The sequence below is a fragment of the Xiphophorus hellerii genome, chromosome 6 (assembly GCF_003331165.1).
Source record: "Xiphophorus hellerii strain 12219 chromosome 6, Xiphophorus_hellerii-4.1, whole genome shotgun sequence".
Classification (NCBI taxonomy): domain Eukaryota; kingdom Metazoa; phylum Chordata; class Actinopteri; order Cyprinodontiformes; family Poeciliidae; genus Xiphophorus; species Xiphophorus hellerii.
In genome coordinates this window covers 889,290-961,378 of record NC_045677.1, presented here as the reverse complement: position 1 = coordinate 961,378, position 72,089 = coordinate 889,290, and the positions used below count along the sequence as shown (strand labels likewise).

General features: G+C 38.8%; 2 protein-coding genes across 4 annotated transcripts in view; both read left to right on the top strand.

Moving 5' to 3' along the window:
- The window catches only part of ptf1a (pancreas associated transcription factor 1a), a 1,549-nt gene extending 48 nt beyond the window's left edge, over positions 1–1,501 (top strand). The window contains exons 1-2 of the mRNA XM_032565008.1: positions 1–699; positions 796–1,501. The exon at positions 1–699 is cut by the window's left edge and continues 48 nt beyond it. Coding sequence (XP_032420899.1) covers positions 96–699; positions 796–995 — 804 coding nt within the window. The 5' untranslated portion in view covers positions 1–95 and the 3' untranslated portion in view covers positions 996–1,501. The remainder of the gene's footprint in view (positions 700–795) is intronic.
- Positions 1,502–42,665: 41,164 nt separating this feature from the next.
- LOC116721248 (uncharacterized) lies at positions 42,666–71,485 on the top strand. 3 transcript variants are annotated; one of them, XM_032564857.1, is made up of 10 exons: positions 42,666–42,900; positions 45,588–45,749; positions 46,501–46,698; positions 51,061–51,219; positions 57,242–57,319; positions 57,593–57,749; positions 64,336–64,380; positions 64,585–65,025; positions 67,352–68,871; positions 69,691–71,485. In XM_032564857.1, the coding sequence occupies exons 1-10, from the start codon at positions 42,700–42,702 to the stop codon at positions 69,730–69,732; spliced, it is 3,003 nt and encodes a 1,000-aa protein (XP_032420748.1). In that variant the 5' UTR covers positions 42,666–42,699; the 3' UTR covers positions 69,733–71,485. The 3 variants fall into 3 exon arrangements, with proteins under 3 accessions (XP_032420748.1, XP_032420747.1, XP_032420749.1); XM_032564856.1 differs by having other exon boundaries at positions 42,666–42,924; XM_032564858.1 differs by lacking the exon at positions 69,691–71,485 and having other exon boundaries at positions 42,666–42,924; positions 67,352–69,684.
- The last annotated feature ends 604 nt before the right edge of the window (positions 71,486–72,089 follow it).

Here is a 72,089-nt window from a genome sequence, read left to right as displayed (position 1 = left end):
CAAGTAAAACTTTGAACAGCGATCGTTCAGCCCAGATCAACAGGTTGGTGGAGGAGGAAAAGACGCCATTGTTCCCGCAGCAGCAGGAGCCCAACATGGACGCTGTTCTGGACCCCTTCTCTGCGCTCGACTCTCTCTCCTCCCCTCCTTATTTCGACGATGACGATTTCTTCACGGACCAGTCCTCCAGGGACGGCCACCTGGACACCGAGGACTTTCTAGATGAAGATGTGGACTTTCTCAGCTCTCACCTCCAGGACTATTACAGCAAAGACGGCTGCGGCAGAGCGGCGCCCCACGATGGGGACTATGACCTCGGCAGCCTGTCATTCTCTTCCTCCTCCTCCACGTTTTCTTGCACCCCCGACCTGTCCCCGCAGACCGGCCGCCACGTCGGGCCGCTGCTGAAGCGCCGCAGGCGGCTGCGCTCGGAGATGGAGATGCAGCAACTGCGGCAGGCGGCGAACGTCCGGGAGCGCAGAAGGATGCAGTCCATCAACGACGCCTTCGAAGGGTTGCGCTCCCACATCCCCACCCTGCCCTACGAGAAGCGGCTCTCCAAGGTGGACACGCTGCGCCTGGCCATCGGCTACATCAACTTCCTAGCTGAGCTCGTGCAGTCTGATCTGCCAATCAGAAACTCGAATAGTGAGACACACGCGCAGCCAAAGAAGGTCATCATCTGCCATAGAGGAACAAGTGAGTCTGCTTATATTTCTGCACCGTCAGTTGGATGGTTTTCTGATTGAGAATCTAGATGAACCAGTCCGCTGATGTTTCCTCTCTCTCCCTCAGGGTCTCCTTCTCCCAGTGACCCAGACTACGGCCTGCCCCCGCTGGCCGGCCACTCGCTGTCCTGGTTCGATGAGAAGCAGCTCCGGGAGCAGAACATCATCCGTACCGCCAAGGTGTGGACCCCGGAGGACCCCCGGAAACAACACCATACGGCCCTGACGGACATTGAAAACGAGCCTCCTTTCGGCCTGGTGGCCTGATGAGACCCCCCGGAACCTCCTGATGGGCCTCCAGGAGCCATGAAGCCATTATGTAAATGTCGAACTAGCACTGAAGTCGCAACCAGCGCACTGTACGGCTTCCCAACCGGAATCAGTGATACATACCTTTATCATGTTGATAATTATGTTATTTGTAATTTCCCAGCTGGCAATCGTGTATTTATTATATTTTTTCTTACAGATGATAATATATATTTTAAATTAAATGCAGTGAGAGGAAACATGTTTTGTTTTGGTGTAAACCGATTTGAGCACTTATTAAACGATCTGTTATATTTTTGACTGTGAAATATCCAAATGTTCGTCTTCTGCATGTTTTTCAATAAAAACTCAAACTTATCAGGACAATGTTTGGACTTGGAAAGCAAATTTGTTTTTGTAAATGTTTTTTGCCAATTTTCCCACAGACTTCTCTCCAGTTTTTCAACTTTTGTTTTATAACGCTCTTATTATTTTTAGAGGTCTTGAAAAAGTGTGAACGTTTTCAAATAAACAAAATGAAGTCAAACTGAACTTATTTATGTTATTTTTAAAATGAGCAGCTCCTCCAGCCCACATGCATGGATGACTGTTGGATTAAACATTCATGCGCAGCTTGTTGGGCTTTATGGAGTTGAACTGTGGCTGAAGATGGAAAACAGGATGCAGGCAGAAAGGTCAAATTGGTAAATATGTCTATGACAGAAATATGCAAATGAAGGGCTAATGAGCAGGCGGCCCAAAGCCCCAACAGCTGAAGGTGTTTAGAGCGCAGAGGCGCAGCAGCGCGGTGGGGATCCGCTGAATGCGGCTCTGTGCTGCCAGGTGCTGCCGGGACATATTTTCCCGTGGTAGCAGTGTCCTCCTGCCCATGGCCGCCCACAGCCGCCCCCGCTGCATCGACTCACTGCAGCATAAATGAAGCAAACGGCTCTGAGCGTCCAGCACAAGCACAACGACGCTTCGCTGCAGAACTGCAGAGCAGCTGAAGGCGGAGAGGGAGCGCAGCCTCCAGTGGTTTCAGGTGCGTTTGGATTCGAAATCAGATGTAATTCCTGGAATTATTTTTTTTTTCTTTTTCTTTTTTTTTTACCTGGTGACACCTTTATCTGACGTCTCTCTGTGCCTCTTCAGCTCTGTGTTCCCTGTCTTCACCGCCGCGCCTTGCAGGAGCTCGTAATCCCACTAGGGGCCATTACAAAGTCACATGTTAGTGAGTCATTTCAGCTTGACCCTTTCTTGACGCTGTGGTAGTGTGAGAGGATTCAAACTGTGGCTGCATTGTTGCTGTTCGCACCTTTCCTCCTTTGGATAGTTTCATGCTTTTCAGAGCGCCTCCTCATCCTTTGGTCCGGCTGCAGTCAAGTGGAAGGGAGAAGCTGAAACAGCCCCGGCTATCATGTCGCTCTGCCTGTTACGGGCTTGGCAAGTCTTCTATGAACAGCAGCATTTTACTACGTGACAGGTTTTATTCCCCTCAGAGCCGCTCTGGCCCAGGCTTTATGCGCCGCGCCAAGTGTGCAGAGAAACAGAGAAAGGCCCGGAACAGCTGAAAGGAAGGCCGCTGATTCAGCGCAAAGCAGACTGCGGCATTCAGTTCCAAGATCTGCAAAGACGACAACAACAACAATAATAATAATAATAAATAATTAATAATAATAATTTCCAGTGAAAGCAAAGTTTTATTTTGTTTTCTAACATAACGCAGTAGATTGAGCAGATTTTCCTCTTGTTCCGCCGTTTTTCTGTCCGCCCCCGCTCTCCCCGGCTCGTTTGACTTATTTTTTTTTCTTTTTACTTGTTCCGTCTGTTTCAGATGAACTTGGCCTGGTTGAAGCGGCGCTGTGGGAAACCGGAGTTTACGCACCAGGAAACAACACGTGAACTTTGCTTCTCACTGCTTTTCAAAGGACAATGATTGTTATGTTCACTGCCCATCACTGGGGAGATGAAAGAAACTCTACGACGCTCCTCTGCTTCGTAGAGTAGCTTCCAGGAGAGCAAACTTAAACTCCTCATCTGCACTAATTTTGTTAAATCCGCTTTACGGCCGCATGTTGGCGCACCGGCGGGGGGAGGGGGGGGGCACGCAGAACAAGAGACACAAATTAGCTTGATTTCCAGATCATCTCGCGACGGTGGCAGGGTCTTTGGGTTTGGGAGGGGGCTTACCTCAAAACTCTTCATCTACAGCCTGGAATTAAAGCTGGCCAAAATCACACCTGATCAGAGCTGTCCGCCACTCTCACTGCGCTTTGGGTGGCTCACCCGTCGCTGTCCGGCCTTAAAAATCTTTATGGGCGTCCCCCTCATCCTGCTGCAGGCCTGTATCTCTGGGAAAGCACCTGGTAGAGAAACTTTGTCTCTTTTCATTTCCTTGCGTCCGGGTCCCTGGACAGCAGCTGCCTAAAAGCAAGCAAAGAGTGGCCCTTGTAGTGTATTCCAGATGGATTTGGCACCGTGTTCCGCATCTTTAAAGTTCCATTAGCCTTTGTCCACGATACAATATGGCCGCTGTAAAGCATGACGTTTTGCAATAACAAAAAACACATTTTCATTTGTGGTACAGTGGAGTGAAAGCGCAGCGCTTTCGCGGCCCAGCCAAGCCAAACGTATCCCTGCGTTTGCTTTGTGCCCCGCAGCCAATTAACAGCGAGTTCTTTGAGCTGCGCCGCGATAAGCCAGTTTAATTTATGTCTTCTATTTTTTTCAGGACAGAAAGGAGGTGGATTTGGCAATTTTCTTGTCATCACCTGGTGCTTTCTTCACAAGAGTGTAAACTATCCTGGGTGCCTCCAGAAACATATGGCTCTCAGCACCGTGCGCCATTGTATCCTGCGTTGATCACTCATTACCAGCATGTAACAAATCCTTTATTAGCTCTGTTTTGTGTCATATTTTCATCCGGTAGATTAAGCAGATGCTGCGATTGTACAATCCGAGCTGTAGGGCTACTCAAGACTGAAAAGGAGACGGGCACTCGGTTATGGGAGAGGCGAAGAGAAAAGCAACAGGCACATCTTCAGAGGAATAAAACATTTAGGAGCCATAAACAGACTTCAACCTGCTCTGTTTCAGCCTTTGTGTTGTTTGGGAATAATTAATGTTAATAGGGACAGGTTTGTATCATTTGAATGCAGGACCACAGGTGCAGAGTGACAAGATGAATAAGCAGCACTGATTTTTGCCAAAGCTCGAGGGCTCTTGTCCAGGGTCTCCAAGTTGATAGAAAATATTGTAATCTCTTTGATTCGCAGCATTACTTTCACAGAGAACAAAGCGTGGAGATGAAAAGCTTATGTTGAAGTGAAACGGCCAGTGACGGTGGCCGCTTCACACTCTGAAAGGAAAAGGGAAGGGGGCGAGTCATTGGCAATGCGCGCTCCTGGTTTTGTGCGCAAGTGCTCCATCTAACTCAAATAAAGGAGCCTTTCCAACTTTTAAAGGACCACTTTTAGCCTTTAATAAAGACTGAACGGCTGTAGCCATTAAGCATATGGTGCTAAGGCGCTGGTCTTTTGTCCTCGCAGAACCCTTGAGATCCTAACTTTCGTTCTTTATGGGAAATTGAACTTGTTGAATAATCCAGCTTAATGCACCAAAGGCAACATGTGGTACCGGGGCGCACAGACAGATCCTCCCTTCAGGGGAACATCAAGTGGCTAATAAAGGAACCGAGTAGTGTGCGTTTAGATGATGGTTTAATTTGTGTTAGTCCTGACGAGATCAACTTTCCTGGCTGAACAGAATGAAACATTTGGCAAACTAAACGTGGATAATCAGCGGCTGAACGCACCGACCAGAACTGAGGCATAAAGCGACGAGGACTCGTTTGTCTTGTTACATAGATGGTTCAGGGTGATAAACTGTGGCTCCCGCCTCTCTTTGTCTCAGTCATGTTTTATCAAAGCTATAATAATCGGGTCACACTTTCATTGAATGTCTCATATTTTCTGTCCCTCCCGTTTTCAGAAAATCATTCTGAATTAAGGATGTCACCTGCAGGTCTAATATAACAGCTTGGCGTCCGCATTTCCCGGTGGTTCTGACTTCTGCGTGTTCATGCGTAAAACTTTCAGGCCTCTTCCGATTTCTTTTTGTTTCAACAGGATCTCGCGTGTCTGGAAGAGATTTGCGGAATTTAGAAATAAGACCGCGTGTAGTGGTGCGTCCAGTTCTGACAGAGCAGCAGAGGCTCCGCTGTCAAAGCATTCTGGGAATTATTTACCTGACTTCTGGCTGTTTTCCGCTCTTTCATATTTCAGTAGAATGCTTATTTCTCGGGTGCATTTTAGGCTGATATCGTTGCGTTCCAGCAGTTCCAGCATGCAGACGTCCATGTGTGGTGTGGTTGTGTGTGACGGAGCCAGTTGGCCGGTTCTGGCCTCTGAAAACCCTCCTGGTGGACTGAACACGCCGGGCTGACCTCTGCGCCGGAGGACGGGGATGAGCCTTTCAATGAATTAGGCAGAAAGACGTCTCGCTATGATCTTTGTTTCGGCTGAAAGCAGGCTGGATATGGGAGGCATTGTGCACAGCTTTTGCGTGCCCCATCATAAAATATTACAGTCTTTTCACATAAGAGGCTCATTTGAAAGCGGAATGAGGCAGACTGGACAGATTTCAGAAAGGAGAAAATTCAGAAGGGAAGCCATTTATCTGCAGGGGGGAACTTATATCTGACTGTGAGGATTTGAATGTTCTTAGAAAAATCTTCCACATTTTGACAAATGATTGAATTTCTGTCTCTGACTCTGTAAATCCCCGAATAACTCAACAAAAAAGTGATGAATTGCTAATATGCAAATTGAAGTCACGGCCGTTTGGACGTGTGCTTCCCCATCCATCTCCCACATTCTGCGATGCTGATTCCCGTCGCGCGCAAGCGGACTCTCAACCCGTTCAGACCGGGGGGGCTTTTGTTTGCCCCCTGCACCCCACAACCTCCACCCCCATCGCCTGCGCTGTCAGTTGCCAGGATTCAGAGGTGTAAAAGCATGCATCATTTTTCACCAGCTCTCCGTTCTGATATCGACAAAAGGCCTGCGCTCTGGAGCAGCCTCTCCGCTTGTTCCCTGGCTTGAACTTCACTGATATCCAACTGCTCCCTTTTCCTCGCCTGAACGCAGCGCAGCGGGGATGGATTTGCAAGACAAATGCAGCTGTGTGTGAGAGAGAAAGTCAAGTGGCACAAAAAGACCATTTCAGTCAGGCGATGGGATGGAGAAAGTTAGCATTATGTGGGCGTCAAATCAATCAAAAACAAAAGACCACATGCAGAAGATCTGCTTCTGGATTTAGACTTGAGGTTGAAATGGAAGCATAACTCCACAGAAACTGGGCAGACTGGGAGAACTGGGATGGCAGAGAATCCTGCAATGTGTGAGCAGTAAGTAAACAAATAGACATAATCAAATTGCAGACAGCTGAACCTGACCAGCTGAATAATCTGTTTATTCATATAGCCTTCATCTGCTTGTGTCTCTATCTTGCATAATATTCAATGAATTAGAATATACATCCTGATGAGTCTCGTTCTTCAGATTAAAAGAACCTTTTGAAAATGACGACCTTTAAGCATTAATCAAACAAACTTTTCATTAAGCGAAAATTGTTATTTATAGATATTTTTTAATTGGTTGATTCTAAATTTGAATCCATTAACTGTAAAGTGGAAAAGGACCATAATTAACAGGTTTTCAAAATGAAGTCTGTGTGTAATTAATCTATATAAAAGATTATTTATATAGATAATCTTAGTGTAATTTTATTACACTTTGTAATAAAATTCCAAGCTCTGCCATTTTTGATTATATTAAGCATCGGTGCTGAAATGTTTGTAACAGTAAATTAAGTCATATTTTTGATATTCTTGTGTTCTCATTAAAACCAGCATCAGTTCTCCAGTCCCTCCACTGGCTCCGCTTAACTCAGAGAATAGACTTTAAAATACTGCTGTTTGTTCATAAATCACTTACCAGCTCAGCACCACAATACACTAAAGATCTGCTTTATCAGCCTTCCAGACCTCTTAGGTCTTCTGGTTCTGGTCCAAACATGCAGAAGTAGCATTCAGCTTCTATGCACCACAAATCTGGAACAAACTTCCAGAAAACCTCAAAACAGTTGAAACACTGAGTTCATTTAAATCTAAACATCCACCTGTTTATAGTTGTTTTTGATTCACAGTAGCTGGAACACTGATCCACATATATAATGTTGATGATTTTGATACTGGCATTTGACAAAATCTTATATTTACTGCTTGTTTCATATTTGGTGACTGTATAATGTTTCGATGATGTAAAGCACTTTGAAACGCCTTATTGCTGAAAATGTGTAATTCAAATAAACTTGACTTGACCTGATAGAAACAGGACTTTCTAAATGACTGTCAGAGCATTTTGAACTCTATCCTGATGACAGTGACTGGTGCTTACAGGAATAACTCACATTAACTCAGGAGTAGTCAGACTGTCAGGAAGCCCTCCACAACTTGTCAATGGAAGTATTACTGGACAGTGAGCTTCTGTTTTTCTGCTGTGGAGTGAATGCCAGTGGAGGAAGCAAAGTGTAGGAAGCCCTCCTGAGCGTCTTCAACACACTGAAAAATTTCCAAAGTCGTTTTTATGAAGAATTCACTATAACAGCTTGAAGGACACAAGTGAAATAAAATTCAACATTATCTTTATGTGTGTTTACAGGGTTCATCTGCTGAAATCAAGACTGCTGTGGAGCTACAAAAGCCTCGACGTTTTACCAGAACATATTTTCCTGCAGTAAGCTGCCAGGCAGACTCCAGAGGAGCGACAACCAAGATTCTAATATAAATGTGAATTTAATTTGTTATTGTCACTCACTGATTGTATTTCTTCATTACTTGTTGGTTCCAGCAAGAAATTTTGAAAACTTGTTTATATTAAATGCAGAAAAGCCCATATTTAGGTAATGATTGAAAAACATTCCAAATATGAACAAATTATTGAATTGCAAACCTTGTTCCAAGATGTTTTCCCTTATTACCTGTTGTCTTTGTCAGCTAATAGATTCCAGTGAATCTACTAAAGCAACATTACTCACTGTTGCTTTCAGAACATCAAATGACTAACAGGTGAGAATGAACTTGGAGATTATTGGCTATGTTGAAACATTCTCAATATGGAGTTTCATTTTTCATTTACACCCATAAAAGCTGAAGTAATTATCTAGCTTCTCTTGTAAAAGTGCTAATAGAGATGACAGAAAAAGGGTTCTCTGGAGAAGAGAATCCACAAGTTAGTGCAGCTTTTTCAAAGACAACATATTGTGCCTAAAATCAGTGTCTTGTTTCATTAAGTTAGTGCTTGTAGCTGATGTAATTTGCTGTGGAAGAGGGCAGCTTGCCCTGCCAGTAGAGAAGTCATATCCAATCACAGAGCAGCTAATTGACAGTCTCATGTGGGGAGAACAGCTAATTGATTATAGGCCTGTCCTGTTCTGAAGCACCAGGGGACCGATGGCAGTGGACTCTGGGAAGGTTTGGATCTGCACACACTAATTACACATACTTTGGGTATTTTTCTCTTTTTCAGAAATAAAGAGAGACAGCTTTTACTATCTTGTTGGTAAGATTTATTCTCTTCCGTACAACTTGTATATGTTAATAAAGGTGCATGTGAATAAATTAGAATATTTTTTAAAATATTTTTTTTGGAATTCTGAAGTCAAACTCATATTACACAGGTTCATTATATAGAGTGATATGTCTAAAGTGTTTATGTTGTTGCTGATTATGACTTACGCTCAAAGAAAATCCAAAATTTTGTCAGAAAAGTTAAATATTACAGCAGATCATTCAAATGTGTTTAATTTAAAATGAGGGTCTTCTGAAAAGTGTGTTGATGTGCTGTGCAGTACATGCAGTCAGTCTTTGGTCAGAACTATGCATGAGTTACAGCATCCATGCAGAGGGGCATGGAGGAGGTGAGCCTGCGGTTTGGCTGAGGTGTTCAGGTAACTCACGCTGCTTTGCTATCATCTTCAGCTCATCTGCATTGTTGAATCTGCTGTCTGTTTTTATAACAGCCTATAGTTTCTCTATGTGGGCCTGTTTTCTGGCCTATCTAGCACAGTGCTCATTAAAGCAGGTATCAGTACTGTTGGCACTGTGGGCCGGTATCAAGTTCTGCTGGAAAATGAGATAAAAATCGCTGTAAGTTAGTAGAAGAAAGAATGAAGTGCTGACTTAATGAAGTCCAGTGAAGCAACACCAGCAGATGATGTTGCTCCTCACCTGTACAAACTTCACACTTGACCTTGGAGCAGGTGTCCGCCTCCAGTCTTTCTCTGGACTCTGGACCTTGATATGAAATGTGTTTTGACTTTCATCTGAAAAGCAGACTTTAGACCACTGTGGAACATTCTTAGCTGAATCTTACCTTAGTGCAGGTAAGATGCATCTTTTATGGTCTCTGATTCAGGAGTGGCTTTAACTCAGAAAGTGCTACAGTTATAGTGTGTGTTGTAGATCTGTCTGTGTATGGTGGCTCTTGGTGCTCTGAGTTTAACTGCAGCCAATTTCTTGAATAAATTTAACTACATAAGCCTCTAAAAGTTGTTGCTGCCACTTCATCCACTTCACAGTATATTCTACTTAGGCCTCTAATATGCATAGATACAGCACTTTGCGATCAGGCAGTTTGTTTCTCAAAGTCTCATTCTCAGGAGGAAACCTATTAACTCTTATTCAGCAGAAAGTAACACCTAAATGCCAATGTCTTATTGTCTATTTAAAAAGAATTAAATTGCAATCATTTCTGCAATAACGAACAAATATTTCATAACATTCCCGTTCCCAAATCCAAACTAAATTTAAAAAATAAGTCATTCAAAATAGTCATGAAGTAATGTATATTGAAGAAAAGAGGCAGTTTAAAAGAGCTAATGGCAGTAGTTAGCTCTTCTAGCTCTGAGTTAGTTTTAAAGGCTGTAGGATGAAAGTGCATCACATACAGTTAGTCACATTTAAAGATCAGCCAATGTTTATGTCTAGAGGTTATTCAGCCGGTCAGAATAATTTTATTTTCATTGTGAATATGCCACTGATGAGCTCAAAGCATGTTCACTTAGGGAAGTATTGTGGGCAACAAGTTCAAAAACTTTCATCAGTTCACTTTTAGACTTTATTTGTGGAAGTGTTGTATGAAATGAGACACAACATTTTTTACATTAGTCTTGCATTTCACTGTTTCATTGTGGCTGAAAAATAGCCAGTGGTTCAATCCAACACAAAGTGATTTTTTTGTTTTCTATCAAAGTGAATGTTGGGTTCGGCCCATGGGAGGAGCAACATGACATTTCCACTGCGGCTACTAAACAGGTCAGCCAAGGGAACCATGGAGTCCAAAGCAGTGGGAGGGAGACACTTTGAACCAAAACCGTGTAACTGAATCTAAACCAGTGGTTAAACCCATTCAACAGTGTAGGAATGGGGAGAGCCCAAACAAAACAATGCAATTCATAGTCTAACACAGTCCCTGTAGAATGAACAAGAAGGGGCTTTAATCAGGCAGAAAGACTCATCCAGTCTGACAGCCAGTCAGTCAGTCAGTCAGTCAGTCAGTCAGGCTACAGAGGCCATTTCTTTAATTTGAGAACCCCTGATATTCAAACACACATCTATTCCTCACTAGTAAATTTAGATGGTGCTGGGCTGGACTATGATTTTGTTTTATTTCTTAAAAAGTTTATGGCAAAAGAAAAATGTAAAGGCGTTTCAGTTGGTTGCAACAAAGACATGCGATAAAGTAAAAGGGGACGGAGAATGGGGACTCTGGAGTCAGTCTGCCCTCAGCCTGACCTGCAGCTTTCATGCAGCTTGAACACATCAGAAATCCTATTGTGGGAGGTGATTAATTGAGAGTGATAACTTACCATGAACATAGATTGTTATAGGCTTTAATGTGGTAGGCCTGGCTTTTTAAACGCTGCTTTCATGTACTTTGTAGTCCAGCATATGGGCCCAGACGTATTCACTGACAAAAGGCAAATGGAAATTTATCACGCTTGTACATCCCACTAACAACATGCCCACTCTCTTTTTATTCCAACCCAGACTTCCTTTTGGTCATATACTTTTGAAACAAATCTAAGATTAAAATGCATTTTCTATTACAAAGTCAACAACTTATCTTAAACAAACTACAGTTGCAGCTACTGCTTTCCAAGCAGATCAGTATAAATTAAGACAATATTTCCATTATTATTATTATTACATATTCCACCATGTAATAATGATTGCATTACAAAATACTAGAACATAAACATTTTCAAATCAGAAAGCGTCACATGTTTGATGAGTTGACTGCTATTTCTGAAGTTAAAGATGTTTCTATAAAAATGATTTTTGCTTCACTCATTTGGAACTTTCATGAAGAAAAAAATCAATAATGATATAAAATATTTTTAAATTCACACTTCTGGAACAATAACAAAAAAATCAAAATAGAAATAATGAGCTTACTTGTTAACCTGCATTTATATCTTACATGATGAAAACCTCTCAGTCTCTGCTGTCTACAAATGTACAAAGATTTGAATGAAAGAAATACTTCTTTTACAAGCTGCAGAGAAACACAAACTAACAAGAATATCAACTAAAAGAACAGGATGGAACTGCGATCCGATGTCCTTAACAGACAGTTTCTTTTAACTTCCTGCATTTTGAGTACAGCCACATAAAAGTCACATGTTCTTGTTGTATTGCAATGCTTGGTTAATAAAACTTATATTTTAACATTCATGTGCTTGTTTTGGCCCAATACTTTCTGTCTTACAATGTTCTGAAATGTGACAACAGCATCTTCCATCTGTTAAAGTCTCACCTTACTCATCAGTGGGCCCTGAAAAACAGTGCAGACGATTTATGAAGCCGTCAGGCAGAAGATAACAGTTTGCATGACTTCTAAACCCCACTGAACCCAACTCCAAGCCTCTGGTCCCTATTGAACAACTTATTGTTCATATTTGCTTGTGCTTATGATTAATCTTTATTTCTTTTCCTGGTCCTTACCTGCCATGATCCCTGGAACTTGCCAGGGCCTAACATACTTAAACACATGGAACTAGTTGGACTGCAAAACTAGTTCCTGCTGCAGAAGGGAAATTGCATTTCTTATTTAAATAAGCTTTTGCATTTAAGTGAATATTTGTATTTAAAGTTTAATACTTTTCATTTCCAATTTTTTGCATTTAGTTCATTATCAAATTTAGCTGTGCTGCATTAGTGATTATATTCTGTTTAGTTGTCTCTTTATTGATTAGTGTATATGTTTGTTTGTGAAGCCAGTTGTTCACATTTATCCCTGTGTTTAATTGTATTTTTGACCTCTTTTATGAGCTCAGCATTTATTTTTGTAAGTATAATCTTTTGGGTTAAGGTAAAAACCCCATTATTATAATCCTTCCTGTAACTCTTCTTGCTTTTCAACTTGGTGCATCACAAGCACAGAATAAAATACTAGATATTGATACATACATAGGTGCTTTCATCATGCTGATTGTTGCAACTTTGTAAACATAATCAGTTACTGAACTATCACCACATGCATAGAAGAGCCAAGGCTCTATACTTTTTTTGTTGTCACATTTGCAACATTGATGACATTTATAATCTGCCTAGATTAGCAGGCTGATTTCAATGTGTCCGAGAACTAAGTCTGTTTGAGCTTCTGTATTGAACCAGTGGGGGAGGGGTGGGTAGATCTGTGTGAACTTAGCTTAATTAGGCAGGGAGACCAATCACCAACAACTCAATATCAAGCCTGCAGATTATTGCAGTCAACTCAGCTGTGTAGGTCAGTGGAAGTCTCAGCTTCCTCAGGAACTTCTGGGGTTTCCTCCAAGAGTTTACTCTGTGATATTTGCTTTCCATCCTAATCGCACCCCCAATGAAAACACTAACAAGGATTAATGGAGAGTAAACAAACCTCTTTAACCCATTAGCCTTTTTGGACTTGTATTTTTAAAATAAATTTGTAATGTCAGTGTTGATTTATCAGAGTTAAACTAAGCACCTTAAAGTAATTTTTTTAAAAAGTCCAACTACCATGATCAATCAAAAGGTTTAGGTTTCACATTGAGAAAAAAAGTCTTGATCTTTATTACTTTCAGTTATACTTTGACATTCTAACGAGCTGTTGAATTGATTTAGAAATGTTAACCTCAAACATTCAGATAGAATTATTATATTTCCATGACACAATGATCATCTATGTTATAGTCATCAGTTATGCATAAAAAATGAACAGTGAAAGATATCGGTGAGATGCTAAGAGTCACTCTGATGTGTTTGCATGAATGAAAATATTACATGTGTTCAGCCTGAAGCTTCATGTGAAATAAAGAGACCCAGAAAAAGAGAATAGTTGATCCAGCTTCAATAATTTGCTTCTATAAGTAACTAATATTTAAATTAACTGGACATTTAAATCAGACTTATTTAAATCATTTAGGTTTTTTTCAAATACATAATTCATATCATTCTCATGGATATTTATGGATATTCAACTAAAAGCTTTAAGTTCTTCCAGATCAAAAAACTAAATTAAACAGAAGTACATTATCACTCACAATATGCGTAAAAATATACCTTCAAAGTTAATTATTTTAGAGGTGTGTTTTTGAATATTATTTTAATTTTTCAAAAAGTAGTAATATACTTTCATGGTAATTAAACATTCAAGCTGGCTAAAAAAAAATATCTTGGTGCACAAATGAATCTTTTTACATTTCATTGTGTATCTGCTACCTATACCAACTAATGCTAACAAGGCCATGGGGAACTGGTGTCTTTTTCCAGCAGTGATTTAGTGAGAACTACACCCTGGACACGTGGGCAAGTTAGTTTTTTTTCTTTTGTTTTTGTTTATCATGTTAATATATTGCTACAATATTTTGTAGACACCTTTAAACTTTGTTGACAGTTCCAGGTTTTAACAAATAATAATAATAATAACAAATAAACTTATTTTACTCAAGTAAAAGTAAAAAGTAACTGTCCAAGAAATTACTCAAGCATGGGTAAAAAAAAGTATTTGGTAAATGAGCAACTCAACTACTAAGTAACAAAACATTAAATGTAAATTACTACCCAACTCTGATGTCTCTTTGCTGCTGTGGCAGAGAAATTTATGGGACAATAAAGGATATTTCTATTCTATTCTTTTTTTATTCAATTCTACTCTGTTCTATTGGTGATACTGGCTCTGGCATGGAATTGATACAAAAATACGCAGTATTGTATGCCTCTAGTATTTAGCACAGCTCTTTTTACACAAACAAAATCCCCACTCATATGTGTTGATGCTGTTGACAGTGGATGCTCATGAGACATGGTAGTTGCTGCTACTGTAGGATCTGTAGTCTGTGAATCTCCAGCAAAGTTAACATCCTGACATCAGACTTAGATGCTAAAGATGCACTGAACTTTAGTTTGTTTTACTTGGGCTAAAAATAAAAATAGTTTCATGTTTTACATTTTTTTAAATTTACTGTTAAATTAACAGTTTTAAATTAACTGAACCCACAAAAGTAAATTGTCATCACCAAACAAATGAATTGAGTGAGATTCTTTCAGGGGCTGACTGCAGTGCTTCTACAGTCTATCACAAGTGAAAGAACTATGCAAACCAAGACTTAGACAGACTAATGAGCATTGGATATTTGCTTGCTCATCAAAAGATCACATGTGATGGAATGGAGACATTATCCACATCATGTTTAGTCTACACTCTGATTAAAGGGGCGTTGCTTTTGCTCCCTTTTAAATCCATTGTGTGTTTTCCGCCATTCTCAAGCTTCATGTAGTGAATGGCAGTATTTGTGCTTTTAGCGCTGGCCATGGCCTGGCTGACCTGGCTGACCTGGCCAGTGCTGTCCTTTCTCATAGCCCGTGGTTCTGGCTGCTGAATGGCCCTGCTGGCCTTTCTTCAAGACATTTAGCCAACACTTTGAATGAACTGCGGTGACTGATTTAAAGCTTGTGGTCAGAGAACCAAGTAAAGGTCATGGCAGCAAAGGTTAACCCTGGAACATCTGATTTACTCTGCTTCAATATGTTTGGAGTCATATATGGAGCTGTAATGATTCAGGCAGCTTGCCTTGACAGGCAGTGAACAGCCACACAGACTGCATGCAAAATCTTCAGAAAAACAATGAATTTTAGCACATCATATGATATTATTTCACAACAACACTCTTAAAACCCTGAAAAAAATATACTAATGCTAATGTTTATTTTTTAAGGTATTTTAAAAATATATTGGAAGATTAAGATTTTGTGTTAAGCATAGTTGAGGGTTTATCAAATAATTATGTTCCTGAATGGTTTCCTGATAACAACTCTACTACATTTGTATTTCCTCCTGGCTGGAGCAATGTCCTACCTAGATGAACATGTGGTAGGGGAGGTGCTGTAACTACTGCCTGAAGAAGTTCTACTCTCATCAAGATGTGCATCTCCTCAGTCTGATCAGCCAACGAGACAGTTTCCTCAGTCTCGTTCTGATCAACATTCTCTGCCTGTTTGCCTTCAGGAGAAAAGACTCCCAAGATTATCCACTGGGGGATCATTCCTACCAAAACTCAACAAGTTTTCTTTTATCTGCTGTTCTACTGATATTTGTCAGTCATAGCTTCCTCAGTATTGAGATGAACCTTGGTATCATATATGACTAGGACATCCTCCTATTACACAACTTCCTAGAGGAGCCGTTTGCATCACGGCTCTCCTCCTGTTCCTGAAATGGTTCATTTGGATAGCTATTGTTTCTGACTCCTGCCAGTTTTAGATTTAAAATATGTCTCGTTATCAAATTTGCGTCTGGCATAATTTTCAAGTCCTATGCCTGGACCTGCACTGATTTTGAATTCACTGTTTAATTAATTAGCATGGAATTTAGGTTGTATGTAAATAAAACTGAATCTGTCATTATTACTTCATTCAGGATTTGAACATTTTGAAATTATTTCATAGGGGACAGTGAACGTCTGTCAAGTATCAATACAACGACTTATTCATGTTTCTGTATTAAAATATCTATTTGTCCTGTTTGTTGTAAACTGGTGCTCTATGAAGACATTTTATTTATTTGGGGTTATAAGTGTTAGGATTTCTACCCTGCAATCAGTAGACTGCTGGTTCAATTCCCACTACACCCACCTCTGTCATTGTGTCCTTGGGGAAAACATTCCATCCTCCTTGGCTGCTGGTGTTGGTCAGAACACCCAGTGGTGCAATATGGCCACCTCACCTCTGTCAGTGTGTCTCCGGGCAGCTGTGGCTACAATCAAATAGCTTGTCATCATCAGTATGTGAATAAGTGTGTAAATGGAAATGATTGATTTCATGTACAGTGTCTTTGAGTTTCCTGAAAACTGCCCAAATCAAATAACTGAATGAAATAAGTTTCTAAATAAAAGCATAGATTATCTCTTTATTCAACTTATTTATTGTTACAAGGAAATACAAAGGTTGATTCAAGCCCCAAAACTGAAACTTTTCACTGTTGCTCTAGTGATGCCCTAGTGAAAAAAAATACTTTAGTATATTTCAAACATACTTGTGTAAGTACATTTTAAGTATATTAACTATTAAGTGTACTACATATAAATATATACAAAGTAAAGTAACATTATGCTTGTACCAATTTTAACTTTGAACACACTTAAATATAATTGTACCATAATACACTTTTAATATATTAAATAAAAGTATACTTTAAGTGAACAAAATATGTATATCAAGTGTACAATAAAACAATATGCTTTTAAAGATAGTTTGTGTATTTTTTAAAATATATGCTCAAAATAGATTTTTTTTTAAATTCACTTAAAGCTTACTTTAAAAGTAAACTATTAAACATGTGAAAATCTCAGTTTCTTTTAAATTACATCTCAGTGTATCTAGTTAGTAAGCTCACTAATGCATGTAGCTTAGTAAATTTGTAAATTTTCTTTTCAATGTCAATATGTATTCATGCAGATAAAGTTATATTATCCTAATCTCAGTGTACACTTATATTACATCTCTTTCAGACTAAGGAAGTATGCATTTTTAGGTGCCTTAATTTTTTACTATTTTGTTAAAATTGCAAAGAATTAAAAAAAATTAACACTCCTTAAAGTGAAACTTATTGTAATGTTATTTAACAAAGGGAATAATGTGTTCATGCTTCAAAACATCAAACGTTGACAGTTTAGTGACAGAGGTTCTACGACAAAAACAATAATTGTCCTTAACACTAAATGTAGCAGGTATCTTCAGTTTCCCATCTCTCTGAATATGACCTGGTGAATACAGAAGCTGTCTTTACCCAAACCATTTTCAGATGTATGATGTAAGATCAATTAGTGAACGGCATTAGCTCCAGTTCACACTCCTGACCAGATGGTGGCGGTAATGCACACTTTCAGTGTTTTTGAAAAGTGCCATAAAAATAAGAACAGCATCGCTGAGAAGCCGGGCAGGAGAAGAAATACTGTTCAAATTCGCAATTTTTACTCGCATAATATTGCCTTAAAAGTAGAGAGGGCCTTGATAATAGTTAGTAGTTTTGGTAAATTCAAGCTGGTGACGGCATAGTCCGAGTTTGACGACAACACAACTAGACAAGAACCGGATGGAAATTAAATGTGGGTTCATGAAAGGAACCGAAGAGACGAAGGCTGCTAACATGTTGCTAGCTGGTGGTAAGTTTGCTTAAAAATGCTAATTATCTTTGTTTAATTATAAACAGTGCAGTACATATATAAACAAACTAACGTTGGTTTCAGAAATAGTTATTTTATCAATTTTATTGTGACTTTTATTATTACTTTAACAATCATTCAGCTTCATGTTATAACTTCATGGAGGTTCTGTTTGTTGCGACTTAATTGGGGCCTGCCATGCAAAGCAATGGCAGGAACCTATTACTATTGTCGGCAGAAAGCGTCTCTTTAAGTATTATTTATTTTTCTTCCGTAACCGTTAATGCGGCTCATACCGCTGCGTGCACACCTACAAATGAGGTATCAAAACGTGCAGAAAATTCACGCCATTGGAGCTATTACTTTTGGTGGGATTCGGGGTTAACGTGGTGACATAATTCGCAAAAAACTACGAAAAAAACCCCATTATAAGTCAATGGGAAAAATCCTACAAATACCCTATTTTTGAGGATTCTCTGTGTCGTCACGAATTCACGTAGAAATGCCATTCAAATTTCATTTTGTAGATACGTCTGTGATCTCTTCGAAAGTGAAGACGGCTCGTCGATACCAGTTACGGTTTGTCCACAATTTGTCTCTAAGCGACCCAAAGTTTCTCATTTTTCCTAAAATTAGAGTGTGAATCTTCCTGATTGCCCCTCTGCTAGAGTGAGAAATGAAGACAATTTTTCACCCCAAAATAATTTTGAAATCGCCATCACGCCCACAAATATCGCACGATTGGTATCAAAATCGGTCCTGACATTGATACGCATGTCTGCTCCGGTAAAATGTTTTCGAAATTTATCTAGACCGTACGGTTTTCTGTCACGGTGCTTCAGAGCAAAGTCATGCGACAGGATTTTCTCAGGGTATCTCAGGCTGTCTCCCATGTATTTGACTAGAATTTCAGATCTGGGCAAACCATTTCTTTCTCTCATCACTGTTATTGCTGTGAGGGAGGTACAGATATGAATCTCGGGACTATCGCAGAAGACACATTGCCCTCTCATACGCTTCAAACGCTTTTCGAATATGTATTACGGTTCCCGAACGGAAAGGATTTGTTCCCAATGCTTTTTTTCAGTAAAACTGGCTGGCTCAAATAGAGTATTCTCTGCCCCAGCCTCTCTCACTAACAGTTCACACTTTGGTGAGAAAATTATTTACCATAGCAACGGAACTCAAGAGGCTATTGGCTGATGATTAGGACTACAAATACGCATCACTGTAGTTCTATCTATAGTGGAACACTCAGTTGAAACAGATCAGGACTGAACTGGCCTTTATAACTACTTGCTGCTATGGGCTGTATATAACTGATTTAACTCAGTAACTGTTACACATGGGATTAGTTTGGAACTTTAAAATTAAGCATAATGAAAATTTCAAAATAAAAGCCTTGAATATTTTTACATCATGTAATTGCTCTTTTTGGCTTCATCCAAAACACTGTTACACATGGGATTAGTTCGGAACTTTAAAATGGAGCATAATAATAATTTCAAAATAAAAGCCTTGAATATTTTTACATCAGGTAATTGCTCTGTTGAGCATTATATAACTGATTTAACCCAATGACTGTTATACATGGTATTAGTTTGGCCCTTTGAAATGAAGTTTAACAAAAATTCCAAAATTAAAGCCTTGAATATTTTTACATCACGTAATTGCTCTTTTTGGCTTTATTTGACTTTTTCATCCAAAGCACTGTTACACATGGTATTAGTTTGGCCCTTTGAAATGAAGCATACTGAAAATTTCAAATTAAAAGCCTTGACAATTTTACATCAGGTATTTGCTCTTTTGGGCATTATGTGATTTTTTTTATCCAAAGCACTGATAAACATGGGATTAGTTTGGCGCTTTGAAATGAAGCTTAACAAACATTTCAAAATAAAAGCCTTTAATATTTTTACATCAACTACTTGTGTTTTGAGCATTATATAACTATTTTAACCCAACGACTATTACACATGGGATTAGTTTGGCCCTTTGAAATGAAGTTTAACAAAACTTCCAAAATAAAAGCCTTGACAAAATTTTAAATCATACTGAATGGTGCACGTCCACCTTACTTAACGTTCTTGTGATTCTCCACATGCTATTGATTACGTTGCAGCGTTCTTTAGCATCGATGCTAATTTGTAGCGTGACAACGCCGGGCCCAAACCGACGGGCACGCCTTGGCAGGCCCCGGCTAAATTTCTTCAGAAATTTTCTAGTATAGTTTTCTTCCTAAACTGGTTTTAATTAAGCTCAGTATCCCAAAGAGACTTTGATATTGTGAGGCTGTTGTTATAACTCGTTCATCGTTGTTTTTATCTTCGACATATTTTTGCTGTCTGTGATGGACCGAGTTAAAAACAGGAGGAGTCACAGGACATATTAGAAAAATAGGGTTTTTTATTTTAACCCAAAGATTATAAATAACAAAAGATAAACTGAGCTCATAAAAGAGGTCAAAGAAACAAAACTGAACTCAGGCAAAAAATGTAAACAAACTGGCTGCACAAACAAACATAACTGACCTAACAAAGAAATGACACACAGGGGTTTATATACTGGCTGATCAGACCAATTAAGACACAATAGGGGTAACTAAACAGAATACAACTACAAATAACACAAAACAAATAACAGTACAGCTAAGTTTGGCTAAACTAAAGACCCAAAACTGAAAATCAAAAATATTAAACTTTAAATACTAATATTTACTTAAATACAAAACTTATCTAAAGAAAGAAACTACAAATTCCCCCTGCCAGCAGGAACTAGTGGTGCAGTCCAATCAGCATGTAAGCCTGCTGAGCCCTGGCCCCCATCCTTTGTCTGGTAACTCCAAGGCAGGTAAGTACCGGAGGGAAAAACAAACAGAATTAATCTTAAGCAAACAAAATTAATTTTAAGTTGATATAAATACATATGTTAACTAAATGTGCGCGCTAACAAATAGAACAAACGCATTCAAATCAACTAATAAATGTTTTTATTGAAACTAAAGTGTTGTGTTTGTATGAAAAAATAAACTGTGCATAAAAAGAGTTACCGACAGAGTGTGGCCATGGATTTGGCCATCACACTGTCTAAGCAAATTAAGATGAAAGAGGAAACCAGGGATCAGGAATTATAAAATCTAAAGACATCGTCTTCATGGTGGAAGGATTTTTATTTTTTTTACACTGAGCAGCTGGTCACATTTCTATCAACAGTAAAAACTGGTGTGATTTCATTTAAAAATAATTGGACAGAATTTATTCCCCTTGTTAATCTACCATTTGTCTCTCATACATTTTATTCATTGTTAGCTTTCAGTGTCCAGGGTGAACTCTGCCTCTCATCTGATGACTGCTGGAGATGGGCTTTTAAGGTAGCTTTTAAGGTAGTTTTTCTCCACTTAAACCAACTTCATAGTTAATGCCAGCATCAACTGATTCTATGAGGTTGCTGACAATTTTTTCTACTTTTAACATAAACGGGCAAATAAGTCACTCAGAAATGTTTTTTCACTCCAGGCATCCGGTTTCAGTTTCCCAGCTGCATTTTTAAAAATAATATTAATATTTTAGATATGGTCAATGAAAACATCTGTGAAAGTTGAATTTTCTGCAAATGGTTTGGAGTGAGGTTGCACAGAAAAATCCACAACTAGGCCAGGGGTCCACAGTACCTGCACAGTACAGGTTATATACTGACCGTTATTGGCATGAGGGAAACTTAGTTTCCAATTGAAAAAAGCAGCGCACTATTTCCCTACGGAGTCATACAGTAAGTAGGTCAAAGTGAATAAAATGTTTTAAAGAATTCTGCTTTGACAAAAAAATTATAGGAAATACAAAAATGTAATAAAATGTTAAAATAATATATTGTAGCAAATATTGTCACATTATTTTGACCTTAGCTTTATTCTTCTTACACATCTTGAATGACCTTGCGCATGGGGGAAAAAGTTGTAAGACCACTTCTCAAATAACTGTCATCCTTTAAATTAGGGTTCTATTAAGAAGCATTTTTCACCTCTAGATCTTTGCTTTACTTCTCTCCAGTATTTGTTTCGAGGCCCCACAGAGACTGACCACCTCTTACCACGAGTGATTAAAGCCTGCATTGTACTCCTGAGGACTATTAGTGATTACAGAGATCTTGAAGGATGTTCATGTTTTTCTTAAGTCTTGGTAAAGAGCCTCTTGAGCCGGCTCAAAAACGCAGGTTTCTTTTTGAAGCAAAGGGAAGAATGGTGTAGGAGAGGTTATTTAGTGACATTATTGAAAAGTAATATTGTGACCAGTCTGAAAACATATCTGTGTTCACATGGACTAAGGGCCCATCATTTAGACTGGACACAAAGATCCAACACAATGCTGTTTAAAATGATCAATCCAGAGTAGATCTGGCTGCTGAAGAGACCGCACCTGCTCAACTTTCCTTCTCTATTCATTTCTATTTGTTTTGAATATTATTATAAGTTCCTCTAACTTCAGTGTCATAAACAATAATGTGTGTTTGGAAGTAGGAGGCAATGTGCAACTACTGAGGTGTTGGGTCAGTTATGTTGAAAAATGGACATTGTGTAAGGCAGCCTACTTAAATGTTATAAAATTATCAGGGAAGCTTTGGTAGAAATGAAACAAAACACATTTTGTAATGGAAAATTTTATAATGTGCTCCTCACCTCTCATCTGTTTTAGGTTATTTGCATAGTCTTATCATCGGTCAACCCGTTCTAACATAGACCTCTACAGTCTCATGTAAAAGCAGGGGAGAGGTCTTTGATCCCGGAGACGAAGTGTTACTTTCCCAATGAAATGATCTGCCCTGTTTAGCACCAAAGGACAATCCCCTTTCCTTAACAATAGACAAATGGCAAGACCATCTGTGTTGGACTTCACAGAATCCTTAGTACATAACAATCAAGGATTCACACTTATAGTCCAATCAAGTCTCTCTTCTCTGACCAGAACCTATAAAAATAAGCCAGAATCCACTGTTAGTCAGAGCAGACTGACAGACTCCTTTGACTCCTTGCAAGGTGAGAACCTTGCAAGGTTCTCACCTTGCAAGGTTTTAATAAATGTCTTATTTATTCTCAAATAGGCCTGTGGCGATGAACGATAAATCAATTAATCGTACGATAAATTAAAACTATTGACGTCATTTTAATTATCGGCTTTATCGTCTCTTCCCGCCTTTTTCTCTTTCTGTTGATGACACTGAACGAAAAAGGGCTCAACTCCTGTGCTCTCCACTGACATCTCCCTTCCTCATTTCCTTAGTGTAAAGCCCAGCGCACACTATACAATCTTAGAGCTGTCGGCCGATTGTCTGCCCAGTTTCAAAACCTGAGAGAGCACACATTAGCCGACAGAAATCCTAGGTATAATGGTTCCATCGTGCCGTGTGGTTTCCAACAACGGGCACAAAATAATGGCTACAAGTTCAGTTAACTAATTTTAAAACCGGACATTAATCAATGCTTTACTACAATGTACCTCCAATTCATGTGGCTAGAGTCTGAATGAAAATCATTATAACCTACTTATGTCACGTTAACGAAGAACAGCTGAAAAGTTACCGGGTTTATCAACTGCTGTAGCAATTTCGCTCCAACTCCTCCTCTTGTCATTTCTATATTCTTTGCATGTTGAATAAACATTAATGTTGTTTCCACATATCATCTCCAATGTTCGCTGGACTTCGTGTTGCGCCGTTTCAGCTGTTTGGGATTCCCTGACGTAATTTCCCCTCAGAAAGCGCAGAGGAGAATCCACGCTTTCTGATTGGCTACCTGTCACATTCAACAGGCTGCGTTAAAGCTCCCAGTCGGGGAAAACCCCTGATTTAGATCAGAGCGGCTACAAAGATCTACCATAACACACCACACACTACAGGATGATCGGTTACGAAATCGCAAGCGATAATCGTAGAACCTTTTACGTTCTAAGATTGTCATAAGGGGAAAATCTGGGCAAAAAAACGTGTAGTGTGAACTATTGCATCATGTAGTCGGAGGTGCCCATTTTTTTCTATTTAAATCTAATTATTACTGAAGGGCAACATAGTATACAGACTTCATAATCTGCACTCTTTTGGTTGAATGCAGTATTTATTTCCACTTTGGCTTTATGTTGTTTAGTTTTTTTTCAAGTGAGTTTTTTGTTAATGGAGACTGAGAATCCATTTTATTTTTGTTTTTGGTTGTTTTGTTTATTTTGTTTATCAGTTCAAGTGTTAAGTGTTCTTTTGAAAATAATGTGTATCTATCTTTGGCAGGAAATCACATGCATTATTATTACGTCATTTCTATTACATCAGTGTAAAAAGGTCTTCAAACAATATTATCGTTTATCGTTCAACAAAATTTGTTATCGTGATAGGCCTATTCTCATCCAGGCTCTTGTTAAAGTATTTCTTTCCATGACAATTTACTCTAGTAGATTAAAACAAGTTGTTGTAGTCATTTACAATGAATATAAAACCTATCATGAAGGTTTTGTCATGAAGAAGTCATTGTTAAGCTATCTCTGTGTCGCTTATTTGGACAATGAGACATATCATGTGAAATTATTAATATCAATTATATGAAGTAATATAAAGTATGAATACAGTAATGTGTCCCTTGGAGTTGTGGTTAACTGGGCAGATTTCTGTGGGTAAACAGTCTGATCCCCTCACTTACAGTCAGGAGCTGGACAGAGGCCAGCAGGGTCACAGATCATCTTCCACTTCTCTCCTTTTACCATCTCTGCTTTAATGTCTACGCAGTTTCGAAAAACAACCACACTTTGTCTTGGGTTCAATATTGAGCCAAGAAAATGAGCCCAGCAAAAAGGGTCCACAAAATAAAAACAACACAAATTCATTAGGATAAATAATGAATAAAAACACATGCTCTTATTTTTCTAATAGGGGGTAAATTGCCCACAGCAATTTGAAGTGCCACACTGCTGGGTGTTGACTAACGAAAAGAAATAACAATAATGTTCACGTTTTATGTGGTAAAACTTGAACAGAATTCAAGATGTGCATGTTAGAATAACAGAATTTCAGCTGTGCTGGCTTTGGGCTTATAAAATGAAGGTTAAACATGGTAATATTGTTACTTCTATCTTCTGAATAGATGACAGATTTGTTTCAGTTACGATGAAGCAACAAAAGCTCTGGGGACAGAGACAGAGCTGTTTCTGTTATAACTAAAAAATGTAATTTGCATCTGCTGTTGTACTTTTCTGGGCATCTGACCTTTTTTTCAACATCTAGAGATGCTTAAGCTGGTTTGTAGACCAGTTCTACTTTGCCGATCAAAATATATGTACGGTATTTGTGGTCTTTATTTTCACATTCCAAACCTTACTGTTAATTTTATGTCAATAGTTCCTCAATAATCTCAACAACAATTTTCTGTCAAAAAATGTTATCCGGAATCCAAGACGAAAGAACAAAACCATCAGCAAGAACGCAAAATGACACAACAGGCCGGCTCCTGACAGAAAGCCCGTGCACTTTTAACTCAACATCAATATTTGCTGTAGGCTTACCGGGAACCAACTAAGGTATCCCATAAAAATTTGTAGCTTCACATTAATCCATTCACCATGTGTTTCAGTCCTTTTCATGAGCAAAGGTGTCAATTATTAACTACTCTTGGTCTGAATTCACTCAAGCTGAGTAAATTCAATAAAACAAGAGCTCTCTGTCTGTGCAGCACTGTAAGAAGGCTCTTGCCTCTAATACCTTCAACTTTTAGATTTATTTCTCTTACATCAATTTCCCCCTAGGTTAGTTTCTCTTTGTGCAGTTCGGCTTCCTTTGTGTTTTTATTATAGACTTTTGCCTACTCTCTTCCACAGCTGTTACCCAACCCCTGATTAACACACCTGCACTCAGCGTAATTATCCACTGCTACCATAGCACAGGGATGCCCAAGTCCACACTGAAACTTTGCCATAAAAAACAAAACATCTAGATTAAGTTGTCATTCTGATACGGCTGTTGTAAGCAAATACTTTAGCAATATTTGCTAAAATATTGTAGCAAATATTTTGCTAAACAATATTTTATTTTTTTATATTTATATTATAATCTGCATATAATATATGCAAATTATTCTGATGATTAATAGAGTAATCAAATAAAATATTGGTAAATTCTGCCATAACATTAGTGGATATAAATTTTGACCAAATGTTCTTGTTTGTGCATCCCCAACAATTACTTTTCTGTAGCTTGGAAAATTAACATGGGTAACACTTTATTTGACGGGGTGTGAATAAGACTGTCATGACACTGTCATAAATATGACATAACATAATAGCTCACTCTTTAGGTTAACCTGGAAAAAAATTACACAGAATTCTGAAATTATATTGAATTTATTAGACACTTCCAAAAAATGTCTATGCTCCAGTTTTTAGTCTATGTATTCATCAACAGTCAATTTCATAGATTAACTCTCACTTTGCACAACTATTTATAGCTTTGCATTCATGTTGGTGATGAGATCTGTGGCAGCTTCGTCACACACAAAAACACATCGGCCAGCTATGTACTGCCATGGTGCGCTTCACCACCCATTTATTGTGACTGGGATGGTAGTGAAATTATTGTCCGATTTGTCTGTAAAGCTGCACTGAGCATCAGCTACAGCAGCTCTCACATTGAGATATGAAACATTATCTCAATGTTTCATATTGAGATAATGATGAAACATCATTATCTCAATGATGATGATGTCATTATCATTGAGAAATGATAATGACATCATCATGTCTCAATAAAATCCCCCTGGACCAAACTTGAAAATTGGACTTTAAGCTACTATTACTTATGAATCTTCAACAACTCATAGGCAGAAGTGAGAGTGTTACGCAACAATAATAATCACCAAGCTAAAACACATGCTGCTAAATATTAATTTAACAAAGCTTTGAGGCAGATAATTTGCCTCGAGGAATTTTAATAGTTGATGGATTTGTTACAGCCCAACACTCTACACACTTTATACAGTATATGAATAATAAGTTCTAGACTCAATTGTTTTGCTCTGGAGTGTCTAAAAGTAAGACCATTAAAATAGTAAACAACTCATATGACACTGGACAAAATATGATGCATTAATGTAGAACCTCTGCAATAGATGGCCAAGTTACATCAGCATGCTGAAGGGCAGTCAAACATTTGTGCTAGATAAAGAATCCCTTGAAGTTGTAAATCCACCTGTATGCTGTTTGTCTTCCACCAGTGAGCTCCCACACTTTGTGTGACAGTAGCCAAATAAAGAAGTGTTGTCAAACACTGTTTGCTAGATACACAGCAGGACTGTTTTTAGTGCAGGAGTTAATCACAATGTTGCTGTCCAAGATTAACTAATACTTAGGAATTGTTTAATTTTGCTAGTGGCTTTATTTAACTTTAAATCTAAATATTTTTAGAGCCTCAGAAATCACTGTCCCAGGCCGTCAATATCATAGTTAATGTCTCTCTGGAGGTTAATTGGTCTCCAATTCTCCCTAGGTGTGTGGGTGTGGGTGCGTGTATGCATTTGTGCGTGCATTTGTTTCTAATACCTCGTGGGGATCATTTTCTTGACACATGGGGACCAATTGCTTTGTGGGGACCGAAGCCTGGTCCCCACAAGGGGCAATGCTGTTTTTGGGTTAAGGGTCAGATTTAGGACTAATGTGTGAATTGAGTTTTGAGTAGGGTTAGGTATGTAATGGTTAGGGTTAGGATAAGGGTAAGGTTTAGGCAGTAGAAATGAATGGAAGTCATTGGAAAGTCCCCACGCAAACATGTGTGTGTGTGTGTGCGTGCATGGGGGTGTGGGTGTGTATGCTTGACTGTTTGTCCTGTTTTGCCCTGTGATGTACTGGTGACCTGTGCAGGATAACCTCTTACCCTTTGACAGCTGGAGATATGCACCAGCAACCCTCACAACCCCAATGGTGTAAGGGTCTATGATAATGGATATATTTTATTTATTTATTATCATCATTGAGATTAAGAATCACTTTTTCAAGGGAGACCTGACAGAGATCTGACAGAAGCAAGGCTGCCATGCACTGGGGCCACCAGGCCCTCTGAGCCCCACCAGCAGGCAATTTGGGTGAAATGCTTTGTCCATAACAGACATGAAAGAGGCGGGTAGAGCGGGAATCGAACCAGCAACCCGCCAGTTGGAGGGGCAAACTGCTATCTGATGTAGCACAGAACTTAATTATTAAGGACTAAGGAGAATTTAAAATTTTAGATGGGATCTAACGGGCCATTGAACAGAAGCTAAAACAGGAGAAATGTGATCTCTCTTTTTAATTTTCACCAGAACTGATTTTGAACTTGTTGATTGTAAGGAATCACAGTTGTATAGCCTTAAAGTTACAATGCCATTGATTAGCTTTTCAGCATCCCTCCTGATGTGGCTAATCCTAGGAACCTGTTTAATATTGGGATGACATATTCTGATCAAAAATAACACCAAGGTTCTTTATTACACAATATTGTGGTAAACTGTGTCAGAAGCAGCACTGAGATCTATTGTCTAATGCTACATATTCAATTAGGAAGTAACACTGAATAAGAACATTAAATTGAGAAAGACTGGGGAGTTTTCTGCCTCCGTTTGTGTTTGTCTGAGAGTTTGAGGAAATTAAATATAGGACAGATTCTTTAAAAGGTATTGCATGATTGCCTGATAAAGGTTTATAATAATTACATTTTCTCTCAAAGGCAAAGTACTCATTTAGAATAAACTCAAAGGTTATTAAAAAAATGTCAGACAGAAAATGGTTAGGACGAAATATTGGTGTTACGGAGTGAAAGCTTCTTCAATCAAGAGGGAGGCTCGGATGTCTTTTACTGAACATTTCTATTCAGTTTTTATTAAGGAGAAAACGGGCACAGCTGATGAAGGCAAGAGCTGTTTGTTACCTAGCAATCAAAATCAACAGAAGGCAAGACAATAATGACAAAAGACAGAACCACATCCTGTTAAGCATTCTTCAAAATAAAAGACTTCCTCTGTCTGTAACCCTATATCATGCCTCTCACTTAAATATGTTTCACTTCCCCCTTTTGTAGTTGTATACAATCATGTTAAATTCAATTAATAATAATCATCATGTAAATTATGCTTAACATATAATTGTAAATCAGCCACTTATCATGCCATTTGTACTTAACAAATAAGTGTAAAGAAGTCACAACAACTGGTTTAACAAACAGAAGTGGGTTTAGAGCAATTTTGGATTAGGAAAACTAAAAGTTAGAAGCACAAAAGACCTGTAACTTTTAATTGGCATGGAAATAATCAATAAATCTGACTGAAACATGGGTGTTACTCCTCTTTGTTACCCTGTATTTGGAGGAATGTGAAAAATTGAATAATTAAATGAAGTTAAGTCATTTACACCAACATAATCCTAGTGCTGTAGTTTGGTTTCTAAGACAAAATATCACAAGTTATTAAAGTATTTCAAGACTTTGTTAGTAAATCGTATGTTCAATAAATTTAGCTGAATTGTTTTATTTTATTTTAAAGTTTCAATCACTTTGACTGTGTGAAACCACAACTTTGCTACTGGGTTGCACACCTGGGTTGTCAGTGTTTTACAAGTCTAAGAAATTGGCAGAATTCTAGAAAGAAAAGAGAACTACAGAACAGCAGCTGAACCACTCTGTGCCTTTAACTTTTTCTAATGAATTAAACATCCTCCCCTCCTCTGTCTGTGTGTGACACACTGAAATGAGCGCAATACATAATAAACAAAGAGTATAATTCAGAGCGTCTGTTTGTTGAGCAGGATAATGTGCCTCATGCTGGTGCTTGCTGTCACTCAGGTCAGAGCTTTGCAGAATGCCAACATTAGCAGCTGGTCATCCAAAGTCTGAACCTAACAGATCCCTCTGCAGTGTAGCTGATGAAAAGCTTTTGGGCAAATATAATATATCCTTTAGCAAAACAGTTCTTGTTTGATAGTTTACAGCAAATGAAAGCCTGGGGGTATGTTTTAGATGTTTGAGCAAAGGTCACTTGAGCCCCTGCCCCTTTTATCTTTGATGCCCCAAGGGCCTTTTATTTATTTATTTATTTTTGTGTGTGTGTGTATCAGCAGGTCTGCTTGTGCCCCTCAACTACAGTATTTAGCCAACAATAACAATTTATAAAAATTTATTAATGCGGCTGCCTTGGGTCTAATAACGACTGAGCGGATCCTCTGCCTCCATGTTGTGAAGACACCAGGTGCATAGTGGAGAGGGACAGAACAGCACCCTCTATAAAATTATGGGCAAAAATATATAGTTTTTCAACATACACTTGTTTGTGACTAAAACCGTATCTGATGTAGAAGTTAGAAAAACCTCCTCACCCCTAAACACAGGAATGGTTTGGCTGCAGAGAAAACTTCTAACTTTATCTTTATCAGGCTGCCCTAGTGCTGGACTAAATACCCGGTTTGCTACAAGCAGCCTGAGTCGATCCCACCACTGTGGGTCAGAACCAGATATCCTGATATAAAGAAAGGGTGCCGCGACTGTCACTCAAAGCCCGGTACCGCCTGGCCTGCTCACTGTTCACTCTGCTTCACCTTAATGTTTCTACCAGGCGGTTCGCCCGCTGCTGACGATCAGGGCTGGAGGTGAGCATCCAGCAGAGATCCTCAGTGAGCTGGAGAGGCTCTAGCTCTTCATGCAGGGCTGGCCAAAGGTAATATGGAGCTTTAGGCAGAATCTGATTTAGCTCTCCTTCACCTCCCTTCTAAGAACATCAGTATGACTAGCAGTCTCTGATAAATGCATTTAGTAAAGTCTGTGAGAGTGGGCCAAGGTTAATTGGCCCAGCTTAAGATCAATCCTTGATTATTGGACATTATTTGTTGTGATGTATTTGTGAACAAACCCAGCTCAAACAGAGGTTACACCATATTGTAGCCATGGTAACACAACAATAAAATTATCAAGATGATTCTTTGCACTTTTACAAAGTAAACTTCCTAATTAAATCCTAAATGTACAATTTTTGTTTTTATTTTGTGTCTGCTGAAAGCATTAAATAAAATTTAATAGCATTGTCATTCTCACTAAATGAATGCTAAAGTTTTAGATCTGTCTGTGTTACATTTCAACCATTTATAAGGGCCCTGAATGCCTGGAGGGGCCCTTCCAGCAGCTACTGAGTTTTCTTTTCCTTGATACCTCAGTCTTACAATTCTAGATCTGTGCTAACATCAAAAATGATGTAGAGTTAATCCCTCTGAGCTTTTTTGATCTTTAAAGCAGTCTGCAGCCAAATTGCTATGGAGGTTAAACAGTAAAATATTACGGTTTATTTAGTAAGAATATCAGCAAATTTGCTTATTTCATAACCAATCAAACAATCAATCAAATTTTATTTGTATAGCACATTTCAGCAGCAAGGCATTTCAAAGTGCTTTACATCATTACAAACACAGAAACACAATGCAACATAGAATCAATAATCAAAACACAGCATTAAGTCAAGTTCCATCAATACATTTGTAATTGATTACGTTTCAAATACAATCCTAAACAGGTGGGTTTTTAGTCGAGATTTAAAAGAAGTCAGTGTTTCAGCTGTTTTACAGTTTTCTGGAAGTTTGTTCCAAATTTGTGGTGCATAGATGCTGAAAGCTGCTTCTCCTCGTTTGGTTCTGGTTCTGGGGATGCAGACCAGAACCAGAACCGGAAGACCTGAGAGGTCTGGAAGGTTGATACAACAACAGCAGATATTTAATGTATTGTGGTGCTAAGCCGTTCAGTGATTTATAAACTAACAACAGTATTTTAAAGTCTATTCTTTGAGCTACAGGGAGCCAGTGGAGGGACTTTAAAACTGGTGTTATGTGCTCTATCTTCCTGGTTTTAGTCAGAACGCCAGCAGCAGCATTCTGGATCAGCTGCAGCTGTTTGATTGATTTGTTGGACAGACCTGTGAAGACACTGTTGCAGTAATCAATACGACTGAAGATGAACGCATGGATGAGTTTCTCTAGATCTGGCTGAGACATTAGTCCTTTAATCCTGGAAATGTTCTTCAGGTGATAGAAGGTCGACTTTGTAACTGTCTTTATGTGGCTCTGGAGGTTCAGGTCAGAGTCCATCACTACTCCTAGGTTTCGGCCTGATCGCTGGTTTTTAGTTGTAATAACTGAAGCTGTGCATTGACTCTAGATCTATAACACTAGAGCTATAACTCTAGCTCTATAACTCTAGATCGTTCCTCTTTAGGTCCAAAAATAATAACTTCAGTTTTGTTTCTGTTCAGCTGGAGAAAGTTTTGGCCCATCCACACATTTATCTGTTCTATGCATCTGTTCAGTGATTGGATGGGCTCTGAGTCACCTGGTGACATCGTAATGTAGAGCTGTGTGTCATCTGCATAGTTATGGTAGCTAATATTATTTCCTGTTATAACCTGAGCTAGTGGGAGCATATAAATATTGAATAAGAGGGGTACCCCACCTTTGAACCTTGGGGTACCCCACATGTGACCTCTGACCTCTTTGATGAGAAGTTTCCAATTGAAACAAAGAAATCCCTGTTCTTTATGTAGGATTCAAACCAGTTAAGCACTGGACTGGAGATAACATGCTTCATAACCAGCAAACTTTTCTCCTATGGTCTGTTTAACAGCTACAGTCTCAGATTTACACAGCCCTTAACCTCTGTCACCATAAACAGCAACTTTATACCTTTTGGGGAACATTTGCTTTGCATTGCCCCACATGATGACAATGATAGAGTATGAGCCAATTAAATTTTATTGCCTTCATTAACATGGGTGGTTGTTCTGTTTTTGCACGCTTTTGAAGATTTTGTTCAATTTGCCCCTTTTCAACTTTGAGCCTCTGCCCCTCCAAAGGTCTCTGCACGGCCCTGTTCATTTGTTAAGTTTAACTTAAAATTGCGGGACAGTGAAATATTAAACTGTACTATTTCTATATAAAATCCATTATAATCTGTTACCTAAACATATTCAGGAAATGTTTTACAGATTATTATTAATTCTTATTATTGAAGATATTTATTATTTGACCTTCTTTTGATGGAGTTTCTATAATAAAACAAACATTTTGCTGTTGGGTTATAGCGTTTTCTCATTTAGCAGAGCATTGTGATGTGGGCATTTTTGGAGTATAAGAATTGCACAATGAATAAGAATTACACTAAGATCCAGTTCACTAACGTTAGGCCTTTCATTCTATTAGCTCTGAATTCCTTTAACTGGATCTCTAAATACATGGGCCCCATCTCTGGGCTAGTCCCTGCTGGGAGGGCATATGGGATGCTTTGTTGGAAAGAAAAGAGTGTGTGTGCAGAGTTCACCAATCATTCACTTGCCCATGGAGTTAAACAAATTGATTGGCAGGCTAGTGGTTCCCTCTGCACTGTGGTCTCCATTCTTTTACACAGAGAGCTAAGAAAGTTCTGTCTCAACCTAAAAGACTAAGATTAGTATTATAAACATAAACGAAGTTTCCACTTTTGTCAGCATGTCAAGAATTCAATGTAGGCCACATGACAGGAACACTGATTTAAACTGGTAGGAAAAAACAAGTAGTGTGTTATATTTTGCATTTTTCTGGCATTCTTTTCTCTTTGTTTAGATAGGTAGTCAGGCAATCACAGTTCTATGTTTAGCCCAAACTGTGAAAAAGAAGGAAGTTGGGCTGTACTTCGTAGTATGCCCCGACTCAAAATATCCTTAGATAGTGGTAGCTACAATCTTTTTCTTCTTTTCTGTAATGACAGATTGCAAACAACTTCAAGATTGCAAACAACAGTCACCTACTGTACATTGTAAAGTAGTGTGGTCAAGGATCAGCAAGGTGAACAAAAAAAACAGCATCAACCTCCAGTTCCAGATTCTTCTGATGACTTTTATTTGTTACTTTTGACTCTGACAACCATCCACAGCTTCCAAGAACTCACTGTTTTTATAGCCAATTGGCAACACACCAGCACTTGAGTGGGCCAAGCCACAATTAAACAGGTAAAAAAAAAAATCTAAACAGAGAAACAAAACTAAAATTATTAATCTAATTTACAAACTCATCTACATAATGAAATAGTCTGCCAAATAAACCATGTAATTGTCAGGATCTGTGTTTTTCTGTGTTTATTTAGAGTTTTCTGTGTCCTTAGTCTCTTCGTTGTCCTGTCCTCCCCTTGATTGTTCCCAGGTGTGTCTCGTTTCTGTGATTACCCTCCCGTGTATTTAACTCCACCTGTGTTCCTTGTTCCTCGTCGGGTCCTCGTCTATGTTAGCTTCAGTGTCGTCAGTGTTTCCGTGTGCCTGCTGTTCATTGTTTTGACTGGTTTCATCATTAAATCCTCATATTCATCATTCCTGGGTCCGCTGCATGCTGCCTCACCACTCTCACCACCCGCACTTCATGACAGTAATACAAGATAACTCAAAAAGTTACTTTAAAGAAAAACAAACAAACAAAGCAATACTCCAAAGAAAACCCTTTAATTCAGAGTGGTCCTCAACCTTTTTAGTACCGCGGACCGGTCAAGACTTTGCAAATTTGCTGCGGGCGGGGATACCGCTAGGTCCCAAGAATAATACATCAAGCACAAAATTAGTTGTTCCAAAATAACATGCTTCAAATTAAATAATACTTAAACTAATACTGACGATTAGTCTGGCTTCAAGCAGGCTCAAGCAAGATTATGCTTAGCATATTTATTTTTCACAAGGCCATTCTTTAGTGTTACATTTATTTTCTAGTTCCTTGTGTAATCTCCCTTTCCCCCTGTGCCACTCTGTTTCTCTCTGCCTCTCTGGTCTGCCTTCTGCTCTTTTCCCACAACCTGTTAGCTCATAAACCCAGAGGCCTCATGTATAAAGTGTGGGTATGCACAAGAAATGCGCAGGGCCATATTTTACACACAAGCTTGCATGTATAAAAATGAAGGTGGCGTGAAAGTTTGTGTAAATATAAACAAACTTTTTACCTGCTGTGGCAATGTGTGGACATTTAAAAATGACTGAACATGTTAACATAAATACTGAAAAGTTACAACTAATTACTGCTGAAAACAAACACCTGGTCACATATTTCCATCCATAAGAAACTTACAGTTACAATATTAGTCCAAAACATGACTTTGCACAAGCATATTTGAAGAGGAGGAGTATTACCACAAATTTCTTGACATTTTTGTTTCCTTTGGTCTATGCCTTTGACAGCCCACGCTTTAAGTGTTAGGTGATATTAATTTACAACTGATTGATGGTTTCTCATCCTATGTTTCAACATAACAGCTATAAAAATACCTGCTAACAAAATTAGACCCATTAGAATAAAGTATATTTTTGAGTAAAATATTAAAGTGTCTTTCAGTGTTGGGTCAGTGGTTAGGATACTCGTAAAAACATTTTCCATGTCCGGGGAATTTTGTTTAATTCTTCCCATTATTCAATGAAATCCTTTCTTAATAACTAAAATTTAAGCCAATTAAAGCAGAACTTCTCACGACTATCAATTTAAACCAATTTTATTTGAGGGGATTTGAAGAAAAGACTTATCTTTTGGTCCCATTGCTTTTGCATCTGTGGGTCTTTTAATGCCCAACCCTTAATCACAAAGCTGATTGTTTTCACTCAACAAAACTGTTTGAAAATAGTTGTTAATCTGCTTCTCCAGTGGAGTCTGTTGTGGTCAGACATAATCTTCCATAGTCTGACTGAGCTGCATAATCCTAGCCCCTCCACCTTTATTGGATCTCTGTTGGCGGCTGGATGTGTGAGCCCCACCCCCTTCTGGCGTAGCTTCTCTACTGTATGAGTCTGCCCTGGGGGCTAAACAATATGTCTGTATTTTTACTTATTCAAAACATAAATCTGTCAGTGACAGCAGAGCTGCATTGTCTGTCTGAAAGGAGAAATTACAACATTACTTCATTTTCTCTTGATATTTTTTCTGATATGTTCTTTCAACTGCTTTTTTTATTTTTATTTTTGCTTCCATCGGTTATTCCATGGCCCAGCTCAAAATTATTCTCTACTTACTCAATTTTTCCTCTGTCTTCAAGCAAGGGAACAAACCATCATGAACTGACAAGAACTCAGGGTTTTTATTCTTAGTCTTTGTTGTAGTGGTGATCAACTGAATTGCAGCATTAAGCTCAGACAGAGTGGAAGTTGGCTCTGAAAATTCAGCCGTTAGAGATGCAGTGACATGGAAGTGACTGACAGCTGGGCTGGTTGAGAATGAATGGAGGATCAATGGCAAGTAAACAGACCAGCCTGATTTGTGGGGGAAAAGGGATGGGTTGTAACAGATTTAAAAGAAAAAAAACACATTTAGAATTTGCTTTTTGCAATTAACCAACATTTAGCCTTTAAGTAAAATATCAGGATGATGAGGTTTTCCTAAGTCACCAACTGTTGCTTGTTGAAAGAGCTGAAAACTTTACTCTAGTCAAGAGAGAAAATTGAGAGACTTTGAAATTCTCTTCACACCAACTCTTTAAAGCAGGATTGCTCAAGTCCAGTGCTCAAGAGCTACCGTCCTGCAGCTTTCAGATGCTTCCCTGCTCCAACACACCTTAATCAAATGAATGGCTCGTTAGCAGGCCTTTTCAGAGCTGATCCTGGTCTGTTGGACTAAAGATGCATCTAAAAGTTGCAGGATGTTAGCTCTGGAGGACTGGACATGAGCGCCCTTGCTTTAAAGTCTCTTGAATTACTGCTACATCGAGTGTTTAGTGCTTTGAACATTCTTAACACACTCGGTATTTTGTGTCATCTGAACGCCCTCTGCTGGCATGTTTGCGGAAAATCCCCTTTCAAGCAGACTGTGCTCTCCAGCAACTGGAGACATAAATACATTAAATGCCTTTATGTATGCATAGCATACATAAAGGCATTCACACACACACACACATATATATATATATATATATATATATATATATATATATATATTGTAGGGCCATGTTGTCAAAAAATACTTTCAGGCCTCACTTGGTGAGAACAAAAGACCATCTGTGATCAGAAACAATGCCACTGCTATCATGGCTTACAGTGATCTACAAAGACATGCACCTATCCTGCTCAGGACATTACCCTGTGATGAAAAGAATAAATTCAACATAGAAAACATGCACAAATGTTCACACATGGCAAACAAACACTCAAGAGACAAAGATCATACAACACTGTGAAAATCTATTTGCCCTCCAACAAAGTTCTTCTGTTTTTGAATTTTGTTTCACACTTAAGTGTTTCAGATCATTAAACAAATGTTCATATTATGCCAAAACAAACTGGTTATGTACAAATGATGAGTTTATTAATTAAGAGAAATAACCTATCTAAATCAATCTGGTCTGGTAAAGTAATTACCATGTAAACCAGGGATTTTCAAATCCAGTTTTCAAGGGCAGGTGTCCTGCCACTTTTAGACTCCGGTGCTTCAACCCACCTGACTCAAATAATGAGGTGATTAGCAGGACTCTTGGAGAATTAGACTACGTACCACATATTCAGCCATTTGATTCTACTGTGTAGGACAGCAGCCCTTTGAGGTCTGAAGTTGAAAACACTTGGTATAGAGCAACTCTGGTGTCGATCAAATAATCACTTGGTTTTAGTTACCTTGCATGTCACCCCTGGTACAATTCACTTACAGTAGGAATGCAAAAGGACTAGCCAGGGATCCAGATTATGCAAAGGTACCTGGTGCCTGGTAGTAAATGTCTGACAGCCAGAGCAACCTGCTGAACAGCTTGTCTGTTGTTAATACTGGGCCACAGTTAAGTTAGAACATCTAAGTAAAATCACAAACCCCAAGTTAAAATAAGAATAATGCAATGTTACGATTGCATCAGTGAGAAGGATTTACTTCTACCATCTTAAAATAACCATGTGTCTGTTCAAAGAAATAAGCAGGGATGAAGATAAAATCACAGCATGTATTCAGAGAACCGGAGGATCTTATTAAGGTGAAGTCAAATTAACAACATTGTTTAAAACATTATTTAAAACCTTGCTTAAAACGGATACATCAACGGATTGTAGCACTTTTTAAGCTTCTCAAAAAATTAGAATAAACTCTTCTTCGTTCCTAGGTCATCAGTTTCGAATTGTTAGGGAGCGCTATAGCATTAAATGAAAGAACCGTGAGCATCAATTACTGACGAGAAAAGGGTACCTGATGCGTCAACATGTTACTCAGAGGGAACCTGACCAAGCGTCCATATATGACGCTTGCTTACACACACAGAAGCGCCACTCTATTTACTGGTCTTGTGAGGAAAGTGGCTCTTTTAGAACTGTTACGTCCTGCTACCCTCACCCTGGCTCGTTCTTATTAATTTTATTTTTAATGCCGATTACGGGAGAGAAGGGGCCACAACAAAGTGTGTAATAATTTACACAAAAAGGAACGAAGTAAAGAAAACAAAACTGGGCACCTGACGGAACACACAGTGTGGCGGGGCTTACCTTAGATGTCCGATCAGTAGATCATATTCCTTGACCAGCTGGTATCCATTGGAAAAGGGCGAGCCCTCGCGATCCCTCATTCATCCGCCGCTCCGTTTAATAGTTTTTTTTCCCTTTATCTTAATATATATATAGTTTTTCTCTTTTCCTAAAACCCGCACCTCTGGTGATTTTGTCGGTGGTTGATCTTGGCAGGCGTGTAACTCCCCCAGTGCTAAAATGCTTTAGCATCCAGCTGGTTTTCCCAAAACAAATCCAAACAAAAACAAACTTCATCCTGGCCAAAACTTCCGACGCTCCCCTCTGGGTGGTTCCGTCCCGAGGTGAAGGTACTCTTTTTTTCGTCCAGAGCCTTCCCGCACCGTGTTTTTAATTAATTTTTCTTCGCCCAAAACTCCGCTGCTGCGGCAGCTTCGTACACGCCACCATCACTCATCCATCTCAGGTGCACCACCAGCCCAGCTAAAGCACCTGGGCTGGCTGTGCCCCACCCCCACCAGTGAACCATCAAAGGTGCCAACAATAAAAACAAAAATAAACAATCAGGAGGCGGAAGCAAAGTGTGAGCATGTAACACAACCATCTACTGCCTTTTAAGGGAACAATGGCAGTTAGGCCCAGTCCCAATACTCAGGCTGCACCCTACACCCCTCTATGAAGTGTGGACTCAGTCGAAGTGCACATAAGTGCACAAGTCGAGTGCACAGTCGAGTGCAAAATTTGAGAACTGGGACTGTACGGATTACATCATCGACTTGCGCCTCTTTATAGTAACTGCAGCATCCAACATGGAGGTAAAAGTTGCTGTTTTGACAGTTTTATTTCTAAAGATGACAGTACAACTCCAACAACCAATAGTTTTTAGGAGAAGAAAGCACATCCATCCATTTTCTGTACACCATTGTCCCTAGTGGGGTCGGGAGGGGTGCTGGTGCCTATCTCCAGCAAACATTTAGGGCAAGAAGTGGGGTACACCTTGGACAAGTCGCCGATTTGTCGCAGAGAAAAAAGCGCATCTATGGGGGAATTTTTATGCCATAATTCAAGAGCACGGATTTACAGTCCGGAAGCAGAATTTCATGTCTTTTGTTCTCAAAACTTTTAATACTTCTTCTTACATTTTCAGGACTTCATGTCTTCTCTAAACTTGTAATGCTTGCATTCAGAACTTCTGCTCTTCTGCTAATTACCTGTATTTATTTTCATTAACCTTGGTCAGCTTGGGATTTCAGGCTGAATAAGTCTGAAATCCCAAACTGTTCTACACCAATGTCTCAGACTTTTTTGGTGGGATTTTTGCATTGGTTGAAAGTTTTTACTCCTCTTCAAGTTTTCTGTAGGTTTGCAGGATTATACATTGTTCTGCTGCTTCCGCCTATAAGTGTCTGCAAGTCTTCTGCAGTTGACTTAAAATGCTTCTGCAATTTTCACCAAAAACATTCATCTTACAGCATTCCCACTGCATCTTTACATTCAATGCAAATATTTTCTTATTGTTCTTCGCTGGATTCTTTTGTTAACCTTTCCATTCCACTGACTGTTTCACACTGGGTGCATAGCCTAGTCCTTTTGTAAAAGTATTGTAAGTGCTTTTATGCAAAATATGTGTTTTAATTAAATATAAAATATAGAGCATCTTTCCTGATTTTGCATTACATAAAAACTTGTTTTTATAATAGTCATGTTTAGGTTTTGCACCAAATTCCAGCTTGTTTAGTGTTTGCTTAGCTAATGCAACTCCTGCATAGTTGCAGCTTTCTGCTTCACTCTCCTATCGACATATGTATCTGATACAAACTCAAAATAGTGAAGGTATTTCCAGTTAGAAAGCCTCTCTCCATTGCTGTTTATTTTTGGGTGACTCTCTGAATTCGGTACATTTTGGGGTCTCAGGTTACTAAAGAATATACCTCAAAAAATTATGTTTTTGAACACTGCATCTATTGAAGGACTCTTTGAACCTCCAAGAAAATATGTCTCCCTACCTTATGCATGAAATCCCAAACATTAATACGTATTTCTTTGTCTCTTAGGTTGCTTTAAATTCAACCCCGTAACGGGACAATTTCATTCCTCTTTGAGTATAACTCGATAACATAATTAAACTAATTCTTCCAGTTCCTTTGAGATCACCTGTCCCTTGATTAAAATAACTAGCTGTAAATATATTTTATGATTGTGAATCATAATAATTAGACTGATAAGTAGAATATGGCAACTTGATGTAAAAGCTCTTTTCATAAATCATGAAAATACACTTTAAAATAAATATTAAATCAAGCTTTTTTATATTTTTGACTCATTCTTTAAACTTTGCATACAGTCCAACAAATATTAGTCTAATATTTGCTGTTATTATAAAAAAAAATCATAACAATGTATCACGTTATGGGGTTGAACCCAGTGTAAAAGTTGACCAGACTGAAACAGGGTTGAACACTCTGGCTGGTTTAACAACAGTTCAACAATGTTCAACCCTGTTACAAAACCACTGTTTTTCTAACGGGGTTGGACGTTATGGGGTTGAAGATTTTCACTAAAAGTTGCCATAAGTCCACATCAGCTAGGGTATGGAGGAACATATGGTATGATGAAAACAAGAAATTAATATATTTTTCAAAGACAATTCTTTACTTTTTCCCCAAACGACAATAAATATCATTATGTGCATAATGGTGTTGAAAGGTTGAGCTTGACAATGAATATCTATGGATAAAAATAATCAAATATAGGCAAGAAACTATACTAACACTTAAATCTCTTTACAGTGTGAGCGGGAAAAGACTTAAGTGATGTCACTTCCAGGGTGTTAATGAAATTAGACGCATTATTTAGAGGCATTATTTATAAAAAGGAGGGATTGGTATGCTGTTATGGGGTTAAACAAAACTGGAGGGACATGATTAAAAAGTGCTGTTTTATAAATAATTCATGTATTTTTATCATATTTCTTCTATTTAGGTTAAAGTATACCTAAAAATGTTTATATTAGTAGAAATAACTTGCAGTTACTGGGTATTTTTATTTGTTTTATATTCATTGAAAAACTAACATTGGTCAGTGGGGACATGCTCATTTGGCTGACCTCTATGCTTCAACAACCCATAAAATTTTTCAAAACATAATTTTTAAAATATATTTGCATGTTACATTACCAAGATGGAAATATCCATCAATAAATGGACATTTCCAGTTACTGATTTTCTCAAAAAATTTTGTTTGCATTATATGAAAGTCTTTGAGATAAAATGCACCAAATTCAGAGAATGACCCTTTTGTGCTTCTGGTTGCTTGGTGTGTGCGCATTTACCCACCATCATCTGGCAAAATCACCCCTAATTAATAGGAGTTTTCTTTGTATAGTAATTCACAGTGACTTGGATCAGTGACTTTAATCTGATTACTGGTTTGGAAATAGTAATAGTAAGATTACTCATTATTGATAAAGATTATCAGATTAGTAGTTACTTAGTAATAAACATGTTACTAACATCCCTGTCTATTACGAAGGGTGCTTCAGATTTTGGTTAGAAATTCACCTGAAATGTGGATTCAGAGGAAATAGTATATCAAGCCTGGCAGTTTCTTCAGGATGACAGGGAGTCATTTTAAATTCAAAGTTTCTCAAAACAATTCTGCCAACCAGCAGGCTCTAATCACAATCAGTTGTGAGGAAAATTACTTAGATTTGAATGTGCCTGTATTTCATGAACAGAAATATGAATATGTTAACTTCCTCAGACTTTTTTCTGAGCAATAGTGTAGAAGTTAATTTCATAGCATTTATGAATGCTCACAAGAACTGAGTAAAGATATGATAAAAAACAAGTCAATCACAGAGATTCCATTAAGTGTGTTATGTCTTTCTGAAGCATAACTGTGAGTAACTGTGTCATTGGTTGCCCAATGACAAGTAATATAAGCTAATTAGCTTATACCCACATGTTTGGCTATTATCTTATTGCCTACACATTATTCTGTTCAGTTATTCACAGAAAAATTGGAAGAATTTTATACAATTAGTAAAAAACACAATTGTATGTGGTAGAGAGCACAATATAAAACAAGCAGTTTTATTTTGACCATTGAAATCCATGATATTCTAAATAATTATTTAGATTTTTATGAATGACTCACATTTTGTGTGTAGACTGACGCATACTGCAGAGGCCAGTGAGAGTGATGAATGGTGGGGGAGGGAGAACTGGATTGAGGTGTGAGACAGAGTGCAGAACAGCCCAACGGTTGGAGGGAAGAGGGGGTGAAAATTAATCATGTGAAGGAATACAAATCAAATGCAATCCATAAATGGGAAAAGCTTTCTGCTCTGCTCTTATCAAGCCATACTGACTCACGTTGATTTTGTTTTTTCTGTTTTTGAAGTGGTGCAATTTGCCTTAATACACTGATCCGCAATGTCATATATACACATACACACACACACCCACATGCAGAGGCAGCTCCGCCTCCTCTGCAGTGAAGCGACAGCCAGGGAGGGCAGCAATGGAGGAGCCAGCAGTGCAGCAAGAAAAAATAGAGAAATCACAGGAACAAGGGGAGGATAGAAGAAAGGCAGATTGGAAAAATGAATGCTCTTTCTCGAATTTGCTTAAGCATTCTTGCTTTATATGTTGGTCATCTCCTGGAGACACAGATGTCATAGAAATGGATGACCGAGTCCTGGCCAAGGCAGCCGAGATCAGAGTAAGACCGCAGCACCTGCCTCTGGTGTGTGCGCCTGTCTGTGTTTTTTTTCTCTATCTGTTGGCTTTTTGTGCACCTTATGTGAGCATTTGTTTTTGCATGACTTTGTTTTAATAGTGCTAAAATGACATGGTTCAGATGCATAACAGCATGCACTTGCAGTGTTTGCAGTTTGAGGCCATTCCATCACTGCATTTCCCACAGTGCTCCCATGTGATGTCATACATTCAGCTCTGAGCAGTAGGATTTAACTACAGGACTTATCTTAATAAATGATTCACCCTACCCTAATAGATGATACAGGAGTAGATTGCATCTTCACAACAGACCAATAGAAGATATTCAGCGTTTTGCTGAAGGCAATTGAGAACCTATGCTTTCTTAAGAAGTACAGGCGGTTCAACCCTTTCTTGTAGACAGCTTCACCGTTTGATCTGTTTGTTATCCAGGTGAACACCAAGGTATTTATTTTCATCCTCCATGTCCACTTCTTCTCCCATGATGGATATAGGCTGTGATCTAAAAACTGTTTATCCTGAAATCTACATCATCTCCTTTGACTCAAAAGTCTGGCATTAGTTAAAAGAAGAGGTGGTGCTGACCACCTGGTTAAACACATGACCCTCCGGACTCTCAAACTGTCAGACAGTCATTGATCCAGGCGATTGTTGAGGCCTCCACCTGTGGTTCTGGAGTTTCTGACAAAGCAAGACAAGCTCAATTGTGTAAAATTCAGTGCAGGCAGAGATTAAAGGGCATGATCCTCACAATTCTCCCTGTTCTATCCAGGTGACCAGGGGGTTTTGAAGCAGGTGTCTTTAACTCCAACTTCAGGGCAATAAGAAACAGCTATTCGGGAAGCATCTCACTATTCTGGTGGGGATGGTTCTGTCCACACAGAAGTTTATATAGTCAGTCACACATGCATTCATGGCACTGATGTCATTTCCATGTGGCTGGCAGTGAGTAGTCCAATCAGTTGCTTCAAAACAAGCCTGGAGGACCTCTTCTGCGTCCTGTGACCATTTCCCAACAGTCATCTTCCTAATGTTGAGAATAAATAATGATGTGTTTTCGTTCTATCTCTTTTAGCTAGTTGCTAAACTAAACCTAAAGGAAATTACATGTTAGGAAATGCAAATGAGAGCTAGGCTTAAAGGAAATTACACACTAAGGAACGCCTTCTTTAGTGCGTAGCTTAGATAGAGGCTAACAAAGCAGATCACAAACTGTTCTTAGTTGCCATTTTGTCTTGCTAGCTCCTGAATGTAGCATGTGAAATGGATCAGCTGTATTTTGTTATTAAATGGAATGGAGTTGAATGGTGAATTCAACTCACTGATTCTTTTTCAACCTCATACCACAAGAACTCAGCATGGAGAATGGATAATTCTCCACACTAACAGGTAGCCTTTTAATAAGGGGTTTGTCAGAGTTTGTTGCTCATTACGATGGACGGTAGAGATGGTTTAAACTTCCTCCTTCTCTCTCTCCTTTTTGCTCCTGCTCTGCATCCACGAGGCCTTCTTTTCAATTTCTCTGGGATTTCTGGTTTCAGCTGTGGTACTATTTCAGTTTTTCCAATGTTCATCAGCTGCTCCCTGTTGTAAACTACCCTGTTCCTATGCTTACACAATATAACAAAATAGCAAAAATGTGAAAAAATATTGCCCAAAATCAGCCCAACTACATAGTATCCAAACAAGAAGGAAGAGTTGTCCAAAAAAATTTGATTTTCCTCTAAAAACACAGGAATGAAAATTTGAAAAAGAGAAAAAAATATCATTGAAAGTACAGAGCTATTCCAATGCGGTGCCACATTGCAAAAGAGTTGCAATTCTAGAATGAAAGGAGGTTGGGATGTCTGTTTGGCTGGGGACAGGAGAGGATGATAACGAGCTTGTTCCTGAAATGAAAATATTTTAGAATATATTGTGATCTGATCCGGTTTCTGCTTGAAGCTTGTGATCTTCTTAATCCCCGACAACACATTTGTGATATTGTTCTGCAACTTGCTCTTCAGCTTCTTCTTGTATGACCCCAACTTAGTATAATCTTAAGATTTATTTGTTGTTGAATACTTCTCAATAATCCCCCGTGTCCCTCCTTGGAAGGTTGTTTTTTTTTGATTAGCAATTCCTTAAGGTCACTGGCATCTCACTTTTCTTATTGGGGTGGTGTTAACCGCACAAATTTATATATATATATATATATATATATATATATATATATATCAGATACCAACATCTATACAGCAGGTTAGCAAGCACTGCCTACATGGATCCATCAATGATGTGTATGTTTTTCACACATTCCAAGAAAGTATTTCATTATATGGTACTACCTGGTATTGTGGTCAAGACCACCTAACCAGACCTTGTGCTTGTGTACTTTTTGTTGTGGTCTTGACTACAACACTAGTTGTTTTGGTTCAACAGACTGAGATCCACTATACCAGCCACAAAGTGAGGACATAAATGACATGACTGAATATGTGGCAGACTCTCTCTCTCTCTCTCTCTCTCTCTTATACAACACATCTTATACATTGGTATCTTTTCAATGTATAAACACCTAAAATGTGTGCTCATTTTATCTCAAACATCAAAAAGCATGTTCCTGATATTGAGAATTATTTCAGCTAAACTAAATTGTTGATGTCTGTGTCTGGTTTTGTGTTTTTACAGGAGCTGGAAAATGCATTAGCAGTGGAGAACATGGAACTTCAGGAGCAGCAATCAGACTGTAGGGACTTAGAAGAGACCATGGTGAAATTTGAGAAACACAAAGAGAAATTGATCCAGCAGATAAAGGCAACCAGACAGCTCTGCTATGAAGAAAGTCAAAAGGTAACAAAGACTTACTTGTGTACGGTGAATTATTTGCCCATTACTATGGAAAGGGATACAATGAGATGAATTTTGTTCTGGTCTGACCAAAACTCCCTCTGCCACGTTTGCCTTGTCCAACATGGCTTCTGGAAAACTGCAAAAATGACTTCTTATATTTTTCTCTTAACTGCTTTCTTCTTACACATTTGTGCAGTGATGACTAATAGTTGTCCTGTGGACAGATTCCTCCTCTGAGCTGTGGATCTCTGCCTTTGGTCCAGAGTCAACATGGGCCTCTTGGCTGCATTTCTGATCAGAGCTCTCCTTGTTCAACCTCGGAAATTGTAAATTGTAAACCATCTTTTGTTGGTCTCTCACATAAAATCCATCCATCCATACATTTTCTGTATAATTTTCTGTACACCCTTGTCCCTAGTGGGGTCGGGAGGGGTGTTGGTGCCTATCTCCAGCAAACGTTTTGGGCGAGAGGCGGGGTAAACCCTCGACAGGTCGCCAGTCCATCGCAGACATACAATTCCATTTATATATATTAATGTTTGTGGTTGCAAGGTGCCAAAATATGGAAAAGTTCAAGGGGTATGAATAGTTTTGAAGCCATTGTATACACAAAGGCATGATTTTATTGCTCTTTATTAATAATGGTGCTTATGTTGATTTGCAGATAAATTTGAAGTGAATATTAATTTTCTTATAACCTAATTCTAAGCAAAAACATGTTTTAAAACTGAATAAGCTTGTTTGTTCATAGATACTATCCTTGCAAGCAGAAGAAGCACAAAATGAGAGCCAGGTGGAGGAGTATGAAAGAGAACTTGCCCGAGCTCGGTGGAGGCTGAAAAAGCTCAGAGAGGAGGTGAAGAGAGCAAAAAGGAAGGTGGAGGAGGCTCGAGAGAGAGACACTCCCCTCCAAGACTCCATCAGACAGTCTTATGAAGAGATCCTACAGGTAAGAAGGAACAGCATGTTAATGGCTTCTTCTGTTATTTAATTTCCTTTTGGGATCAATAAAAGTATTTTTTGAATAGAATTGAAATGAATTTGAATATAGGTGGTGGAAAATGTAACAGCTGTTGGATAGATTGCCATACCACGCTGACATTCTAAACCTGGTGATGCTTTCCAATAGATAGAATAAAAAACATGCCAGGTGTCAGGTTAACTTCTAAGTCTCTGAGTCTCTTTAAAAAATCCATCTCCCATTGTAGGCAGGAGCACAACATAATAAAAGGATTTTTCCTCTAACAGATTATTTTTTTTTGAACACTCAGATATTTGGAAGAACAGACCTGGTTTAGTTTTTTTTCATGACTATAAAAAATTGCCACCTAGAGACCTGGACTCAGTCAGGATTTCCTGGCACTGATAACAAGGTGGTGGTCATCACACCACTGGACAAATGACTGGACCTTGTTAATATATACTATATTGCCAAAAGTATTTGCTCACCCATCCAAATGATTAGAATATGGTGTTCCAATCACTTCCATGCCCACAGGTGTATAAAATGAAGCACCTCGGCATGCAGACTGTTTTACAAACATTTGTGAAAGAAGGCGCCAGTTCGATGATCGACTTTGTCGTCGTTTCATCGGATCTGCGGCTGTATGTCTTGGACACTCGGGTGAAGAGAGGTGCGGAGCTGTCCACTGACCACTACCCGATGGTGGGGGAGGATGCCGGTCAGACCTGGCAGGCCCAAACGTGTTGTGAGGGTCTGCTGGGAAAGTCTAGCAGAATCCCCTGTGAGACGGAGCTTTAACTCCCATTTCCGGCAGAACTTTGAACATGTTCCGGGGGAAGCGGAGGACATTGAGTCTGAGTGGACCATGTTCCGTGCCTCTACTGTCGAGGCAGCTTATCGGAGCTGTGGCCGCAAGGTTGTCAGTGCCTGTCGCGGCGGCAACCCTCGAACCCGTTGGTGGACACCTTCGGTGAGGGATGCTGTCAGGTTGAAGAAGGAGTCCTATCGGGCCTTTTTGGCCAGTGGGACTCCGGAAGCAGCTGATGGGTACCGGCGGGCGAAGCAGCATGCGGCTCAGGTGGTTGCCGAGGCAAAAACTCGGGCGTGGGAGGAGTTTGGAGAGGCCATGGAGAAAGACTTCTGCACGGCTTCGAGGCGATTCTGGTTCACCATCCGGCGTCTCAGGAGGGGGAAGCAGTACAGCACCAACAGTGTTTATAGTGGGGGTGGTGTGCTACTGACCTCAACTCGGGATGTTGTGGGCCGGTGGACAGAATACTTCGAAGACCTCCTCAATCCCACCAACATGCCTTTTATTGAGGAAGCTGAGCCAGGGGACTCTGGGTTGGGCTCTCCAATCTCTGGGGACGAGGTCGCCGAGGTGGTTAAAAAACTCCTCGGTGCCAGGGCCCCAGGGGATGGATGAGATTTGCCCGGAGTTCCTTAAAGCTCTGGATGTTGTAGGGTTGTGTTGGCTGACGCAACTCTGCAACATTGCATGAACATTGGGTACCGGTCTGTTGTGGTGAAGAGAGACCTGAGTCAAAAAGCCAAGCTCTCGATTTACCGGTCGATCTACTTTCCCACCCTCATCTATGGTCATGAGCTTTGGGTCATGACCGCAAGAACGAGATCACGGATACAAGCGGCCGAAATGGGTTTTCTTCGTAGGGTGTCTGGGCTCTCCCTTAGAGATAGGGTGAGAAGCTCTGTCATCCGGGAGGGACTCAGAGTAGAGCCGCTGCTCCTTCACATCGAGAGGAGCCAGTTGAGGTGGCTCAGGCATCTGGTCAGGATGCTTCCTGGACGCCTCTCTGGTGAGGTGTTCCGGGCACGTCCCACTAGGAGGAGGGGAAGACCCAGGACACGCTGGAGGGACTATGTTTCTCGGCTGGCCTGGGAATGCCTTGAGATTCCCCCGGAGGAGCTGGAACAAGTGACTGGGGAGAGGGAAGTCTGGGCCTCCCTTCTGAAGCTGCTACCCCCGCGACCCGACCCCTGATAAGCGGAAGAAAATGGATTGATGGATGGATTGTGAAAGAATGGCTCGCTCTCAGGATCTCAGTGAATTCCATCGTGGAACTGTGATAGCAGCTGGAACCAAGCCATGCATCACCAAGTGCAATGCTAAGCCTTGAATGCAGTGGTGTCTGGAGTGACAAAAATGGTTGCATTTAAGAATGGTCAAAAATCTCCATAAACACATTCCTAAACCTTGTGGACAGCCTCCCCAGAAGAGTTGAAACTGTTCTAGCTGCAAAGGTGGACCAACATCATATTAAACCCTATGGATTAAGAATGGGATGTCACTTAAGCTCATATGTGAGTCAAGGCAGGTGAGTGAATACTTTTGGCAATATGGTGTATGTTGACGAGTTCATGTCTTCATACAACAAGTCAAGAATAGTAGTTGTTGCTGCTGATGCAATTGTTTGTGTAAATAGTGAAGAAGACAGAAGAAGTAACACAGCCTTAGCGAACTCCAGTGCTGATGGACCTTGGCTCTGACAGGGTGTTGATATGTTTGTTAGAAAAAAAAAAAAAAAAAAACATTGAATAATAGGCGGAGTAAAACTAAAAAAAAAGGTCAAGTCAATTTAGAATGGTAATTTAAACAAACATGAATGTTTTTGAGCTGTGGGGAAAACCTGGAATTCCTGGAGAAAATCTATGCATGTAAAGACATAATACAAACTTAACACAGAAACACCTTGATTAAGCAATTTTCAAACCTTCAAAAGCCTATTGCTGTAATGAGAAAATACTACAGTTATTGTGGGGCAATGGTGGCGATGTTTGTAGGAGTTCATCCCGCAATCGGGTTGCTGGTACGATCCTTGCTTCACCTGCCTCTGTCATTGTGTCCTTGGACAAGACACTTCACCCACCTTGCCTATTGTTGGTCTGCGGGCCCGGTGGCGCCAGTGCATGGCAGCCTCAGTTCTGTCAAGACAACCCCAGGGAAGCTGTGGCTGCTACCCAGTAGCTTGCCACAATCAGTGTGTGTGTGTGAATGAATGAATGACTGTAGTGTGAAGCGCTACACAAGTACAAAGCCAAGCCACAAGCCACTGTGATCCTTTTGCATATGTCAACACTGAAAAAATGACAGACATTAGAAGATATACTTAGTATTGTTGAGTAAACTTCCTCTGTGTTTACATTCTTCTGACAACGCAATGGTGAAGGAGGAGCAGCAGTAGTTTTGCAGTCAGGTTTATAAATTACACTTACGTAAGCTGCAACTATGTTCCAAAATGAACAATAAACTACCTGCAAACATGGCAACAACAACATCCCACATCATGAACGCTCCATCACTTTGTGCTGGTTTGCTGTGTTTTGGTTTCTCCAAATATGATGTCATGCATTATAACCAAACCTTTATCTCTAGGCTCCAAATGACATTCCAAAATCATTCCAAAAGTAATGTTTGTTATTTAATGTAATTTTGCAAATCTAATGGACCTGCTTGTCCACTCGAGCAGGTCCAGAACTTAACAAGGACTGGAGAAGGAGCCGACTGGTCATTAGGAGCAGGTGGTGCTGTATCACCACCTGCTTTTCATCCAAGCAAAAGCAACATGTAGCTCTAAAATTAATACCTATACACATACAGTCATGTCAATAAATTAGAATATTCTTCCTATGAGGCTGATTGGACAATTGAACGTTTTCTTTTGAAAATAACAACCTCAAAGAAAGTGATCTCCTATAAGACCCACCTCTGTAGAGTTGCTTTCTACCATAATAAATGAAACACTAACCAACATTTTCATGTGTAATGATGGCACTTGGCAGAATATAATGTTTCTGGTTGTTGTTGATTTTTGTGTTTTTCTGATGTAAGGCAGAAAATCACAAAAACTGTTTGGCAATTACTGCACATTTCAGCAACAACTGCCTTTTTGCTGAAATGTGCAATACAAATAAACCTGATTGATTGGTTAAGATATTTATTGCTCATCTCAAACCTATTGAACTTTATTTCATCATACATATTTGTTTATGGTAAAATGGTAAATGGACTGAACTTATATAGCGCTTTTCCAGTTATTTTGACCACTCAAAGCGCTTTACACTAGAGTCACATTCACCCATTCGCACTCACACACACACACACATTTATACACCGATACGCAGATCGGTAGACAATTTGGGGTTAAGTGCCTTGCCCAGAGGCACATCGACATATGGCAGGAGGAAGCTGGAATCGAACCTACAACTTTCCGATCGCAAGATGACTACTCTACCATACAGCCACAGTCCCCCTATGTGTTTGATGAATGTACAGATACCCAAACTGTGGTCATTTACTGGAGCTTGTCCACTTTTGTCTTGTTGTAGGAAGAGCACACTCTGTGTTCTTTGTCAGGAGGTGGAGTGACACCTGACAGCCAGCTTGAGGAATCTGCATCCCCTGCAGACACAACTGAGGATGATCCTCTTCCTATGAAGCCGTGGGGAAGAAGCCAATCACTGCCTGCTTATGCTGACCTAATAATGGTAAACCACAATAACTTCACAGGTTCAACTGTAATTTAAAAAAGGTGGTTAGAAAGATTCTGTAGAGTGAGACAGTGCAATCAATTGATCAAATCAAACAGCCACTACTAAGCCAACGTGCTATTCATGAGTATAAGAATAAAAATGCAGACTATAAAGACAGATAAAAACAAAGGATTTTAACAACATTGACAGAAACAAGTGTCAAAGTACTACTGTGTGCTAAAAGCAAGTATACGAATTTAATTTAACTCTGAACTGAAATGGGGATGGGGGTCAAGGTGGATTGCCAGTTTGATCCCCTCTCTGCCCACCTCTGTCATTGTGGATTCTGTCTCCTTGGGTAAGACACTTCACTCTCCTTGGCTGCTGGTGGCGGTCAGAGGGTCCTCTGCCCAGAGGGGAGAAGCTGGAACTCCAAATTTAAAGGCTAGTATAGACTGTGTATGACGAGGTTTGCTTTCTGAGCAATACAACAAATAAATATATAATTTAGGAAATGAACAAGAATGGGTTTAACTTTAGCCAGAAGTCGGCTAATCTACCAATAATCAATTTTGTCAAGTTGATTGTTAATTTGACAAAATAATCAATCCATTTGATTATTGGATTATTGGACATTTAGTTGTCAAACATTTCCAGAGTTTCAGACAAGAAATGGGCAGAGTGAGACGAGGGGAAAACAAAGGGTAGGAATCAGGGGCGATTCTAGGATCTGACCTTTAGGGGTGCTTTATCCCCCAGCAGGGCTAAGGTCCAAGAGAAGATATTTGTTGGTGCATTTTTCTAAATGTCACTGCTTATCTACATACATTCACATACGAAATTAAATAGTTTTGTCTAACTAAAACTGTTAACAACTACATATAGCTCTGGAAAAAATTAAGAGACCACTGCACTGAACCCTATTGGAAACCTCCTGGTTATTCCACCAAATATTGATTTCTGAACTCTTCCTGAGTTAAAACATTAGTTTTATGGTTTCTAAATGAATATAAACCTGTTTTCTTTGCATTGTTTGAGGTCTGAAAGCACTGCATCAGTTTTGTTATTTTGACCAATTCTCATTTTCTGAACTACCAAGTTTTTGCTCGGAATTTCAGAGACATGTTGTCAGTAGTTCAACAATGTTCATTTTACTCAAACATATGCCTATAAAGAGTACAATCAGAGGACTGATCATTTTTTCCAGAGCTGTAAATACAGGTCCTTCTCAAAATATTAGCATATTGTGATAAAGTTCATTATTTTCCATAATGTAATGATAAAAATTGAACATTCACATTGTCAGGATATTATTGTCTTAATACGGATGATTTTGGCATACAGCTCATGAAAACCCAAAATTCCTATCTGACAAGATTAGCATATTTCATCCGACCAATAAAAGAAAAGTGTTTTTAATACAAAAAAAGTTAACCTTCAAATAATTATGTACAGTTATGCACTCAATACTTGGTCGGGAATCCTTTTGCAGAAATGACTGCTTCAATGGGGCGTGGCATGGAGGCAATCAGCCTGTGGCACTGCTGAGGTGTTATGGAGGTCCAGGATGCTTCGATAGCGGCCTTTAGCTCATCCAGAGTGTTGGGTCTTGGGTCTCTCAACTTTCTCTTCACAATATCCCACAGATTCTCTATGGGGTTCAGGTCAGGAGAGTTGGCAGGCCAATTGAGCACAGTGATACCATGGTCAGTAAACCATTTACCAGTGGTTTTAGCACTGTGAGCAGGTGCCAGGTCATGCTGAAAAATGAAATCATCTCTATAAAGCTTTTCAGCAGATGGAAGCATGAAATGCTCCTAAATCTCCTGATAGCCAGCTGCATTGACCCTGCCCTTAATAAAACACAGTGGACCAACACCAGCAGCTGACATGGCAGCCCAGATCATCACTGACTGTGGGTACTTGACACTGGACTTCTAGCATTTCCTTCTCCCCAGTCTTCCTCCAGACTCTGGCACCTTGATTTCCGAATGACATGCAAAATTTGCTTTCATCCGAAAAAAGTACTTTGGACCACTTAGGAACAGTCCAGTGCTGCTTCTCTGTAGCCCAGGTCAGGCGCCTCTGCCGCTGTTTCTGGTTTAAAAGTGGCTTGACCTGGGGAATGCGGCACCTGTAGCCCATTTCCTGCACATGCCTGTGCACGGTGGCTCTGGATGTTTCTACTCCAGACTCAGTCCACTGCTTCCACAGGTCCCCCAAGGTCTGGAATCGGCCCTTCTCCACAATCTTCCTCAGGGTCCGGTCACCTCTCCTCGTTGTGCAGAGTTTTCTGCCACACTTTTTCCTTCCCACAGACTTCCCACTGAGGTGCCTTGATACAGCACTCTGGGAACAGCCTATTCGTTCAGAAATATCTTTGTGTCATACCCTCTTGCTTGAGGGTGTCAATGATGGCCTTCTGGACAGCAGTCAGGTCGGCAGTCTTACCCATGATTGGGGTTTTGAGTGATGAACCAGGCTGGGAGTTTTAAAGGCCTCAGGAATCTTTTGCAGGTGTTTAGAGTTCATTCGTTGCTTCAGATGATTAGGTTCAAGCTCGTTTAGAGACCCTTTTCATGATATGCTAATTTTATGAGATAGGAATTTTGGGTTTTCATGAGCTGTATGCCAAAATCATCCGTATTAAGACAATAAAAGACCTGAAATATCTCAGTTAGTGTGCAATGAATCTAAAATATATGAATGTTCCATTTTTATCATTACATTATGGAAAATAATGAACTTTATCACAATATGCTAATATTTTGAGAAGGACCTGTATGTGAAACAGAATCTCAAGACCACATCATACCTGCCAACATCTACTAATATTAATGAGACACAAGCAGCTGTAGAGTGACACAGTCCTAGTGGGGTCTGTTCCCCCGGAAATCAAAATAAAATCTACTCAAAACTATGCATTTTCAGTCATTTGAAGAGCATTTTACTAAATTCATAGGATTAATAAACCTAAAACCAGTTTATTATCCAGGTAGAAGGTCAGGTTAATGACTAGAGAAAAGGAGTCATTAACCTGAACTTTATTTGAAAATCATACTTAGAAATTGTATTACCCTTATTTTTATCTGAACGTTATGCGGCTGTTGGCCTTTTTTCTTTAAACAACAATGATTGTCCATCTTTGGAAAAGTAAACATTATGAATCAGGGTTTTACTATTTCAGTTCACAGATCATGAAGTGGTTCTATCATAGTTTCAGTACCAAACACCTTTCTGTTCACAGACACAGAAACAGCCTAACATTCTGTACTGTTCTTTAGTTTGACCTTATTTAAGTGACTCCAGAAAGATTTGAGAAATTAATTACAAAACAACAAAACAGTCACTAATCAAACTTCAAAAAAGACCAACAAGAGTAATTAACAAGGCTAAGAACCAGGATCAGGCTAACCCATTATTTATCCAAATATTTTGCACACATACAACATTTTGTACTGAACTACAAAATACTCTTCAAATAAAACCAATGCTGTACACAATTTCCATTAATAAATATTACAAAAGCTAATTATACATTTACTAAGTACTACATTATCATTTAAAATTGCTCATTGCATAAAATCACTAAACATAATATTTTGCATTGCAAATTATTTTCTGAATAAAGATGATACAAGTCTTGCCCCTTATAGTTGGTAAAAAAAAAAATCTATATAGCTATATATACAGTCTATCTATCTATCTATCTATCTATCTATCTATCTATCTATCTATCTATCTATCTATCTATCTATCTATCTATCTATCTATCTATCTATCTATCTATCTATCTATCTATATATAAATAATGGTCTTTACTGTTTTCTTTGGAGGCTGGTTCTAGACCAAATTTACCACGGGGCCAGTGCAGACAGTGTTTTTTATGGGGACACTTAAAAAAGAATGAAACAAAAAAAGAATGAAAACAAAATGAAACAAAAAGCAGAGCAATATATTTCATCATTTGATATATTAAGTGAGCCAAAGAGTCACTTGTGTCTCCAGAGAATGGTTGCAGATCCTCATCTAGCAGATAGAAAGTATGATCCTATCTCAATACAGCAGCTAAAAATGCAGCACTATAATTTTTAATTCATTGTTAAAGTAAAATTGTGAAGGTTAAAAAAATTCACCACTGAATATTTAAAAAAGACATTTATTTAGTATACTTTCCTCAGTAGCCTCCGTCTAGAACCGCCCCTGGGCTGCAGGTCTGTATCTGGTTCATTTTTGATTAGCATGTTTTTTCTTCATTGATAGGAAGTCAGATTATCCAAACTGGTAAACCACATTAATACAATAATAGTGAAATAATACATTAAATGACCAATGAACCCTGAATTCTTAAAATATATCAACATTTCTGAATAAAACACACAGAAAGTTCTAAAAAACGTTTTTAATGTAGGAAATATTTATGTACTGTTAATTTATTAGCATAATTTGTTCTTTAAATGGCCACTCATTTTGGCTGATACTATTACATATTAAATAAAGTATCATCCGAACTCAATGTTCTAAGCAAATAATCAAACCAAAATAGTCTACTAAAATTACAATAAGAAACTGAATCAATCATAGCCAAATGTTCTGTACCATATCAGCCTTAGGAGATGATTGGGGGAATGAAGAGACGCTGATATCTGGTTCTTTAGGTTCTAATGGATCTGCAGTTCCTCTCCTGATCCATTCTGTCTGTCATACAGCAGCACACGGCGCCACGACCAATATATTTTTGTCCATCGACACAGTATCCATCCTCACTGACATTTTTCAGCCTGGACTGTGAGTCTTCCTCTTCACGTCTAGAATCACTAGAATCGCCATGGCTAGCAACTAAACCCAAGACACCTGAACAGGATATTTAACACTTCTATTTTGCATTAAGAAAACAACATGACTGTTTTCAAAAAGTAATATCATTGACTTTTAATTGGATGGGGTGACAATACTATGAATCTGTGGGAAAATATAATCATCTTTTTCAATAGGATCTTGGCCACAGAGTTGGCACAGAGCCTGGTTCCTTATATTGGTTACAATGTCACATGGGCTCATCCTGTGTGACATTGCATGAGACACCAGTGTCCTCCTGACTGTGACATCACCGCCAACCTGAACATTTTTGGTCACCATGTCCAACTTTTTATGACCACACTGTACTGATTTTCTGATGGCTATTTCCATCTGGATGATGTACCATGTCGCATCTCAAATCTTGTCAAACTGGTTTCTTCAAAATGACACGAGTTCACTTCACACTGATAGTCCACAGTCAAATCTAGATTTTTTGGAATGAGTTGGGAGATGAGACATCTGCGTCAACTATGTTCTGTCATCAATAAGGACTCAGACCATTGAGGTCTGAAATCAGATTCGTCCTGGTGAGCTACGAGAACATGCACTGACAAGAGAATCACTAAATGCTGGAGCTACACCAAATACTGGTTAACTGAGCAGCAACTCAATACAGTAGGATGAGCTATAATCTGTGCTCTGGCTGATTTGACTGCAAAAGCGCAATACACAAGCTAATTTGTTGCAACCCTTTATTTAGTCCATTAGGCAGTCACATACTAGCTGTGCTTTCATCCAGAGGCCCTGAGTCTGCTGTAAACCCTTCTTTCTAAAGCTGTGGTCAATTTCAGAGGTGAAACCCAAAGAGAGATGCGATAGGTGCTGCTTGATCTTCTAACATCTGAAGAAAGAAACCACTCTATCAATACACTGTAAATAGTTGTTTTTGGTATACAGTATGTTACATATTTAATACATTTAATTTAGTTTTTAGGCAATATTAAAGTTTTGCAGTATACTACACAGTGCACAAAAAACTTCAGAGTAAGCCATAGGATTCTACAGGTAGTTCATGTTAGTTTTACAGACTGACATGAACAAAAAGGTAGTAGTCATAAAAAACAAACCTCTGAAACAAAAAACTATAAATGTAACTTTTCCATTTTATGTACATTTGCTTGCTTGTGTCTTACATTTCCTAATTGCTTTCTGTTTTCTGTATCTGATTGACTACCAGGGGGCTGGCGATTTATCTTTCTGTAATAATCTAGCAGGTACCAGAGAGGATGATGAAAGTGGGAGCAGCTCTACAAAGGTGGGATGCTTATTACTTCGGAATACTAATTGCACAAAGTTTAGCAAAACAATTATTACTTGCTATACACTTAAATACCACTTACATACGTTTTTACATTTCAAATCATAAACATATTCTAGTAATCCATACTGTAGCATATACTGTAATTTCAGTAATGTCACAGTGTTACATTAATGTAAAGCAGCCACACAGTATCATCTATGATGACCATTCTTACTCAATGTCTTGTTTGGTTTAAAATTTTGATGAAGTGTTGTCACATGTCAACAGGAAATGGATAGATCAGACATGGATGAAGATCCAGACAATGACAAGAGCCACAATGAAAGGAATAATGAGATGGAAGAAGCTCCTACTCTTAACCCAACCCCGCTAAATCAGCTGGACTTCTACCAAGTCAACCTGTTTACTTACTGTCAGACAGACAGTACGTATCCAACACATAGCTCAAAGAAAGCTTCCAGGATTTCTTCTCCTGGATGCTATTTTTCTTGAGTCTACAAGAATATGACACAAAAGCAACAAGCACAAGGTCATTAATGGAATTTACTAAAATGCCTCAGTTTCATTTCAAATACAAATTAAATTCTAAATACTTCATTTATCACAAAAGGAAATTAAATGCATTTAATAAAGGTAAGATAAAGGGGAATTAATAATTTGACAGGGTTACCATGAAATCTAAGCTGACAGACATTTTTTATATGTTCTGGTATGAAACAATCTTATACACAACTCAAACTGGTGTAGCACAGGTGAAAATAGGCAACTAAAAAATACAGAAATGCTGACAGAGAGACAAGTCTAACCCTCATGATGCTGCCTAGCTGGCTGGCAGTCCTGAATCTCTTCAAGATGTTATGGTCTGGAGAGTAACTCCTAAATTGGCTTGGATGCAGGTTTTATTGCAAAACAGCCTCCAGAGAGATGACTTTTGGTATTACAATTGGCATTTCTAAAATGAAAGGCTACCCAACAAACAAACATAACATGACCTGTAAATGGTCAACTATGGAACTGAAACTGGCTAAATGTTTCTATGTCAATGTGTTTCTCTTTTTTAAACTAGACAGATATTCTTGATTTAACTCCAGACCCTTGAAAATTTGGCAGGTGCAGCCTTTGGGAAGTTAAAGGTGGAAATTTTTTATTTGAGGCATTTTAGTAATCTTGAAAAACGTAGTTTAAGGTGTGGTGACTGAAGAGACAGTAGTTAATGAAGATAAGAGGCTGCTGTGTCAGGTCACTTCAAGCCTAGAGAAGCGAGTCAGCCATCGTATATGCAGGTACATCATTTAATCCTCCTGTTATCTTAGCGCAACGCTCAGGAGGAGTGTGGCAGATGTCACAGTTGGACAGCAGGAAAGCAAGGGTGTTGTCCTGTCGTACCATCAGTTTCCAAAACCAGACGAAAATACTTGTAAATATGCACAAGGATTTTTACTAGGTCAGTGTGACCTAGTAAATGAGGTCTAAATGACCCTGACTCCTAAGACTGCAGGAGTGTTAAGAAATCCTGAGTGGATTACGTTCTGAATATATAAAAATTAAGACAGACAGGTTTTAGGCTGGAAAGTAGTTGTATCTGTGACTTGGATCAAAAAGGCAAGAATGACCTGCAACATTTGTAAAGGCATGTTTCATTTTTAGCTAGAGAAACATTTGCGATCCAAGTCAGATAAATCCCTTCCCTCTCAGTTGTAGCCAGGTCGAAATTCTTTAGGGCACACGTGTCAAACTCCAATCCCAAAGGGTCGTTGTCCTGCAACTTTTAGATGTATCTCTGCTTCAGCACACTTGAATCAAATAGGTCATTAGTAGGACTCACTGTAAAGCTAATTCAGCCATTTCATTCAGGTCTGTTGGATGAGGGACACATCTCGAAGCTGCAGGCCACTGGCCAACAAAGATTGTAGTTTCACAACTTGGCCTTAGGTGATAGAAATGGGAAGACTCAGTATTTCTAAAGCAGTTTTATCTTTCTTAACTTCTTGTAATACAAAATAGATAGCCTGGGTCTTTGTTGGTTCACCACTGTCACTTGACAATTTAGTGCCGTCTGACAACTTAGTTGATACAAAAGTCTAAACACTGTGCAGATATACATATACAATTACACTCACCAGCCACTTTATTAGATATACCTCTCCAATTGCTCATTAACACAAATGTCGCATTAGCCAATCATATGGCAGCAGCTCATGCAGAATGTGGAAGAAATTTGATTTAAGTGACTTTGAATGTGGCATGGTTGTTGGTGCCAGATGGGTTGGTCTGAGTATTTCAGAAACCGCTGATCTACTGGGATTTTCATGCACAACTATCTCTAGGGTTTACAGAGACTGGTTAAAAAAAGAGAAAATATCCAGTGAGCAGCAGTACTGTGGGCGCAAATGCCTTGTTGATGCCAGAGGTCAGAGGAGAATGACCAAACTGGTTTGAGCTGATAGAACGGCAACAGTAACTCAAATAACCACTCGTTACAACCAAAGCATCTCTGAACACACAACACGTCGAACCTTGTTGAGTTTGAACCTTGAGGCAGTGTGTTTATTGAAAACACACTGCCTCAAGTGTTTTTAAAAAACACTTGAGGCAGATGGGCTACAGCAGCAGAAGACCATCTTCTGCCACTCCTGTCAGCTAAGAACAGGAAACTGAGGCTACAATTCACACAGGTCACCAAAATTGGACAATAGAAGATTGGAAAAAACGTTTGTTACTCCTCTCGAGTTTTATCAAGACTTAACACAGTTCTTGTTTTCATTACCCATTTATTGTGGACACTTCTTATAAAGTTCCCAAAAATGTCGTTAGAACTAAAAAGGTAACACAAACCTAAATTAGTTCACAAAAAAATGTAGTATTTACATAAATTAAAGATACAAATAAAACAAAACCATGCCCCATTAGCCCCATTGATTTCAGAGGAATAAAGCGTAAACTTCTTACAATCAGCTTTTGTTGGGTCTATTTTAGTTCCTAACTTGCAAGGAATCAACCAAAAACACAAATTGCATTTCTGCAGAAGAGGGAAGTGTGAGCCAGACGCGGAGAACCGCCGTTAAACACTGTCTGGGATCAACTCCGCCGGCTCTCAGTCCCCAACTGCCTTTTATTATGATTACAAGGAAAGAGGTTAGGGTTTTTCACACAGTCACACAAACAATTGATCAAAGACCTTTACCACAAGATGTTCTGGGACCTTCTGTGGACATGCCCTTACAAGGGCACAAAACTGACCATTACAAATCAGTTTCACAGGCAGCTGATGACAAGTAGCTAATGACAAAAGCAGCTGATGACACAGGAATGTGTAAATGTTTCTAGCCTTCAGGCAAACATCCTAAAAACAGTTAATAGTGTATCACAAAAGAAAGGAGCCAAGTAAACAACAGAATAATAATATGAAAACATAGCCTTTCAAATAAACTCCTAAGTAAATGAACTTAGATAATTTTTCTAACAGCATTTTCAGCTAGAATGCCTCATGTGGCTCTAAGTGTGCCAGCCAATCTTTTCTCGGGGCAACACATGGTCCATGGAACGAAACAAAAGTCTCCCCACCCCCACATTCGAATTCACCCTTAACTAAAACCAATGAGCATCAACACAAATCTACTAAAAACTATTACACATTTATAACCTAATGTTTTATATTAAATAAAATGTAACTACTGCCACCTTAAACCAAACAACAAAAAACAATATACCAGTTGCAGTTGCCTTGACGGCAGCTACAACGTTGTTTGGTCTGATGAGTCTCAATTTCTGCTGCGACATTCGGATGGTAGGGTCAGAATTTGGTGTCAACATCATGAAGCCATGGATCCATCCTGCCTTGTATCAACGGTTCAGTCTGGTGGTGGTGGTGCAGTGGTGTGGGGGATAAGCTGCATCATAAGCACAAAACCTTGCAGTTATTTTTCAATAAACACAGTTAAGACAAAAGTAATATCGCCAAACTTACTGCAAAAGGGCTTAGAGTAGAATTCAGTTCAGAAGTCGGTTGCAAACAAGCCAGCAGCAAAGTGGCTGTGTGGTTGGGACATGCCACCAGTGTAAAAAGGGGAGGCGGACCGCTCCACTGCTTGAAATGACTTTCTAGATTATTTTGTGTCAACACATTATGCACAGTCAGTAATAATATTTACAGACAAGTAAGAAAATGTACAGAAAGGAATGAGGACTATATGCTGTCCTCAGCGTATAGTTCTTAATTTAAAACATGATGAACCCCCACCCAGTAATAGAATTCTCCCACCAAGAGCTCAAAGAGGAGGAGGACAAGGGCTTAGTGCAACAAACAGCATACATTGATTCAACATTAACATTTTTCCTAAGCCTGGTCCTCTAGGCAAACTACCCCGAATGTTTTAGCTGTTCCCCTGCTACAACACATCCCATTCAGATGATTGCAATTCAGCAAAGCCCTGTTAATCAGCCATCAATTAAAATCATGTGTGCTGAAGCAGGGAAATACCTAAAACTAGAAAGGAAGTGTGCGTTGAAGACTAGTGTTAAAAAATACTGGATTAGATGTTGGCATTTCAATCATTAGAAATCGACCGTAAAACAACATTGATTCAATGACATTTTTTCAACATTAGTAAATTGTTTGATGATTGATCCACAATCAATTGTTGACCATAACCAAAATTCAACCTTCTTGACCATAATTCGATGTTGAATTAACATCTCTTTCTATTTGGGTGTGGCCCAGAAGGGTCAACAAAATTCAAAAGCCACCACAGAACAACAAAAGCCACAATAGAAGTCAGAGGTTATGCTAAAATGACATTTTTGAAACCTAGGGCACCAGCTGTTTTGTCTCAAAATCATTGTCTTTGGTTCAAAATTTTAAGGCTGCACGATCATTTTTCTTGCAACCCTGTTGACTATTAGCAGCAAAATGATTTGATGGTTCTGTGATCACGCCCCATTATCTTAGCAATTTCAAGAATGCTGCCTCCCTCTGAAAGACTTTTTACAATTTTGTACTTTTCAGTCACCTAAATCTCTTTTTTGACCAATTTTGCCTGAGGAAAAGAAGGTGCCTAATAATTACGCACACCTTAATATAGAGTGTTGATCTCCTTAGGACCCACCCTCCCCCATTAAGCAAATACAAATGAGCTGATATGTTTATTTTCAATAAGCATCCAAATTTATACAGCTTGGAGTTGGAAAACATATCTAAAAAGGATGATATGGTCAAAACAAAAACTTGCCTAATAATTATGCACACAGTGTATGAACATGAATGTGTATGAATGAGATCCTTAAAAGAGATTTCATTGACAGCACTTCCTTCACCCTCCAATACATGGGAAAGTGTCAGTAACTTAACTACCAAGGTCCTGAAAGAGAATAGAATAGAATATACTTTATTGATCCCCAAGGGGAAATTGCTTATTCTTTGACAAGCTACAGTACTTCATCTGAGGTATTAAATATCAATTATACAAATATAACCATATGAGACAAACTTCATAAAATATACATATACAGTACAGACCAAAAGTTTGGACACAACTGTGTGTCCAAACTTTTGGACACACCTTCTCATTGAATTCAATGAGAAGGTGTGTCCAAACTTTTGGTCTGTACTGTATATCAGTGACGTGCGGTGAGGTTCATAGCTGGTGAGGCACTGACTTCATCATAATCAGATTTACAAATATAGACCCCCTGCATGTTATTGTTTACATAAAGAAATTTCGCGCATGCAGACAAAGCTGGAGGGCAAAAAGACTATTATTTTACATGCCATCCATAGCCGCGCTGCTGCGGTATAATAATGCGATTATTAATAAGTGATTGTTGTGGTAAGAGGAGAAAACTATAAATATATCGCTGCACTTGACTTTACTGTATGGCTAGCTCGCTGTTACTGTCTCTTACTCTGCAGTTGTGGAGCCACAATGAGGCAAGAGAACTGCCTGCCTCACCTCGAATCTGTTCTCTGCCGTTTCTGATCGCTCCTCAGCACACGAATCACGTTACACACACAGTTGGTAACAAAAAACACTGTACATTATATTATATAAGCTAAATTATGGAACATCAATTCATACATTAAATGTTTTTTAGCCTTTTTATTGTCAACGTACAGACAGGAGGAACATGCTCTCACAGAATGGCAGCCAGAAAGTTAGCCAGGGGTTGATCAATCCCAGGTGAGGCTCAGCTCACTGAGGCAGTGAAATTCAAACACTGAAGCGTTTGAATTTTCCCATTCAAACGCTTCTGAGCATTTGAATGGGAAAATGCGAAAATCCAGCAATTTTGAAGAAAAAATGATCAGAATTGGTTAAGCTAAATGAAAAATAGGTTCTTTTTAGTTCAAACCACAGGGTGAAAATAACAATATAAATGATTTTATCATTACATATTATTTTTCCATGATGACAGATGAGGCTCTGTCTCACCTGCCTCCCCTGATCGAACGTCACTGATACATACATATATATAACTAAGAGTGATGAGATAGTTCAATATGACTAAATATAAATAAATAAATGACACGCATGCACGTGCAAATATATTGATCAATAAATAATCTATAAATGAGTGCAAAGAAAATGATAACTCATTAGCTCAGACGTGGGCATTGTAAAGCCTAATTCTAGAGGCAGAAATGATTTTCTTTGGGGCTTTGTGGTACACTTTGGCAAAATGAGTCTCAAGCTGAAGGTGTCCTGTATCCTGCCAGCATGTCAACAAACTGGCATAGAAGAAAATTGAAAAAGATGCTTAAGAGCAGCTGAGGTACTCAAACGGCTCGGGAAGCTGGAAAAACAAGTGTCATTGACCAAAGTAAAGCAATCAGCACAGTTTCCCTACTGTAGAGCACTACGGTAGTACCATCAAATATTGACTCTGCTTTGCAACGTAGTTGCCTTGGTTCAGATGCTAGATGCATAAAGATCGTACTCAATAGGGAGTCAAATGCTTATAACAAGCACTGCATTTGCAAAAAAATGTTTTCCTATTTCTTTCTTGCCTTGTAGATGATCTCTTCAATGAGGACCTGTTTCCTAAAACAGACTCATCTGGTAAGGAACCATCCTTCTTAAAAATCGAAATAACCTTTCTCATTGGGACTAAATTAAACAGCATTTTTGATTTGAATCAGTTTGCAGAAAATACTTTTACATATATAAGACTTTTTTTTCTGATGTTTTTAACCTGTCATGAGTTTAAATTATTATTTGTTAAATTAACCAGTTATTTATTCATATTTTCTACTTATTTTTCAGATGGTTTTGCCTCAGACCCTTTCAAAGGCAGTGATCCTTTTGCAAAAGATATTTTCTTTCCCAGTGCTAATGACGAGTTGGAAAATGAGGCAGACACCAGTTTGTCATGTGCGGAAAACAAAGCTTCAACAGGAACTCAGTGCTTTGAATCTGAATTTCCAGATGAAGATAGTGACATAGAAATCAGCTACAGCAGAGAAGACTTGGATGTCATTGCTGTTGTAGATGATTCCAGTGGATTTAAACCCATTCAGAGTTCATCAGAAGAGTTCATGCCAGAACCAACCCTGGAGAGGAAGTGTCCAGGTCAGCATTCCATAGAATCAGACCCGAGTGGGTATGAGCTGGATCTCTGTCCTGTCTCTTCACCCTCTAAAATAGAGTACCACCATGAATTTCTAGCTGAGGAGGCTACCACTGAGGACACGGAAGGACCACAAGGTAAGAAAACTTTAATCTGGTAAAGTAAATTTTCAGTCTTTGTATGGTGCAGAAACTGAAACTTATTTTTGATTATAGTTTGAAAAAAACAACAAAATCTCTTGTTTTAAAATTCATGTCACAAGATGAAAGAGGTTTAGAAAATCTGTTGGTTAATTCCAGATTTTACATTGGAAAACTGAACTGTTCTGGTACAGAAATTGGCATGGATTTCACCTCAAAACTCTTAGTGAAAACTGAACTGATGTTACAATAACAATTTTATTGTTTACGCAGTTTCTGAAAGCATGCCTCAAACTTTCAGAAATCTACACACAAATCATCAAAGTGGAACTTCACATTCAAAACAACATTCTCTTAAAATTGTGTTTTGTTTTCAGAAGACACACCCATCATATGATTAGACATAAAAACCAGTTGAACACTGATGCGCTCAATGTAAAACTGATGAATGGAAAACACCTCTCCATCATAATGACTTAGGCCTTTTGTTCATTGTTACATTTACTACACACAGTAAATACAGTGTTGCAATACATTTTAGAATATTGTTTTTGTACTCAGAACACAGACACTAACAAATATGTTAGAATTTTTCCACAAAAAAGCCATGTACACTGTACATCCCAACCAACACAAAGTTCTACAGACATTGATCTACATACAAAGAAATTGCTGTATAGAGGTTTTAAAAAAGTGCTGCATTCCCTGTTCGGACTGGCCACACCACTTCATCCACATCACAGACAGCAGAAGAATCCAACATGGCCAGTCCAGCCAAGAATGTCATCAGCTTCAATATCTCCACATTCATCTTTCATAGCTTACAGCAGGGGTATAGGCATTTGTGAATTTAGATCATACATTTGCCAACTCTAGGCAGAAAAAAAATATTCTACTGGATTGAGGAATCGAGAATATGGAGGGAAATAAACAACTGAAACGTCTTCTCACGTGGCTGCCATAACCGGAAGTCTGTGTTAACTTTTTATTAATTTTGTTAAACATTCAAGAGTTGGATAAACTAGAGTTTTTAGGTTAGCACTTAAAAAAACTGAAAGAAGAAAAAGACAGGAGTGGGAAATATTTCCCAGTGTGCTTAGCAGCGTGTTTTTGTCTCCTGTGTGGCACCGGGAATGAGATGGAAGTGTGTTACATCGATCTAACTCTTGTGTGTCATTAAAGCAAATGTTGGTTTTATTGCTACTAACAGATTGTAAAGCTTGAGCATTCACACTAAATGTTTTGGAACAGAATTCATTGTGATGTTTAATAAAATTTATTTATCAGATCAGAAATTTTGTTCATATAACTTGAAGCAAGAATTTAAATTATTCTAAAGAAAAAGAAGTAGTAATTTTAACTACTTAATTTTTAATTTCATTTTACTTTAATTTTTGTGAGTAAAACTAATAGAGAAATGTGTGCTTTTTAACTCGGTGAGGGAAATTTAATTGGTTTAAATTGAAGCATTAAGTTAAAACTCACAATTCAAGATTAATGAAGTACCAGAGGTAAAAAAAAAAAATAGACAACTTGTCTCTTGTTAAATCAACTTTATCAACTTTATTTTCTGAGGTAAAACCAATACAATTTTCTTGTTGACTTAAATTGTATTTCCAAGTTAAATCACATTCAAATGTTTTAGAGTGTATCAATATTTTGAAATTTCTATTATTTTCCTTTGCATTTGCCATAATGTTGTGACATTATTTTCTAGGATCATATTCATGATTTCATTTTCCTGTTAAGGAGACTGAAAACATTCCAACTTACATGTTAGTAATGTTTCATATAGAACAGTCTGCAGTTTTCTAGAGAGTAGATGTCTTACCCATTCTCACTTTGGAAAGTCCAGATGATGGATGGTACAGCATACCTGCTCAAATTTGGTTGAGTAGATACACTCAACCAAATTTGAGTGTATGATCAGAGCTGCAATTTCAGTGTAATTCAGGAATTGTTCTTGTGGTTTAGCAGAATTGGTTCAGGGGGGTGATGCACGAGTTACATGCTGTAACCATTGTGTCTCAAATACACTACTTGCATACAAACTGCAATATATGCAGAAACTATTGCTGAGACTTCTAAAACGGTTTAAATTTATGGTGAGACAAAACTACCAGGAAGGGGCAATGATGGAGAGCAAAAATAAGCTTTTTTATAGTCCGTGACTTGCATTTAACTTAAATCAAAAACTTTATAATTTTCTGCCTTTCTATAACATAAGGAGCACGCTTTTCTTCTAGGTTGTATACACATTTCAATCTGATTTACCAACAAAGATTCTACACTTCATTGTAATCTTGCCTTTTTTTTCTGCTAGGTCCCAGTTGTGTTTCAACTCAGGCTGTCTGTCATCGTCACAGTGGCAAATTGATGTTCGAATCCAAATGGATAAGTGACATAAAGCAAACTGATCCTCAAGATTTACCTTCCAGTGAGGTAACAGAAGGGGTAGAAAACACTACAGAGAAACCCAGAAAGGCAGAGTACCCCCACAATCCAATGGACTCTCAGAAACAAGATGTTATTAAATCTGACTCTCATCAAACCGATTTAGATTTAAGCTATAATTCAGCCAGTCCATCTTGTTTCGACCCTTATGGGTTTAAACTCAGTCCAGAGAACTCTAGCCGCACTCTAGTAGATCCTGATGAAGCTGAGCTTAGCCCAGAACATGCAGAAAATATTATCTTTGATGGTGATCCCTCGTCGTCTTCACCTTATGAGCAAAATTTTGATCCCTATGGGTTTGACATCTCTGCCTGTCAAGTTGTGTGTGACTCTGACCCTTATGGCTTTAAACTCAGTCCTGATGAAGAGAACCAGGTGGTTTTAGACCTCTGTGGCAATGATGACCTGGAAGCAACTTATGAAAACAATGAGGAATTGGAGAACTTCAACTATGCCAACCAGGAAGTACTGAATGCTCAGACATATGAAAATCGAGAGGTCCTTGAAGAGTGTGACTACAATTTTCAGAAAGTCATAAATTATAGAAGTACTGGGAACCAGGAAGTGTTAGAGCCACCTAGTTCATTCAACAAGGAGCTGGTTACCCATGAAAAAAGGGAACTTGTGGATACCAGTTCTCATGAAAATCAGGAGGTGGTGGAGACCTGTCCAAATATCAACAAGGACAATTTACCTGAACCTTTTAATTACAATAATCAAGAGGTGCTGGAAAGAGACATCAGTGGCAATCAGGAACTACAAGGATTTTCATATCCTGAAAACCAGGAAATTTTGGATTTAGATAGTCACGAAAATCAAGAGCTTCTGACTTTTTATGACCCAGAAAATCAGGCAGTACTTGTCTCAGATTGCCATCATAACAAGGAACCCCAGAATCTCACAATTACTGAAAATCGGGAATTGCTAGATTTACATAGCCATGACAACCAAGAGATACCCGACATGTACAGTCATGAAAAAGTAGCCAACGTTAAAGGAGATCAAGGCATTGTTGAACCAGAACTCAATCTCAGTTTTTCCAATAACAGCTCAGACAGTGATCTAGAATCAAACAACATTCAAAGATTGGAACTTGGCCGCACAGATGTCTCTTCTATCAACACCGCCAATATTGCTACAACTGACACACTTAGCAAGACCATCAGCAGAATGTCAGCCAAACATGACTCAGCTATTTCCGATTCCCCAAACAGTCAGATTTTTTTTGGAGCTGATCTGGGATCAGTATTTGGTGCTGGAGGATATATTGGTTGTCCTGATGTAGCTGATGATTTGGAACCACTGAAAAGAAGCCAAGACAAACCAAAATCAGCTCCAGATCCAGTACTCTCTCAAAGACCTGTAAGGCCTCCAAGACCATCTCTCAAGGTAAGTTTGAAATCTTGAAGACATTTAAGGCGACTAACCTTTTTTTTAACAGAAACTGTTCCCTGAGATTCATAATATTCAGTTGTTATCTTGAAATTGGGAGCTCATGCTATTGAAAAATGACTGCGTGCTGGAGGAGTGGACTGGTGAAGATTGAAATGTCTGGATCTGATTTTACCCTGTCACTAACATTTGGCCATTATGTATGTAATGCACCAGCTCCATCTTGAAGGAAGCTACACTATGAAGCTTTCTGTAGATTGCCTGTGCAGTAAATAAGCATTCCTCACTGCAAAGAGAGAAGTGCAGAGCGTAAGAACATCTTTGCCAGCAATAAAATGCTGTAAAACTCTTGCTCCGATTTTAATTTCTCAATATTTGGAAGTGTGGTCAACAGGGACTGAATAACTTAGTTCACTTCCTTCGCTGCCATTTCCAAACTACAACTACTGCTAGACGATTATTCTCAAACGTAATCGTTCACAACTAACTCCTCCTTCACATTTCAATAGTTCTCATTGAGCTATTTGCTACCAGCAAACTCCCAACACATCATCACAAGGCCCGTTTTCTGATCTCTGGGGATTTTAATCATGCTTTTCTGTTCTCCACTCATCTCACATTTATTCAAAAATTTTATCCTCACTCAGCAATCATGAAAAAGTAATATTTAGAGATTAATTTATGTTTTATGATCTAGGGTAAATAGCTAAATGACCATGCAGGTGTTTTCAGCCTAACCTTGGTGTGGGGAAATTGGGTTAAACTGAGCTTGAAAAATGCTTATTCTAATGACAAATGTTTTTTTTGTTTTTTCAGAACAAGGAGAAGGCCACATCCCAGGGTATTGACTTGAAGTGATCTCTGCTATGTCTGCACTGTCTTCTGACAAAGGCAATAAATTTCTGTTTTCCTGTAAAAGAAAACAGAATGGAGATTAAACTAAAAATAGGTTGCCAAACAGAAAATATTAATGAAACAAATTTAGCATTATATAGAAAGTAAAAATACATTATTGTGGAGTTACATGTGTCCATGCCACTTGTCATCCAGAAATCGGAGTTATTCAGGTGGAAAAGACGTAAAAGTACTGGACCAGTTGACTGTGAATACATTATTTGTGGGAAATGTATACCATTCCAGAGAGACACCAGAGATGTATATATATAGAGATTAATTAATTAACTCTGAAATTGTGACTTGGAGAATAATTGTAGTTTAGGCTAAAACAGTCATAGAATGTGGTCAGAGCATGGAGGGGCCTCCACTGATCAGTCACTCCATATTGTGTAGTTTTAAATGTGATCCTCACCCTGATTCAGCCTCAGTCATTGCTTTGCATGAAAATTTACTCTATTAAATCCTGGACCGCACAGCTGTTAAAACACACCTCAATATCCCTATACATGTTGCTCCAGAGCTTAAGTTTAAGTGTTTTTTTTATGGGGAAATTTTTCTGCCATAATCCAAGAGCAGACATTTTCAGTCTGAAAGTAGGATTTCATGTTTTTTGTTCTCAAAACAAAATACATTTTTATTTTGAAAGCAGGACTTAAAGTCATTCTTCTCAAAACTTGTAATGATTGTACTCAAAATTTCTCCTCCACACTTAGTCTCTGCTCGGACTCTCTGCTCACTTAAGAACCTGTAACTGCCTTTTGGCACAGTCGCCTGGCAACCGGTCATCCAATAGAACAAAAGTGTTATACTGGGTGTGTTTGTTTCCTTCTAGTGGGTGTGCCTGTGTGACTACTATGGATTGTACCAACCTGCGCCACCCACTGGATGTAGGAAGAAACAATGACGTCAGCTTTCTGCTCCGTAGTACACTAAACATCCGCTAGCAGTGTGCTACTGATCGCTAACATCTACTGATCTTAGGCAGGACTTTGTTCACCCAGCCAAAGACAGCACAGTCATGACATATCTGTCTGTCTGTCTGTATAGATAAATAGATATAATCATATATAGTTATATCTATCTATGTAGATAGATATATCTACCTCTAGATATATCTATCTCTCTATATATAATCTATAGATACATATATATCTATACATGGACATGAATACACAGACACCTCATCGAGCTGGTTGGCCCGTTGCTGCAATACGTCACAGCTTCCGCCATATTGAATGTGGCCTATCTGCCGGTAAGCTAATACAAGTAAATGGACCGAATTTCACAAAGTGCTGTTCTTTAAAGTATGTTAAGTTAATACCAGTCATTTTCACATTCTCTCACACACACTAATTTATTTGGTAATCAAATGAACCACTAAAGACAGCGTTTCTAACTTTTGATGTGGTTATTTAATTGTTTTGGGGGATTTCTTAATAAAGAGCACAATGCTTTTATTTGATAGGAAGAACATATTTACATGATTCCATAATTTAATGTACATTTAATGTTTCAAGATATGAAGAAAAACATGTAATTTCCTTTTATCTTTTTGATATTTTATTGTAAAGACAATAAACTTTGATAAAGCAGTCATTATCAAACATTAGCTACATATTTTTCTTACTTTTTTTCAGAAAAAATATATTTATTACAGTATGATATGTCACCTCTGCTATGGACAGCATAGACAAAGAGTGGGAAAAAAAATCTAGCAGAGTAAATTTTTATTTCATTACATAAGCTGTTTAATACACTAAGACTTCAGATTGAGATATTTCTATTAAAAATATACAAAGTGAAAGAATAAAAGTGTGCAATAAAACACAAATTTATTTATTCATATTATACTGGGAACACTGCCCACAGACAGGAGTTCAGTCTGCTGGTCAAACTGGGAGAAGTCCAATGATTTCTGAGACGTCCTGGTACACAGGCTAAAGCCAATAATAAAAGAGAAATTATCCAAAAGTGTAATAGAAAGTACATATCTGATTCCTTCAAATTCAGAAAAAAGATATTTTCAGCATGTTGGGCTCTGACTCGCAGAATCTTTATAGCATAGTTAAATACCGACATTGTGAAGCTGAGCTGTGAAACAGAGACTGAAGAACAGCAGCTCCAGCTCTGATCCTGACTGACCTTTCCTCACAAAATCCCCTGGTCTTTAATGAACTTCCCCTCTAACAGCGGTTTCTCCTCAGCTCTCTCTCTCATTAGAAAACACAGTATGAAAACGTTAACTAGGCTAAGAAAATAACAATCAGTGGTTACTTCAGGCCAATTTAGCTAAATAGGAAATATTTCTCGGTTGTTTA

Bases quoted from the DNA above. Each gene is read 5' to 3' on its own strand.
- LOC116721248 (XM_032564856.1), top strand. From the start codon at position 42,700: ATGGAGGAGCCAGCAGTGCAGCAAGAAAAAATAGAGAAATCACAGGAA. The intron at 57,750-64,335 runs GTACGTATCCAA...CTTGCCTTGTAG, and splicing joins TACTTACTGTCAGACAGACA to ATGATCTCTTCAATGAGGAC. The intron at 65,026-67,351 runs GTAAGAAAACTT...TTTTTCTGCTAG, and splicing joins GGACACGGAAGGACCACAAG to GTCCCAGTTGTGTTTCAACT.